The 70,762-nt window shown below is 46.0% G+C and overlaps 4 protein-coding genes across 6 annotated transcripts; 2 read left to right on the top strand and 2 right to left on the bottom strand.

The window, feature by feature from the left end:
* Positions 1 to 33,434: 33,434 nt before the first annotated feature.
* LOC103647554 (inosine triphosphate pyrophosphatase) lies at positions 33,435 to 34,721 on the top strand. The gene is made up of 6 exons (XM_020544544.3): positions 33,435 to 33,494; positions 33,577 to 33,586; positions 33,764 to 33,795; positions 33,882 to 33,994; positions 34,375 to 34,451; positions 34,535 to 34,721. The coding sequence occupies exons 4-6, from the start codon at positions 33,929 to 33,931 to the stop codon at positions 34,653 to 34,655; spliced, it is 264 nt and encodes an 87-aa protein (XP_020400133.2). The 5' UTR covers positions 33,435 to 33,494; positions 33,577 to 33,586; positions 33,764 to 33,795; positions 33,882 to 33,928; the 3' UTR covers positions 34,656 to 34,721.
* A 3,146-nt stretch (positions 34,722 to 37,867) lies between these two features.
* On the top strand, positions 37,868 to 40,173 carry LOC103638086 (uncharacterized). Its single transcript, XM_008661076.4, has one exon. It carries the CDS (start codon positions 39,292 to 39,294, stop codon positions 39,946 to 39,948), a length of 657 nt encoding a protein of 218 aa, XP_008659298.1. The 5' UTR covers positions 37,868 to 39,291; the 3' UTR covers positions 39,949 to 40,173.
* A 2,066-nt stretch (positions 40,174 to 42,239) lies between these two features.
* LOC103638085 (CDT1-like protein a, chloroplastic) lies at positions 42,240 to 45,185 on the bottom strand. The gene is made up of 7 exons (XM_008661075.4): positions 44,742 to 45,185; positions 44,377 to 44,496; positions 44,052 to 44,286; positions 43,306 to 43,935; positions 43,013 to 43,214; positions 42,805 to 42,895; positions 42,240 to 42,586 (listed from the first exon to the last, which is right to left on the bottom strand). The coding sequence occupies exons 1-7, from the start codon at positions 45,113 to 45,115 to the stop codon at positions 42,517 to 42,519; spliced, it is 1,722 nt and encodes a 573-aa protein (XP_008659297.1). The 5' UTR covers positions 45,116 to 45,185; the 3' UTR covers positions 42,240 to 42,516.
* Positions 45,186 to 46,519: 1,334 nt separating this feature from the next.
* LOC103638084 (uncharacterized) lies at positions 46,520 to 64,724 on the bottom strand. Of its 3 annotated transcripts, none has more exons than XM_008661070.3 (6): positions 64,306 to 64,648; positions 64,007 to 64,205; positions 63,581 to 63,776; positions 48,653 to 48,856; positions 47,760 to 48,071; positions 46,520 to 47,671 (listed from the first exon to the last, which is right to left on the bottom strand). In XM_008661070.3, exons 1-6 carry the CDS (start codon positions 64,528 to 64,530, stop codon positions 46,711 to 46,713), a joined length of 2,097 nt encoding a protein of 698 aa, XP_008659292.1. In that variant the 5' UTR covers positions 64,531 to 64,648; the 3' UTR covers positions 46,520 to 46,710. The 3 variants fall into 3 exon arrangements, with proteins under 3 accessions (XP_008659292.1, XP_008659295.1, XP_008659294.1); XM_008661073.4 differs by having other exon boundaries at positions 46,549 to 47,671; positions 48,793 to 48,856; positions 64,306 to 64,724; XM_008661072.4 differs by having other exon boundaries at positions 46,549 to 47,671; positions 47,760 to 47,886; positions 64,306 to 64,707.
* Between the last annotated feature and the right edge of the window lie 6,038 nt (positions 64,725 to 70,762).

Genomic DNA, 70,762 nt, shown 5'->3' with positions numbered 1-70,762 from the left:
ATTTGATATTGTTCGTTGTAGTTGAACCGCTCATATGAACGGTTGAAGTGCATGCTCAATATCTTATGCGTTTCTACTCAAACGTGTTTGATCCTTGCTCATCACAGGTTCTATTTCTTATTTCTTAGAATGGTGCGTCGAAGGAACCCGTCTGTGGTTGAATCCGACTCCTCGGATGACCAGGAAATCCACGGAGATACTCCCCCACACTCTCGATCCAAGCGAGGGCACGGAAGCGGCAATGTCATGCCGGGTGCTGAGGCCTCCGGGTCTCAAAGTGCTCGCGGTCGGTCATCCCGGAATCCTTCCGATCGGTCTCGACCTGCGACGAATCCGCAGGCGTGGGAGCCTGCAAGTGATGATGAAGGCAGGAAGGATGATGAAGTTGATCTTCCCCCGGCCCACGCTCCTGTGATTCGTGGCTTGGTCCTCCACCGGGCAGAGGCTCGGCGTGCTGGCAATGAGCCAGTCACTGATTTTACTGCCAGTGGAGGCTCTGCTCTCCTCCAGGATCTTCGTTTCCAAAATCCTGTATTGCGCATTCGCGATGCCAGGATCGATGGAAATCGCTTTTGGACACTTCATCACGTGGATTTCTATAATTCCGTCATTCTCCCCAAGAAGCATCAACCTATCCTACATCAACGCTATATCAACTGGGAAGGTTGTGAAGCCATTGGGGACCCAGAAATGACATAGGCATTGAGAGCCTGTGAAAGGACACAGATGAAGAGTATCGTGACATTCCAATATGATTGGAATGATGAAGTTATTGCTCAATTCTACTCAACTTTGTGGATAAAGCTAGCTGACGAGGAGAGTCATTACAACTACCCTTATCTGAACTTCTTCATTGAAGGTAGTTGGTATAAGGTGAGCTATCGTCGATTTGCTCACATTCTTGGCTTTTCTGACAATGACATCTCTGGCGACAAGATCAAGATTCATGATTTCCGGCAGCCTACTAGAGATGAAGCCAAGGATCTTCATCTTTCTGAGTCTGGGAAGTATTGGGAGTCGACAAACATTCATAAGTATTATCGTTATATCAACTCCCTCTGCAGGATGACCCTCATTCCAAAAGGGGGTAATCAGATGAACATTCTCGAGGAGAGCAAGGTCTTGCTCTCTTTTATGAAACCCAGTAGCTCAGAAAGCATAAATGTCTTTGATATGATTTGGCAGGAAATCAATTATGCCGCCTGCTTTCCTTTGAAGGGGTGTCTTCATGCTCCGTTTATCATGAAGATGATTGAGGTTGTGACTCAGTTCAGATTTGACAAAGGTACCAGACATCAGTCATACACCCCTTTCTGGATTGATCCCAACAATCCAGCAGGGCGCCTCAGGAAAGCCCCCTCCAGTTCTCGTGCTCATACATCTGCGGGTCCGTCTGCTGGTGCTGGTGCTGCTGCTGCTGCTGCTGGTGCCTTGCGCCCTTCCCCTGGCCGCGGATCTCCCACACCATGTGGTCGTGGTCGTGGTCGAGGTCGTGGCCGTGGGATGGGTGCCCGCTTGGCCCACGGGTTTGCGGCTTTCTTCTCCATGTGCCGAAACATTGTTGCGGATGTCCATGAGGTGGCTCGACGTCAGCGGGAGACCGACGACAACCTACGTCGTCAAGCTTCCGCTTTGGGTACTCCCTTCGCCCCCCGCTCTCCTGATGTACCTCTCCACCCTCCTCCCCACTGGTGACCATTGGATTGGCGCTTCTCTCTCTCTTTTTGGTTCTTGTTGCCAAAAAGGGGGAGAAAGTTTATTATGCAGTACCCCTTTATTTTTGTAATGAACAATCGGTCTGTAATAACTATTTGATGCATGCATGGCTCGAATGCCATAAACACTTTTATGATGTGATGAGATGAGTTCTCATTGTTGTAATAGCTGTAGAATTTTTCATATCATATGCTATGCAATAATGAGCTTGAATGTGTAATTTTTACTCTTTCTATCCAATTATGTTTCATACCTCATTATTTTTGTGTATGGTGTTGATTGTTCTCTCTCTCTAAATATGTTGCAAATTGACATATCAAGTCAATGTTAATATCGCAAAACTCATGCACATATTTAGGGGGAGCTACACATACACAAAAGAGTTTATCTCGCAAGTACTTGTAACTTTTAATTCTTATTTCCATTCTAGTTTGTTTTGGCATCAATCACCAAAAAGGGGGAGATTGTAAGTGCAATCAACCCTAATTGAGGGTTTTGGTGATTAATGAAAAACAAACTAAGATTCTAACAAGTTTGCTCTTAGTATGTACACAGTATTTCTACAGACAGGAGAAGCACAGATCTTACGAGCATAAAAGTATAAAGCACAGCGGATTTAAAATTCCACATCAAATGGCGTGCTCCAAGTGCTAAGAAATAACGACGGTGCTAAATTTATAATTCTTGAGTCATAGGAATCGTCGTACAATTAAGAGGGATCCGCGACGGTTAAGTAAGTTGTGAAACGAGCCAAGTTCAAAATCTTTTGAAAACTTCTTGGAGATCATTTTCCCAGATCATGAATGCCCTTGAGAAAAACAAATTTTATTTCCCACAAATACTCACCTTTTGTTCTCTTCAAAATACTCAAATTTTGGTTTCAGCCCCCAAAACCGGTTCAACCGGTTCTGAAATCGGTTCAACCGGTTTCGGTACTGTTCACCTGCCACCTCTGCTCTGACCTGTCTGACAGTCAGAACTGTCAGAAAAGTCGCAGCAGATATTTTTTAGAAAACCGGTTGAGCCGAATTTTTTCCCTACTCAGCCGGTTTTGAAACCGGTCGAGTCTCCGGCTGAGTAGCTCAGTGGACCGGGATCCCCAATGGACATGTTCCTTAGCGCGATGCACGGAGCCTGTTCTTCACCTATCTCATCAAGATCAACTTGCTCTACTTGAGAGCCGTTAGTCTCATCAAACACAACATCACAAGAAACTTCAACTTGTCCAGTGGACTTGTTAAAGACTCTATATGCCCTTGTGTTTGAATCATATCCTAGTAAAAAGCCTTCTACAGTCTTAGGAGCAAATTTAGATTTTCTACCTCTTTTAACAAGTATAAAGCATTTGCTACCAAAGACTCTAAAATATGAAATATTGGGCTTTTTACCGGTTAGGAGTTCATACGATGTCTTCTTGAGGATTCGGTGTAGATACAACCGGTTGATGGCGTAGCAGGCGGTGTTGACCGCCTCGGCCCAAAACCGATCCGAAGTCTTGTACTCATCAAGCATGGTTCTTGCCATGTCCAAAAGAGTTCTATTCTTCCTCTCCACTACACCATTTTGTTGTGGGGTGTAGGGAGAAGAGAACTCATGCTTGATGCCCTCCTCCTCAAGGAAGCCTTCGATTTGAGAGTTCTTGAACTCCGTCCCATTGTCACTTCTAATTTTCTTGATCCTTAAGCCGAACTCGTTTTGAGCCCGTCTCAAGAATCCCTTTAAGGTCTCTTGGGTATGAGATTTTTCCTGCAAAAAGAACACCCAAGTGAAGCGAGAATAATCATCCACAATAACTAGACAGTACTTACTCCCGCCGATGCTTATGTAAGCGATCGGGCCGAATAAATCCATGTGTAGGAGCTCCAGTGGCCTGTCACTTGTCATGATGTTCTTGTGTGGATGATGGGTGCCAACTTGCTTCCCGGCTTGGCATGCGCTACAAATCCTGTCTTTCTCAAAATGAACATTTGTTAGTCCTAAAATGTGCTCTCCCTTTAGAAGCTTATGAAGATTCTTCATTCCAACATGAGCTAGTCGGCGGTGCCAGAGCCAACCCATGTTAGTCTTAGCAATTAAGCAAGTGTCGAGTTCAGCTCTATCAAAATCTACCAAGTATAGCTGACCCTCTAACACTCCCTTAAATGCTATTGAATCATCACTCCTTCTAAAGACAGTGACACCTACATCAGTAAATAGACAGTTGTAGCCCATTTGACATAATTGAGATACGGAAAGCAAATTGTAATCTAATGAATCAACAAGAAAAACATTAGAAATGGAGTGGTCAGGAGATATAGCAATTTTACCCAAACCTTTGACCAAACCTTGGTTTCCATCCCCGAATGTGATAGCTCGTTGGGGATCTTGATTTTTCTCATAGGAGGAGAACATCCTTTTCTCCCCCGTCATGTGGTTTGTGCACCCGCTATCAATGATCCAACTTGAGCCCCCAGATGCATAAACCTACAAAACAAGTTTAGTTCTTGACTTTAGGTACCCAAACGGTTTTGGGTCCTTTGGCATTAGAAACAAGAACTTTAGGTACCCAAACACAAGTCTTGGAGCCCTTGTGTTTGCCCCCAACAAACTTGGCAACTACCTTGCCGGATTTGTTAGTCAAAACATAAGATGCATCAAAAGTTTTGAATGAAATGTCATGATCATTTGATGCATTAGGAGTTTTCTTCTTAGGCAACTTGGCACGGGTTGGTTGCCTAGAGCTAGATGTCTCACCCTTATACATAAAAGCATGATTAGGGCCAGAGTGAGACTTCCTAGAATGAGTTCTCCTAATTTTGCTCTCGGGATAACCGACAGGGTACAAAATGTAACCCTTGTTATCCTGAGGCATGGGAGCCTTGCCCTTAACAAAATTAGACAATCTTTTAGGAAGGGCACTAAGTTTGACATTGTCTCCCCTTTGGTAGCCAATGCCATCCTTGATGCCAGGGCGTCTCCCATTATAGAGCATACTTCTAGCAAATTTAAACTTTTCATTTTCTAAGTTATGCTCGGCAATCTTAGCATCTAATTTTGCTATATGATCATTTTGTTGTTTAATTAAAGCCACATGATCATGAATAGCATCAATATCAACATCTCTACATCTATCACAAATAGAAACATGCTCAACATTAGATGTAGAGGGTTTGCAAGATTTTAATTCTACAACCTTAGCATGTAATATATCATTCTCACTTCTAAGGTTGGAAATAGTAACATTGCAAACATCAAAATCTTTAGCCTTAGCAATCAAATTTTCATTTTCTACTCTAAGGCTAGCAAGAGATACATTCAATTCCTCAATCTTAGCAAGCAAATCATCATTATCATTTCTAAGATTTGGAATTGAAACATTACAAACATTTGAATCAACCTTAGCAATTAATTTAGCATTTTCATTTCTAAGGTTGGTAATAGTGTCATGGCAAGTGCTTAGCTCACTAGATAGTTTTTGACATTTTTCTATTTCTAGAGCATAAGCATTTTTAACCTTAACATGTTTCTTGTTTTCCTTAATTAGGAAGTCCTCTTGGGAATCCAAAAGGTCATCTTTTTCATGAATAGCACTAATTAATTCATTTAATTTTTCCTTTTGTTCCATGTTAAGGTTGGCAAAAAGGGTACGCAAGTTATCCTCCTCATCACTAGCATTTTCATCACTAGAAGACTCATATCTAGTGGAGGATTTAGATTTAACCTTCTTCTTTTTTCCGTCCTTTGCCATGAGGCACTTGTGGCCGATGTTGGGGAAGAGGAGTCCCTTGGTGACGGCGATGTTGGCGGCGTCCTCGTCGGAGGAGGACTCGGTGGAGCTTTCGTCGGAGTCCCACTCGCGGCACACGTGGGCATCGCCTCCCCTCTTCTTGTGGTACCTCTTCTTTTCTCTCCTCTTGCCCTTCTTGTCGTTATCCCTATCACTGTCACTTGATAATGGACATTTAGCAATAAAGTGACCGGGCTTACCACACTTGTAGCAAACCTTCTTGGAACGGGATTTGTAATCCTTCCCCTTTCGTTGCTTGAGGATTTGGCGAAAGCTTTTGATGATTAAAGCCATCTCCTCATTGTCGAGCTTGGAGGCGTCAATTGGTTGTCTACTCGGTGTAGATTCCTCCTTCTTCTCCTCCGTCGCCTTAAAAGCCACCGGTTGTGCTTTGGACGTGGAGGGATCATCAAGCTCATTGATCTTCTTTGAGCCCTTGATCATACATTCAAAGCTCACAAAATTCCCGATAACTTCCTCGGGAGTCATTAGTGTATATCTTGGGTTGCCACGAATTAATTGTACTTGAGTAGGGTTAAGGAAAATAAGTGATCTTAAAATAACCTTAACCACTTCGTGGTCATCCCATTTCTTGCTCCCAAGGTTGCGCACTTGGTTCACCAAGGTTTTGAGCTGGTTGTACATATCTTGTGGCTCCTCCCCTTGGCGAAGACGAAAGCGACCGAGCTCCCCCTCGATCGTTTCCCGCTTGGTGATTTTGGTGAGTTCATCACCCTCATGCGCGGTCTTGAGTAAGTCCCAAATCTCCTTTGCATTCTTCAACCCTTGCACCTTGTTGTATTCCTCCTTACTTAGAGAGGCGAGGAGTATGGTTGTAGCTTGAGAGTTGAAGTGCTCGATTTGGGCCACCTCGTCCTCATCATAGTCTTCATCCCCTACGGTTGGTACCTGTACACCAAACTCAACAACATCCCATATACTTTTGTGGAGTGAGGTTAGATGAAATCACATTAAATCACTCCACATAGCATAATCTTCACCATCAAACGTTGGTGGTTTGCTTAATGGGACGAAAAGTAAGGGTGTATGTTTAGGAATGCGAGGGTAGCGTAGGGGGATCTTACTATACTTCTTACGCTCTTGGCGCTTAGAAGTGACGGATGCCGCGTCGGAGCCGGATGTGGATGTTGATGAAGAATCGGTCTCGTAGTAGACCACCTTCCTCATCCTCTTCTTCTTGTCCCCACTCCGATGCGGCTTGTGGGAAGAAGATTTCTCCTTCTTCTCTTTGTGGTGAGAAGAGGATTTCTTCTCCTTCCCTTTGGAGTGTGAAGAAGACTTCTTCCCTTTGGAGGAGTCCTTCTTCTTCTCCTTCCTCTTGGTGCGGGACTCTTCCGATGAAGTGCTCCCGTGACTCGTAGTGGGCTTGTCGCCAGTCTCCATCTCCTTCTTGGCGTGATCTCCCGACATCACTTCGAGCGGTTAGGCTCTAATGAAGCACCGGGCTCTGATACCAATTGAAAGTCGCCTAGAGGGGGGTGAATAGGGCGAAACTGAAATTTACAAATATAAACACAACTACAAGCCGGGTTAGCGTTAGAAATATAATAGAGTCGGCGAGAGAGGGTGCAAAACAAATCGCAAGCGAATAGTGAAGTGAGACACACGGATTTGTTTTACCAAGGTTCGGTTCTCTCAAACCTACTCCCCGTTGAGGAGGCCACAAAGGCCGGGTCTCTTTCAACCCTTACCCTCTCTCAACCGGTCCCTCGGACCGAGTGAGCTTTCTCTTCTCAATCACTTGGAACACAAAGTTCCTACAAGGACCACCACAAGATTGGTGTCTCTTGCCTCAATTACAAGTGAGTTTGATCGCAAGAAAGAATCAAGAAAGAAGAAAGCAATCCAAGCGCAAGAGCTCGAAGGAACACAAGCAAATCTCTCTCACTAATCACTAGGGTGTTGTGTGGAGTTTGGAGAGGATTTGATCACTTTGGTGTGTCTAGAATTGAATGCTAGAGCTCTTATAAGTAGTTGAGAAGTGGAAAACTTGGATGACTTGAATAGGGGGTGGTTGGGGGTATTTATAGCCCCAACCACCAAACTAGTCGTTTGGTGCAGGCTGTCTGTCGTATGGTGCACCGGACAGTCCGGTGCACACCAGACAGTCCGGTGCGACAGCCACGTCACCAAAGTTGTTGGGTTCCGACCGTTGGAGCTCTGACTTCTGGGCCCGCCTGGATGTCCGGTGGCGCACCGGACATGTACTGTAGAGTGTCCGGTGCGGCACTACGCGCGTGCCTGACTTCTGCGCGCTCTGGCGCGCATTAATTTGCTGTTGCAGGTGACCGTTGGCGCGAAGTAGCCGTTGCCCCGCAGTTACACCGGACAGTCCGGTGTACACCGGACATGTCCGGTGAATTATAGCGGAGCAGCCGTTGCAGTTTCCCGAAGCTGGCGAGTTCCTGAGGCCGCTCTACCTTGGAGCACCGGACACTGTCCGGTGTACACCGGACAGTCCGGTGAATTATAGCGGAGTCGCCTCTGGAATTTCCCGAAGGTGACGAGTTTGAGTTGAAGTCCTCTGGTGCACCGGACAGTCCGGTGCGCCAGACCAGAGGTGCCTTCGGTTGCCCCTTTGCTCTTTTGTTGAACCCAATACTTGGTCTTTTTATTGGCTAAGTGTGAACCTTTGGCACCTGTATAACTTGTACACTAGAGCAAACTAGTTAGTCCAATTATTTGTGTTGGACAATTCAACCACCAAAATTATTTAGGAACTAGGTGTAAGCCTAATTCCCTTTCACATACTACTACAACTGCTCAGTTAATCCTTTTCGTCTTTAGTTAAGGCTGCTTTGTCTGCATCTCAGCTTGCAACATGATTGCCTACCGAGAAGGTGGGGAAGGCTCCGTTCCGTTGAGTCCGAAAGAAAGCTGCAGGTCATCTGGTCTCTGGACGATGAAGGAGCATTTCAGCTTCAGGTACTCCCTCCGTCCCACTCTTTCCCCCAAACAATACAAATCTCGTGTCTTGATTAATTATTTTCTAAAACTCTGACTAAAGACATATATAAATACTAGGTATCTGCTTGTGCGTTGCCACAAAGCGGGAAAGAGGGGCGTGGAGAGCAGCGTCTAGCTTACCAATATATTTTTTTGTTTATTTGTAAACATTAAATTGTGTGTGGTTTGGTGATTAACCCTAAATTTTTAGAGCAGAGTATGTTATAAGGTTATTAGCTAATTAATTTTAACTCGTTTGGTCGATGTGAAGTAAAATTTGTTTGATATATTTTCATACATGTTCGAGAGATACCGATAGGAATCCTTGCATTGCATTGGTGGAGAAGTAGGGATTTTTTGAGTCAAAAGATGAATTATTTGGTATACACACGCACGTCAATGCATCACTGTAATGATCAACTTTTTACAAACTTTAAGCTCTCATGACAATTCTTCAGACTGTTGATAGTTCTTTAGAAAAATAACACATACGCACTATGAATTATTGGTGGAGAAGCAGAGAAGTTTTGAGTCGACACATGGTTTCCTTGTTATATAGACATCAATGCATTTATGTAATTATCTCTTTTACAAAATCAAGCTCTTCTGATAGTTCTCCAGAAAAAAAACATATGCACATGGGCCTGATTGGATTGGTGCTAAGATGATCAATAAGATTTTGCTAGCTTATAGAACAGAGAGCCTAAAATATACCTCCAAATATCAGGACCATCTGTAAAAAATTGAGCATCCAATTTCTGCATCAATGATTGCAATTGTGCATAAGCACGTTCATTCTTCTTTTATTTTCCTTTATTTTCAGAATCCATGATGATGAAAGCAAGGTAACATTAGCTCCTGCTACTAATGACTATGTTACTTCTGTGGCAAATAGAAATGTAGAGAATCTTGATACAGTACAACAATCTGAAGTCACTAGAGCCAATTTTCTGAATGTCAAGAGCAATACTAAATACAACCTATCACCAACCCCCTTAATATGCAACTTCAAATGCAGCACTGCAACTTCACAGAGTTATCTACGGGTCCATAATTTAACTGATTGACCTAGCACTACAAGTTTCAACTGAAATATTTAGATCATTTGGCCCAAGTGCTGTAACATCCCAAAATCCCAACCAAGGTTTGAAACCCTAACCTCCTAATCCCCCCCTTATTTTATTGTTCTCCCTTAAACTCTACCCTTAGAACCCCTTCTCATGTGCATACACTTGAAATAATTAGAGCACCTCACATAGACTATATTTTCTCACTCAAGATCACTTAGAAAATATTTTTGGTCTTAAAGGAAAAAGAAACAAAAAGAAACAAAATAGAAAAAAAGGAAAAGAAAGGAATTAGAATTAGAAAAAGAAAAGAAAAAGAGAAAACTCCCCCCTCCCTCGGCTGGGCCGAATCCGGCCCAACCCGCCCCACACACCCGCGCTTCCCTCCTCTCTCCCCGGCCCAGGCGGCCCAGCTCCGCGCGCCGCTTCCTCCCGCTGACATCCGGGCCCCGCCCGTCAGCATCTCATCCCCCTCCCTCTCGCGCCGCTTCCTCTCGCTGGCAGCCAGGGCCCACCTGTCAGCTTCGTCCCTTTCGCCCATCCCTCACCGGCGCATCCGCCGTCGAGCCCCCCTCGCCTCATCGCCTCGCCATTAATGCTCGCCCAACCTCCGCAACAACCCCGCCACTGTGCTCGAGCCGTCCCCTCGCCCCCGCCTGCCCGAGCCATCTCAATCGGCGTTAGCGCCATTCCCGCCATCATGGCGAGCTCGCTGGTGCTCGCCGTCTCCTCCATCCCCCTCCCTCCCTCGAGCGCCTATAAAAGGACCCGCCCGAGCCTGTCTTCACCACACAGCTCCGGCCACCTCCATTGCCTCCTCCCCCGAGCCATTCGAGCTAGCGCCGCCGTGCTCCCTTCATCGCTCCGGTGAGCTCCCTTCCCCCTCTCTAGCGATTCTCTGTCCAATTAAACTATGCCCGAAGCTCCGCCACACTCTCACGGTCGCAAGGCGCCACTTTCCCCCTCTATTGTGGCCGGTGAAAGGGAATTAGGCTTACACCTAGTCCCTAATTAATTTTGGTAGTTGAATTGGCCAACACGAATAATTGGACTAACTAGTTTGCCAAAGTGTATAGATTATACAGGTGTAAAAGGTTCACACTCAGCCAATAAAAAGACCAAGTTTTGGATTCAACAAAGGAGCAAAGGGGCAACCGAAGGCACCCATGGTCTGGCGCACCGGACTGTCCGGTGTGCCACCGGACATGTCCGGTGCACCAGGGGGACTTAGACTCAAACTCGTCACCTTCGGGAATTTCCAAGGGCGACTCGGCTATAATTCACCGGACTGTCCGGTGTACACCGGACAGTGTCCGGTGCGCCAAGGGAGGTCGGCCTCAGGAACTCGCCAGCTTCGGGAAACCCCAACGGCTAGTCCACTATAATTCACCGGACTGTCCGGTGTGCACCGGACTGTCCGGTGCGACTCCGGGGCAACGGCTACCTCCGCGCCAACGGCTCCCTGCGGTGCATTAAATGCGCGCGCAGCGCGCGCAGATGGCAGGCGTGCCCATACTGGCACACCGGACAAGGAACTGTAGATGTCCGGTGTGCACCGGACACCCAGGCGGGCCCACAAGTCAGAAGCTCCAACGGTCAGAATCCAACGGCAGTGATGACGTGGCAGGGGGCACCGGACTGTCCGGTGCGCCATCGAACAGACAGCCTCCCAACGGCCACATTTGGTGGTTGGGGCTATAAATACCCCAACCACCCCACCATTCATTGCATCCAAGTTTTCCACTTCTCAACCACTTACAAGAGCTCTAGCATTTAATTCTAGACACACAAAAGAGATCAAATCCTCTCCAAAATTCCACATACGCCATAGTGACTAGAGAGAGTGATTTGCTTGTGTTCTTTCGAGCTCTTGCGCTTGGATTGCTTCTTTTCTTTCTCACTTGTTCTTGTCATCAAAACTCCATTGTAATCAAGGCAAGAGGCACCAATTGTGTGGTGGCCCTTGCGGGGAAGTTTTGTTCCCGGCTTTGATTTGAGAAGAGAAGCTCACTCGGTCTGAGGGACCGTTTGAGAGAGGGAAGGGTTGAAAGAGACCCGGCCTTTGTGGCCTCCTCAACGGGGAGTAGGTTCGCGAGAACCGAACCTCGGTAAAACAAATCCGTGTGTCTCACTTCATTATTCGCTTGCGATTTGTTTTGCGCCCTCTCTCGCGGACTCGTTTTTATTTCTAACGCTAACCCGGCTTGTAGTTGTGTTTATATTTGTAAATTTCAGTCTCGCCCTATTCACCCCCCCTCTAGGAGACTATCAGCCGGCAACCTCACCGGTGGCATCACCGCCGCAGGCACTCGCCGCCGTGCCACGGACCGGCCGCCATAGGCCACCACCGGTCCAATTCGCCCCACCCCCGTGACCCCCATCACCCGCCCGTGCTTCGCCACCGCCTCCCCGCCAAAGAACCAGACCCACGACGGAGAACCGCCGCGGGACTCGCCGTCGGCCGGACCCCGGTCGAGCCCCCCCTTCCTCCGTGCCGTTAACGTCGTCCGCCCCTCCCTCTCCCTGGCGTGCGGGCCCGCGCCACGGCGCCGTCCCCCGCCGTCGCCCCATGCGACTGGGCCAACTGGGCCGCAAGCGCGCCCGCCCGCGCGCGCTCGCGCCTGCTGGGCCGAAATCCCCCCCGGCCCAGCTGGCTAGAAATCTCTTTTCCTTTTTCTTTTCTCTTTTCTTTTTCCCATTTTCACATATTTATTTAGATGCTAATATTTTATGCACCAAAAATAATCTAAATAAATTATAGGGCACAAAAAAAATAAAGTGTAAGAACTTGCACACCCCACAAAAGTCACTATGTTTGATGTATTGTTATTATCTGTGTTTGCTTAGCGGAAGAGGAATCCGATCCTCCGAAACTTATAGCTCCGGAAGAAGGGCAAGAACCCGACCCCTCCAAGATAAACCTCTTGTGCCAGGAAAGCTTCGACGAAGGCAAGTTCATCCTTCCCTTGATGCATTATTTACCTATTTCTCTCTACCACTGCCTAAGCCTGGATTATGGGATGGGAATCAAATTGCATGGTGAGGTGAGCATGAGAGAGCCCGCATTAACTATTACTTTGATTAAAAAGATATGGGGCAAGTAAAGAGGGTACAAGTGACATGTTTTCCAAAAGTGTGCGATGAAGGGTATTCACCCTCTTCACCTGGTGAGCAGGATGATCAGGGACTCCCTGGTTTAGGGGAGGGCCTAAGGTGTTGGCTCAGTTGGTTTAGGCGTGAGCAGAAGGATTGTCCTCTCGTATAAGGACCGGTTTGTCATCTTTCATTACCTGTACTCACAAAAAGTACAACCACTCGAGGCTGTGTGGGCAGCCACTCGATCTGAACTCGTACGGTCCAACCCCAGGGTTATGAAGGCTGGGGAGCACCGGGAGGATAAGGAGGGGGAAAGTTTTGTCCGGTTTGGACATGGCGGTGGCCTGACTCCTTCCGGTATAACCGTTAAGGTTAGGACGTGCAAGGAAGGAAAGAGTTTCAGATTCGGATCTCATTGTCCATGAGATCGCAGAGCCGGACTAGTGGGTAAAGTGTACCCCTCTGCGCAGAGTCTAAACCTATTCGAATAGTCCGTGTCCACTGGTATGGACGAGTCTGGTATGGTATGACAATTAGTGTTTTCTACTATAATCGGGAACATGGAAATGTGTGTGTATGTTCTGGAAAGAAAGTGGTGCCATGGGAGCGGGAAGCTTAGTGGTGGTCAAGCAAGTGTTATTTCTAATGTCTTTGGAAAAACCTTCAACAATGAGTACTGCTTTTCTCTGAAAAAGTATGAGTGACTTCAACTCCACCATATAAAGCATGTACATTATAGGTCACTTTCTCTTTACGGGAGCCGGGTGGGCTTGCGGAATACCTAGTGTATTCACCCAGATTTATTTATGTTTTTCAGCAGCTGAAGACTTCTTTTCTGCTATGCTTGATTGATGGGGCTGTGTCTTCACCCAGTTCTGCCTGTGGCCTGGGCTATTTTATCTTCCACTGCGCTTTATGTTTTTCGGCTCACTCTCGAGCTTGTATCCCCGGTATTGTAATGACTTTATTCAGACTCTGTAACTATTTGAAGTAATGAATGTGGTTACTAGCCTCCTGGGACTAGTAATTGTATCACATTTGAGTCCCAAAGAACCGGGACGCTTCAGGTGGTATCAAAGCCTATAGGACTGGCTGTAGACCACAGCCCTGACCTTAAAAGTTGCCCTAACAAGAAAAACACCTCTTACCCCCAAGAAACACTCTCCCTCCTTTCCCCGATATTAACAAACCCTTCTTTTCTTCTACCAGATGGAAGGCCCCTGGATTATTAGGACATCCTATTGCTCAGAGGAGGAAGGCTTTCCTCACCTTCTACGAAGTTGCGCGCTACGCATGGGGATCTGCAAGAAGCCCGAATATGTCTGGAAGGAATACCGCAAAATTGGATTAGAAAAATGCTCTATGGCAGTCTACCTGGGAGAAAGCCGAAACTAGCCAAACCACCCTCCCTTCCAAATCACCTTCATCGGGCACCGCTTTCCAGACACTTGCCAGGGTGTTGCCCGAAAAGCCCTTAAACAGCTGTGCCAAAACTACAGCCGAGAGATCTCTGAGACCCCCCTTCGATATTTTCCGCCCAGCAACAAAAATACCCCCACCTGGAGGAAAAGACTCCAGGCTCTGTCAGGAGGAGACCCCACAGAAGATGACCCCACCATCGTCTACATGGCCGGATACCTCCACACCCTCGACAACCACTACGATGATCTCTCCTCCCACTGCACCCACCTAAACTCCCGAGTGGAAAGCCTAGAGCAGCAGGTCAAAGAGCTTAAGCAAGAGAAGGCATCTCTCCAGGAGAGTCTCGACATAGCAGAAGGCGAGGAAGCCAACACCCGTGAGGCCTATCGAACCTTAAAGATGGACTATGACAAGAAGCTAAGGAAGCTCGCTCCCAAGAAGAAAATCCAGAAGAAGACCACCAACCAAGGATGCCAAACAGAGAAGAAGAAGACCCCTCCAGCCCCACCTCCCCCTAGAATAGATGATTGGTCCGACGCCGAGGATATATCCCTAGCAAGCCTTGATGATCTTCTCAAGGAATTTGGGGATACCTTAGAGAAAGAGTTCGGTAGCACCTCGAGGAACGCTCACGTGTAGTTCCACCTGTAGTAGTCTTATGCTTGTAATGTGCTGGTGTAATGAATAAAATAACTTGGTTGAAAACAATTTGCATGTGCATAATAGTGACTCTCTTCCCTGGTAGATGGCTTTGGATAAAACCACGCCTACCGCCTCCGGGATTGGAGCAGGGTTTCCCCTAAGAGCTGAAGGGGAAGCCATTAGAGAGGAAAGTGAAACCCACCTCCCCGCACCTCCACAACTACCCTTAGACCTAGCCCAAGTTCTAGCCAATCAAACCCGACTCATCGAGGTCCTCACTCGAAGTCTGGAAAATCAACGGCCAAATGGTGGAAGACCGCAAGACAGAATGGGGGATTTCTTGAGACTCAAACCTCCCACGTTCGCCGGATCAAGCAACCCCCTCGATGCATACGATTGGATGCGCACGATCAAAAGAAAGCTGGAAGCCATTGGTTGCCCAGAAAATCAGCGTGTTCAACTGGCTGCCCACCAACTTTCCGGGATGGCCTTAGCCTGGTGGGACACCTTCAACGTCACCATCAGAGATGCTACCTGGGCGGAATTTGAAGCAGCTTTCCGGGAGCACCATGTGCCCCAAGGACTTGTACAGCTTAAGGAGGACGAGTTCCGAGAATTGACTCAAGACGGAAGATCTGTCAGCGAATATGTGCACAAGTTCACAGAGTTAGCCCGCTACGCGCTAGATGATGTCAGTACCGAGGGCAAGAAGATGGCCCGTTTCCTGAAGGGACTCAGGCCAGAACTCAATACAATTCTGGCTAGCCAAGACTTCCTCAATTTCTCTCACCTTTCCAACAAAGCCATGCAAGTTGAAAGGGCAAAGGAGGAAGAAAAAGGGCACCTCAAAAGAAAGTTCCAGGTTCTCCGGACACAGCAGCAGGACCGGCACCAGAAGACTCGATCATTTGGATTCCCACCCAAGGGGCCAAACTTCAGTAGACTAGCTGGACCCACCCCGTCGCGGTTCAGCCAGTAGAGTCAGAGCTCTTTCCATACCCCCTTAATGGCAAGCAACCAACCCCCGGCGAATGCATGTTGGCACTGCGGTGATCCCAGTCACTTCAAGAACAACTGTCCGCAGCTGAAGCCACCAGGACCCGCCTACTCCAACTCAGTGAATGGCCCCAAGAATACCTCGGCATCCGCCCCCAAGGCGCCCTCCTCCGTCAGCCAGCAGAACAAGACCCTGTACCAAGGAAGGACACGAGTGAATCACGTCGATGCCCAGGAGGCTCAGCAAGCTCCGGGAGTAGTGCTCGGTGAGTTCCTTGTTGAATTTACTCCCGCTACCGTACTTTTCGATTCTGGAGCATCCCACTCTTTCATAGCCACTAGTTTTGTGGAAAAGCATGGCATTCCCTCTACTCCTCTAGAGATTCCCTTGGTCACCCGAACCCCAGGGTCCGACCTTCTATGCCAGCTCAAATGCTCCCAAGTCAGAATCCTTTTAAGTGGGGTAGTATTCTTGGCAGACTTAACCATCTTTCCATCCAAAGGAATTGATGTGATCTTAGGGATGGATTGGTTAACCAAACACAAAGGCATCATCAGTTGCGCAGACAAGACAATCCTCCTCACCGACCAGCAGGGAAAGTCAGTCTCTTGTCAGGCACAGCCACCCGCCAGTGACCCAATGATGTTCAATCTAGCAACAGAAAGTATATCAGTGGTAGAAGAATTCATGGATGTGTTTCCAAAAGAGTTACCGGGAATGCCACCAGAAAGAGAAGTGGAGTTCTACAAAGATCTGATCCCTGGAACGGCACCCATCGCGAAGAGACCATACCGCATGGCTCCGACCGAGTTAGCAGAACTGAAGCTTCAAATCGCAGATCTTCAGCAAAAGGGATACATTCGTCCCAGCTCATCCCCTTGGGAAGCACCAGTCCTGTTCGTCTCTAAGAAAGATGGAAGCATGAGGATGTGTATTGATTACCGATCGTTAAATGAAGTCACCACCAAGAACAAGTATCCACTGCCTCGGATCGATGACCTCTTCGATCAGCTTCAAGGAGCCAAGTACTTCTCCAAGATAGACCTAAGGTCTGGTTACCACCAACTGAGGATCAAGGAAGCAGACATCCAGAAGACTGCATTAGACACCCGGTACGGGCAATATGAATTCACAGTGATGTCGTTCGGACTGACCAACGCACCCGCCTTTTTCATGAACCTCATGAACAAAGTGTTTATGGAAGAGCTAGATAAGTTTGTCGTAGTCTTCATTGACGACATCCTTATCTACTCCAGGAACCGCGAAGACCATAAGCGTCACCTTCAGATCATCCTCGGAAAACTCAGAGCACACCAACTTTATGCTAAACTCAGTAAATGTGAATTCTGGTTGGAAAAGATAGCCTTCCTTGGGCATATCTTAACCGCAGAAGGAATAGAAGTGGACCCTTCCAAGGTGGAAGTAGTATCAAAATGGAGGCAGTCGACCAACGTTAGTGAAGTTTGGAGCTTTCTGGGAATGGCAGGGTATTATCGCCGCTTCATCAAAGGATTCTCCAGCATAGCAAGACCGATGATAGAACTTCTCAAGAAAGACCATAAATTTGTGTGGACCCCAAAATATGACGGAAGTTTCCAGATCATAAAGGAGAAACTCACAACAGCACCTGTTTTGTCACTACCAGATATTCATCAAGATTTTGTCGTCTTCTGTGATGCCTCGAGGCAAGGCTTAGGGTGTGTGCTAATGCAAAACGAGAAAGTCATTGCTTATGCATCACGCCTACTCAAGCCACACGAACAGAATTACCCCACCCATGATTTGGAATTGGCAGCCATAGTGCACGCCTTGATGATATGGAGGCATTACCTAATCGGGAACAAATGTCACATTTTCACCGATCACAAGAGTCTGAGGTATATATTCACTCAACCAGATCTCAACCTCCGTCAGCGAAGATGGTTAGAGCTGATCAAGGATTATGACCTGGAAATTCATTATCACCCCGGGAAGGCCAACGTGGTAGCAGACGCCCTCAGTCGAAAACCATTCGGAATAAAGGGGACCAACTTTTTAGAAGATTGGAAGAAAGAATCAGCTCAACTGAATGCGTGTCTGGGAAACAGCGACAGTCTAGAAGTCAAACCAATGCTAGAAGACCTCATATGCAAAGCTCAACGTCTAGACTCGGAGACAGCAAGACTTGTGGAGAAAGCCCGCAAGGAACAACTCCCGGACCTCAGGACAGATGACCAAGGAGTCCTTTGGTTCAAAAAATCGTCTGTGTGTACCAAAAGAGGAGGCCCGAGAAGTCCTGCTCAAGGAAGCTCACAACTCGGCCTACTCCATCCACCCAGGAACTACCAAGATGTACCTAGACCTCAAAACCAGATACTGGTGGAGAGGGATGAAGAAAGAAATAGCTCAGTATGTGGCCCGATGTGACATCTGCCAACGGACGAAGGCCGAGCACCAAAAATCTGCAGGCCTATTGCAACCCCTCCCGATACCTGAATGGAAGTGGGAAGAAATAGGCATGGACTTCGTAACCGGACTGCCCCGGACGCAAAAAGGGAATGATTCCATCTGGGTAATAATAGATCGCCTCACTGAAAGTCGCCTAGAGGGGGGGTGAATAGGGCGAAACTGAAATTCTCAAAATAATCACAACTACAAGCCGGGTTAGCGTTAGAATTATAAACGAGTCCGCGAGAGAGAGGAACAAAACAAATCGCAAGCAAATGAAGAGTGTGACACACGGATTTGTTTTACCGAGGTTCGGTTCTTGCAAACCTACTCCCCGTTGAGGAGGCCACAAAGGCCGGGTCTCTTTCAACCCTTCCCTCTCTCAAACGATCCCCCGGACCGAGTGAGCTTCTCTTCTCAAATCACTTGGGAATCAAACTTCCCGCAAGGGCCACCACACAATTGGTGCCTCTTGCCTCAATTACAAGTGAGTGTTTGATCACAAGAAAGAATCAAGAAAGAAGGAAGCAATCCAAGCGCAAGAGCTCGAAAGAACACAAGCAAATCTCTCTCTCTAGTCACTAGGGCGTTGTGTGGAATATGGAGAGGATTTGATCTCTTTGGTATGTCTAGAATTGAATGCTAGAGCTCTTGTAGTAGTTGGGAAGTAGAGAACTTGGATACCATGAATGGTGGGGTGGTTGGGGTATTTATAGCCCCAACCACCAAAAGTGGCCGTTGGGAGGCTGTCTGCTCGATGGCGCACCGGACAGTCCGGTGCACACCGGACAGTCCGGTGCCCCCTGCCACGTCATCACTGCCGTTGGATTCTGACCGTTGGAGCTTCTGACTTGTGGGCCCGCCTGGGTGTCCGGTGCACACCGGACATGTACTGTTTGCTGTCCGGTGTACCAGCATGGGCGATTCTGACTCCTGCGCGTACTGCGCGCGCATTAAATGCCGTTGCAGGTAGCCGTTGGCGCGAAGTAGCCGTTGCTCCGAGGTTGCACCGGACAGTCCGGTGCACACCGGACAGTCCGGTGAATTATAGCGGAGCGGCGAGAGAGAAAACCCGAGGCTGGCGAGTTCCTGAGGCCGACCTTCCTTGGAGCACCGGACATGTCCGGTGTACACCGGACAGTCCGGTGAATTATAGCCGAGTCGCCTCTGAAAATTCCCGAAGGTGGCGAGTTTGAGTCTGAGTCCCCCTGGTGCACCGGACATGTCCGGTGGCACACCGGACAGTCCGGTGCGCTAGACCAGGGGTGCCTTCGGTTGCCCCTTTGCTCCTTTGTTGAATCCAAAACTTGGTCTTTTTATTGGCTGAGTGTGAACCTTTTACACCTGTATAATCTATACACTTGGGCAAACTAGTTAGTCCAATTATTTGTGTTGGTCAATTCAACCACCAAAATTAATTAGGGACTAGGTGTAAGCCTAATTCCCTTTCAATCTCCCCCTTTTTGGTGATTGATGCCAACACAATCCAAAGCAAATATAGAAGTGCATAATTGAACTAGTTTGCATAATGTAAGTGTAAAGGTTGCTTGGATTTGAGCCAATATAAATACTTACAAGATATGCATGGATTGTTTCTTTCTTATATAACATTTAGGACCACGTTTGCACCACATGTTTTGTTTTTGCAAATTCTTTTTGTAAATCCATTTCAAGGATCTTTTGCAAATAGTCAAAGGTAAATGAATAAGAGTTTGCAAAGCATTTTCAAGATTTGAAATTTTCAACCCCTGTTTCAAATGCTTTTCCTTTGACTAAACAAAACTCCCCCTAAAGGAGATCCTCCTCTTAGTGTTCAAGAGGGTTTTGATATATCATTTTTGAAATACTACTTTCTCCCCCTTTTGAACACAATAGGATACCAATTGATAAATACTTCTTGGAAAACACTAAGTTTTTTGAAATTGGTGGTGGTGCGGTCCTTTTGCTTTGGGCTCATTTCTCCCCCTTTTTGGCATGAATCGCCAAAAACGGAATCATTAGAGCCCTCAAAGTGCTATCTTCCCCTTTGGTCATAAATAAATGAGTTAAGATTATACCAAAGGTGAAGTCCGGTCCTTTAGCTTTGGGCTCTTACTCTCTCCCAAAGGCGAAGTCCTTTTCTTTGATGCTCATTTCTCCCCAAAGAATAGAGAGTTGCTTGGAGTGATGGCGAAGTATGAGTTACGGAGTGGAAGCCTTTGTCTTCGCCGAAGACTCCAATTCCCTTTCAATATACCTATGACTTGGTTTGAAATACTCTTGAAAACACATTAGTCATAGCATATATAAAAGAGACATGATCAAAGGTATACTTGAGTGCTATGTGTGCAAACTAGCAAAAGAAATTTCTAGAATCAAGAATATTGAGCTCATGCCTAAGTTTGGTAAGAGTTTGTTCGTCAAGAGGCTTGGTAAAGATATCGGCTAATTGATCTTTAGTATTAATGTATGCAATCTCGATATCTCCCTTTTGTTGGTGATCCCTAAGAAAATGATACCGAATGGCTATGTGCTTAGTGCGACTATGCTCGACGGGATTGTCGGCCATTTTAATTGCACTCTCATTGTCACATAGCAAAGGGACTTTGGTTAATTTGTAACCGTAGTCCCGCAGGGTTTGCCTCATCCAAAGTAGTTGCGCGCAACAATGGCCTGCGGCAATGTACTCGGCTTCGGCGGTAGAAAGAGCGACCGAATTTTGTTTCCTTGAAGCCCATGACACCAAGGATCTTCCCAAGAACTGGCAAGTCCCCGATGTGCTCTTCCTGTTAATCTTACACCCCGCCCAATCGGCATCCGAATAACCAATTAAATCAAATGTGGATCCCCGAGGGTACCAAAGCCCAAACTTAGGAGTATAAGCCAAATATCTCAAGATTCGTTTTACGGCCGTAAGGTGGGATTCCTTAGGGTCGGATTGGAATCTTGCACACATGCAAACGGAAAGCATAATATCCGGTCGATATGCACATAAATAAAGCAATGAACCAATCATCGACCGATATACCTTTTGATCCACGGACTTACCTCCCGTGTCGAGGTCGAGATGCCCATTTGTTCCCATGGGAGTCTTGATGGGCTTGGCATCCTTCATCCCAAACTTGTTTAGAATGTCTTGAGTGTACTTCGTTTGGCTAATGAAGGTGCCCTCTTGGAGTTGCTTTACTTGGAATCCTAAGAAATACTTCAACTCCCCCATCATAGACATCTCGAATTTCTGTGTCATAATCCTACTAAACTCTTCACATGTAGACTCGTTAGTAGACCCAAATATAATATCATCAACATAAATTTGGCATACAAACAAGTCATTTTCAAGAGTTTTAGTAAAGAGTGTAGGATCGGCTTTTCCGACTTTGAAGCCATTTGCAATAAGGAAATCTCTAAGGCATTCATACCATGCTCTTGGGGCTTGCTTGAGCCCATAAAGCGCCTTAGAGAGCCTATAGACATGGTTAGGGTACTCACTATCTTCAAAGCCGGGAGGTTGCTCAACATAGACCTCTTCTTTGATTGGTCCATTGAGGAAAGCACTTTTCACGTCCATTTGATAAAGCTTAAAGCCATGGTAAGTAGCATAGGCTAATAATATGCGAATTGACTCAAGCCTAGCTACGGGTGCATAGGTTTCACCGAAATCCAAACCTTCGACTTGGGAGTATCCCTTGGCCACAAGTCGAGCTTTGTTCCTTGTCACCACACCATGCTCATCTTGCTTGTTGCGGAAGACCCATTTGGTTCCTACAACATTTTGGTTAGGACGTGGAACTAAATGCCATACCTCATTTCTAGTGAAGTTGTTGAGCTCCTCTTGCATTGCCACCACCCAATCCGAATCTTGTAGTGCTTCCTCTACCCTGTGTGGCTCAATAGAGGAAACAAACGAGTAATGTTCACAAAAATGTGCAATACGAGATCTAGTAGTTACCCCCTTTCGAATGTCACCGAGGATGGTGTCAATGGGGTGATCTCGTTGGATTGCTTGGTGGACTCTTGGGTGTGGCGGCCTTTGCTCTTCATCCTCCTTGTCTTGATCATTTGCATCTCCCCCTTGATCATTGCCGTCATCTTGAGGTGGCTCATTTGCTTGATCTTCTCCTTCATCAACTTGAGCTTCATCCTCATTTTGAGTCGGTGGAGATGCTAGCGTGGAGGAGGATGGTTGATCTTGTGCATGTGGAGGCTCTTCGGATTCCTTAGGACACACATCCCCAATGGACATGTTCCTTAGCGCTATGCATGGTGCCTGTTCTTCACCTATCTCATCAAGATCAACTTGCTCTACTTGAGAGCCGTTAGTCTCGTCAAACACAACGTCACAAGAAACTTCAACAAGTCCCGAGGACTTGTTAAAGACTCTATATGCCCTTGTGTTTGAGTCATATCCTAGTAAAAAACCTTCTACAGTTTTAGGAGCAAATTTAGATTTTCTACTTCTCTTAACAAGAATAAAGCACTTGCTACCAAAAACTCTAAAATATGAAATATTTGGCTTTTTACCGGTTAGGAGTTCATAGGATGTCTTCTTGAGGATTCGGTGTAGATACAACCGGTTGATGGCGTAGCAAGCGGTGTTGACCGCCTCGGCCCAAAACCGATCCGAAGTCTTGTATTCATCAAGCATGGTTCTTGCCATGTCCAATAGAGTTCGATTCTTCCTCTCCACTACACCATTTTGTTGAGGGGTGTAGGGAGAGGAGAACTCATGCTTGATGCCCTCCTCCTCAAGAAAGCCTTCAATTTGAGAGTTCTTGAACTCCGTCCCGTTGTCGCTTCTTATTTTCTTGATCCTTAAGCCGAACTCATTTTGAGCCCGTCTCAAGAATCCCTTTAAGGTCTCTTGGGTTTGAGATTTTTCCTGTAAAAAGAATACCCAAGTGAAGCGAGAATAATCATCCACAATAACTAGACAGTACTTACTCCCGCCGATGCTTATGTAAGCAATCGGGCCGAATAGATCCATGTGGAGTAGCTCAAGCGGCCTGTCGGTCGTCATGATGTTCTTGTGTGGATGTTGGGTTCCAACTTGCTTCCCGGCTTGACATGCGCTACAAATCCTGTCTTTCTCAAAATGAACATTTGTTAATCCTAAAATGTGTTCTCCCTTTAGAAGCTTATGAAGATTCTTCATTCCAACATGGGCTAGTCGGCGGTGCCAGAGCCAACCCATGTTAGTCTTAGCAATTAAGCAAGTGTCGAGTTCAGCTCTATCAAAATCTACTAAGTATAGCTGACCCTCTAACACTCCCTTAAATGCTATTGAATCATCACTTCTTCTAAAGACAGTGACACCTACATCAGTGAATAGACAGTTGTAGCCCATTTGACATAATTGAGATACGGAAAGCAAATTGTAATCTAATGAATCAACAAGAAAAACATTGGAAATAGTATGGTCAGGTGATATAGCAATTTTACCCAATCCTTTGACCAAACCTTGATTTCCATCCCCGAATGTGATAGCTCGTTGGGGATCTTGGTTTTTCTCATATGAGGAGAACATCTTTTTCTCCCCTGTCATGTGGTTTGTGCACCCGCTGTCGAGTATCCAACTTGAGCCCCCGGATGCATAAACCTACAAAACAATTTTAGTTCTTGACTTTAGGTACCCAAACGGTTTTGGGTCCTTTGGCATTAGACACAAGAACTTTGGGTACCCAAACACAAGTCTTGGAACCCTTGTGTTTGCCCCCAACAAACTTGGCAACTACCTTGCCGGATTTGTTAGTAAGCACATAAGAAGCATCAAAAGTTTTAAATGAAATGGCATGATCATTTGATGCATTGGGAGCTTTCTTTCTAGGCAACTTGGCACGGGTTGGTTGCCTAGAGCTAGATGTCTCACCCTTATACATAAAAGCATGATTAGGGCCAGAGTGAGACTTCCTAGAATGAATTTTCCTAATTTTGCTCTCAGGATAGCCGGCAGGGTACAAAATGTAGCCCTTGTTATCCTGAGGCATGGGAGCCTTGCCCTTAACAAAGTTAGACAAGTTCTTAGGAGGGGCATTAAGTTTGTCATTGTTTCCCTTTTGGAAGCCAATGCCATCCTTAATCCCAGGGCGTCTCCCATTATAAAGCATGCTACGAGCAAATTTAAATTTCTCATTTTCTAAGTTGTGCTCGGCAATTTTAGCATCTAGTTTAGCTATATGATCATTTTGTTGCTTAATTAAAATCATGTGATCATGAATAGCATCAACATTAATATCTCTACATCTAGTACAAATAGTGACATGCTCAATGGTAGATGTAGAGGGTTTGCAAGAATTAAGTTCAACAATCTTAGCATGTAGTATATCATTCTTATCTCTAAGATCGGAAATTGTAACTTTGCAAACATCAAAATCTTTAGCCTTAGCAATCAAATTATCATTTTCTACTCTAAGACTAGCAAGAGAATCATTCAATTCCTTAATCTTAGCAAGCAAATCATCATTATCATTTCTAAGATCGGGAACTGAATCAATACAAACATGAGAATCAACCTTAGCAATTAATCTAGCATTTTCATTTCTAAGGTTGTTAATGGTCTCATGGCAAGTGCTTAGCTCACTAGACAATTTTTCACATTTTTCTACCTCTAGAGCATAAGCATTTTTAACCTTAACATGTTTCTTGTTTTCTTTAATTAGAAAATCCTCTTGGGAATCCAAAAGGTCATCTTTTTCATGAATAGCACTAATCAATTCATTTAATTTTTCTTTTTGTTCCATGTTAAGATTGGCAAAAAGAGAATGCAAGTTATCTTCCTCATCACTAACATTATCATCACTAGAGGATTCATATTTAGTGGAGGATCTTGATTTTACCTTCTTTTTGCCATCCTTTGCCATGAGGCATTTGTGGCCGACGTTGGGGAAGAGGAGTCCCTTGGTGACGGCGATGTTGGCGGCGTCCTCGTCGTCGGAGGAGTCGCCAGAGCTTTCGTCGGAATCCCATTCCCGACAAACATGAGCATCGCCGCCCCTTTTCTTGTAGTACTTCTTCTTTTCTCTCCTCTTGCCCTTCTTGTCGTTATCCCTGTCACTGTCACTTGATAATGGACATTTAGCTATAAAGTGACCGGGCTTACCACACTTGTAGCAAACCTTCTTGGAGCGGGACTTGTAGTCTTTCCCTCTCCTTTGTTTGAGGATTTGGCGGAAGCTCTTGATGACGAGCGCCATTTCCTCATTGTCGAGCTTGGAGGTGTCTATTGGTTGTCGACTTGGTGTAGATTCCTCCTTCTTTTCCTCCGTCGCCTTGAATGCGACGGGTTGAGCTTCGGATGTGGTGGAATCATCAAGCTCGTTGATCTTCCTCGAGCCTTCGATCATGCACTCAAAACTTACAAAATTCCCGATAACTTCCTCGGGGGTCATTTTAGTATATCTAGGATTACCACGAATTAATTGAACTTGAGTGGGGTTAAGGAAAATAAGAGATCTTAGAATAACCTTAACCACTTCGTGGTCATCCCACTTTACGCTCCCGAGGTTGCGCACTTGATTCACCAAGGTCTTGAGCCGGTTGTACATGTGTTGTGGCTCTTCCCCTTTGCGAAGTCGGAACCGACCGAGCTCCCCCTCGATCGTTTCCCGCTTGGTGATTTTGGTGAGCTCATCTCCTTCGTGCGCGGTTTTGAGCACATCCCAAACTTCCTTGGCGCTCTTCAACCCTTGAACTTTGTTATACTCCTCTCTACTTAAAGAGGCGAGGAGTATTGTTGTCGCTTGAGAGTTGAAGTGCTCGATTTGGCCACCTCATCCTCATCATAGTCTTTATCCCCTACGGATGGTACCTGTGCACCAAACTCAACAACATCCCATATACTTTTGTGTAGTGAGGTTAGATGAAATCGCATTAAATCACTCCACCTAGCATAATCTTCACCATCAAAAGTTGGTGGTTTGCCTAATGGGACGGAAAGTAAAGGTGCATTTTTAGAAATGCGAGGGTAATGTAGGGGGATCTTACTAAACTTCTTACGCTCTTGGCGTTTAGAAGTTACGGAGGGCGCATCGGAGTCGGAGGTCGATGTTGATGAAGTGTCGGTCTCGTAGTAGACCACTTTCCTCATCCTTTTGTGCTTGTCCCCTCTCCGATGTGGCTTGTGGGAGGAAGATCTCTCCTTCTTCTCTTTGTGATGCGAAGAAGATTTCTTCTCCTTCCCTTTGTTGGAGGAGCTCTTCTTCTTCTCCTTCCTCTTGGTGCGGGACTCTTCCGATGAAGTGCTCCCGTGGCTTGTAGTGGGCTTTTCGCCGATCTCCATCTCCTTCTTGGCGTGATCTCCCGACATCACTTCGAGCGGTTAGGCTCTAATGAAGCACCGGGCTCTGATACCAATTGAAAGTCGCCTAGAGGGGGGGTGAATAGGGCAAAACTGAAATTCTCAAAATAATCACAACTACAAGCCGGGTTAGCGTTAGAATTATAAACGAGTCCGCGAGAGAGAGGAACAAAACAAATCGCAAGCAAATGAAGAGTGTGACACACGGATTTGTTTTACCGAGGTTCGGTTCTTGCAAACCTACTCCCCGTTGAGGAGGCCACAAAGGCCGGGTCTCTTTCAACCCTTCCCTCTCTCAAACGATCCCCCGGACCGAGTGAGCTTCTCTTCTCAAATCACTTGGGAATCAAACTTACCGCAAGGGCCACCACACAATTGGTGCCTCTTGCCTCAATTACAAGTGAGTGTTTGATCACAAGAAAGAATCAAGAAAGAAGGAAGCAATCCAAGCGCAAGAGCTCGAAAGAACACAAGCAAATCTCTCTCTCTAGTCACTAGGGCGTTGTGTGGAATATGGAGAGGATTTGATCTCTTTGGTATGTCTAGAATTGAATGCTAGAGCTCTTGTAGTAGTTGGGAAGTAGAGAACTTGGATACCATGAATGGTGGGGTGGTTGGGGTATTTATAGCCCCAACCACCAAAAGTGGCCGTTGGGAGGCTGTCTGCTCGATGGCGCACCGGACAGTCCGGTGCACACCGGACAGTCCGGTGCCCCCTGCCACGTCATCACTGCCGTTGGATTCTAACCGTTGGAGCTTCTGACTTGTGGGCCCGCCTGGGTGTCCGGTGCACACCGGACATGTACTGTTTGCTGTCCGGTGTACCAGCATGGGCGATTCTGACTCCTGCGCGTACTGCGCGCGCATTAAATGCCGTTGCAGGTAGCCGTTGGCGCGAAGTAGCCGTTGCTCCGAGGTTGCACCGGACAGTCCGGTGCACACCGGACAGTCCGGTGCACACCGGACAGTCCGGTGAATTATAGCGGAGCGGCGAGAGAGAAAACCCGAGGCTGGCGAGTTCCTGAGGCCGACCTTCCTTGGAGCACCGGACATGTCCGGTGTACACCGGACAGTCCGGTGAATTATAGCCGAGTCGCCTCTGAAAATTCCCGAAGGTGGCGAGTTTGAGTCTGAGTCCCCCTGGTGCACCGGACATGTCCGGTGGCACACCGGACAGTCCGGTGCGCCAGACCAGGGGTGCCTTCGGTTGCCCCTTTGCTCCTTTGTTGAATCCAAAACTTGGTCTTTTTATTGGCTGAGTGTGAACCTTTTACACGTGTATAATCTATACACTTGGGCAAACTAGTTAGTCCAATTATTTGTGTTGGTCAATTCAACCACCAAAATTAATTAGGGACTAGGTGTAAGCCTAATTCCCTTTCACTCACCAAGGTAGCCCATTTCATCCCAGTGAAAACTACCTTTGGAGGAGCCACCCTTGCCCGGATTTATCTCAAGGAGATAGTCAGACTCCATGGCATCCCAAGAAAGATAGTGTCAGATAGGGGAACCCAGTTCACATCCAAATTCTGGACAAGCCTTCAGAAAGCTATGGGCACCAAGCTAGATTTCAGCACCGCTTATCACCCTCAGATAGATGGGCAGATAGAAAGAGTCAACAAAGTCCTCGAGGATCTATTAAGAGCATGTGTGCTAGCATTTGATAGAAGTTGGGAATCCAGTCTACCCTACGCAGAGTTCTCATACAACAATAGCTATCAGGCCAGCATCAAGATGTCGCCATTCAAAGCACTGTATGGACGGAAATGCCAGACCCCTCTCATGTGGTCCAACGTAGGGGAAAAGCACTAGAAGGACCTGCCTTTGTCAAAGAGGCGGAAGAGAAAGTTACACTGATCCGCAGAAGGTTACTTGAAGCTCAGAGTCGTCAGAAGAGTTATGCGGACAACAGGCGAAGGGAACTCCGATTTGAGGAAGGAGACTTCGTCTACCTCAAGGTTTCTCCAATGCGTGGTGTCAGGAGGTTCCAAGTAAAAGGAAAGCTAGCACCGCGATTCATAGGTCCCTATCCCATCATTGGCAGGGTAGGACCCGCAGCATACCGTCTGGAATTACCAGAATCCATGTCCGACATCCACAATGTGTTTCACGTATCCCAGCTCCGCAAATGCCTGCAAGCACCAGAAAGTCACCTCGAAGAAGAGACAGTGCAGATTCAGAAAGACCTTCAGTACCGTGAAAAGCTAGTGAAGATTCTTGATTCAGCAGTCAGAAAGACCCGCACCTCAGAGGTGAAGCTCTGTAAAGTTCAGTGGAGCAGAGAAGGAGAGGAGGAAGCTACCTAGGAGAGTGAGGACTCCTTGAGGAGGGAATACCCTTATCTTTTCTTAAATCCAGTCTAAATCTCGAGGGCGAGATTCCTTTAAGTGGGGTAGGTTTGTAACATCCCAAAATCCCAACCAAGGTTTGAAACCCTAACCTCCTAATCCCCCCCTTATTTTATTTTTCTCCCTTAAACTCTACCCTTAGAACCCCTTCTCATGTGCATACACTTGAAATAATTAGAGCACCTCACATAGACTATATTTTCTCACTCAAGATCACTTAGAAAATATTTTTGGTCTCAAAGGAAAAAGAAACAAAAAGAAACAAAAATAGAAAAAAGGAAAAGAAAGGAATTAGAATTAGAAAAAGAAAAGAAAAAGAGAAAACTCCCCCCTCCCTCGGCTGGGCCGAATCCGACCCAACCCGCCCCACGCACCCGCGCTTCCCTCCTCTCTCCCCAGCCCAGGTGGCCCAGCTCCGCGCGCCGCTCCCTCCCGCTGACATCCGGGCATCGCCCGTCAGCGTCTCATCCCCCTCCCTCTCGCGCCGCTTCCTCTCGCTAGCAGCTAGGGCCCACCTGTCAGCTTCGTCCCTCTCGCCCATCCCTCACCGGCGCATCCGCCGCCGAGCCCCCCTCGCCTCGATGCCTCGCCATTAATGCTCGCCCAACCTCCGCGACAACCCCGCCACTGTGCTCGAGCCGTCTCCTCGCCCCCCGCCTGCCCGAGCCATCTCAATCGGCGTTAGCGCCATTCCCGCCATCATGGCGAGCTCGCCGGTGCTCGCCGTCTCCTCCATCCCCCTCCCTCCCTCGAGCGCCTATAAAAGGACCCACCCGAGCCCGTCTTCACCACACAGCTCCGACCACCTCCACTGCCTCCTCCCCTGAGCCATTCAAGCTAGCGCCGCCGTGCTCCCTTCATCGCTCTGGTGAGCTCCCTTCCCTCTCTCTAGCGATCCTCTGTCCAATTAAACTATGCCCGAAGCTCTGCCACACTCTCATGGTCGCAGGGCGCCACTTTTCCCCCTCTATTGTGGCCGGCAACCTCACCGGCGGCATCACCGCCGCGGGCACTCGCCGCCGTGCCGCGGACCGGCCGCCATAGGCCACCACCGGTCCAATTCGCCCCACCCCCGTGACCCCCATCACCCGCCCGTGCTTCACCACCGCCTCCCCGCCAAAGAACCGGACCCACGGCGGAGAACCGCCGCGGGACTCGCCGCCGGCCGGACCCCGGTCGAGCCCCCCCCTTCCTCCATGTCGTTAACGCCGTCCGCCCCTCCCTCTCCCTGGTGTGCGGGCCCGCGCCACGGCGCCGTCCCCCGCCGTCGCCCCGCGCGACTGGGCCAACTGGGCCGCAAGCGCGCCCGCCCGCGCGCGCTCGCGCCTGCTGGGCCGAAATCGCCCCCGGCCCAGCTGGCTGGAAATCCCTTTCCCTTTTTATTTTCTCTTTTCTTTTTCCCATTTTCACATATTTATTTAGATGCTAATATTTTATGCACCAAAAATAGTCTAAATAAATTATAGGGCACAAAAATAATAAAGTGTAAGAACTTGCACACCCCACAAAAGTCACTATGTTTGATGTATTGTTATTATCTGTGTTTGCTTAGCGGAAGAGGAATCCGATCCTCCGGAACTTATAGCTCCGGAAGAAGGGCAAGAACCCGACCCCTCCGAGATAAACCTCTTGTGCCAGGAAAGCTTCGACGAAGGCAAGTCCATCCTTCCCTTGATGCATTATTTACCTATTTCTCTCTACCACTGCCTAAGCCTGGATTATGGGATGGGAATCAAATTGCATGGTGAGCATGAGAGAGCCCGCATTAACTATTACTTTGATTAAAAAGATATGGGGCAAGTAAAGAGGGTACAAGTGACATGTTTTCCAAAAGTGTGCGATGAAGGGTATTCACCCTCTTCACCTGGTGAGCAGGATGATCAGGGACTCCCTGGTTTAGGGGAGGGCCTAAGGTGTTGGCTCAGTTGGTTTAGGCGTGAGCAGAAGGATTGTCCTCTCGTATAAGGACCGGTTTGTCATCTTTCATTACCTATACTCACAAAAAGTACAACCACTCGAGGCTGTGTGGGCAGCCACTCGATCTGAACTCGTACAGTCCAACCCCAGGGTTATGAAGGCTGGGGAGCACCGGGAGGATAAGGAGGGGGAAAGTTTTGTCCGGTTTGGACATGGCGGTGGCCTGACTCCTTCCGGTATAACCGTTAAGGTTAGGACGTGCAAGGAAGGAAAGAGTTTCGGATTCGGATCTCATTGGCCATGAGATCGCAGAGCCGGACTAGTGGGTAAAGTGTACCCCTCTGCGCAGAGTCTAAACCTATTCGAATAGTCCGTGTCCACTGGTATGGACGAGTCTGGTATGGTATGACAATTAGTGTTTTCTACTACAACCAGGAACAGGGAAATGTGTGTGTATGTTCTGGAAAGAAAGTGGTGCCACGGGAGCGGGAAGCTCAGTGGTGGTCAAGCAAGTGTTATTTCTAATGTCTTGGGAAAAACCTTCAACAATGAGTACTGCCTTTCTCTGAAAAAGTATGAGTGACTTCAACTCCACCATATAAAGCATGTACATTATAGGTCACTTTCTCTTTACGGGAGCCGGGTGGGCTTGCAGAATACCTAGTGTATTCACCCAGATTTATTTATGTTTTTCAGCAGCTGAAGACTTCTTTTCTGCTATGCTTGATTGATGGGGCTGTGTCTTCACCCAGTTCTGCCTGTGGCCTGGGCTATTTTATCTTCCACTGCGCTTTATGTTTTTCGGCTCACTCTCGAGCTTGTATCCCCGGTATTGTAATGACTTTATTCATACTCTGTAACTATTTGAAGTAATGAATGTGGTTACTAGCCTCCTGGGACTAGTAATTGTATCATATTTGAGTCCCAAAGGATCGGGACGCTTCAAGTGCCTAGAGGTTGCACGTCATTTTGAAGAGGTAATGATAGAGCTATTTATAGGGTTAATGTAACTGCACTCACCTCATGGACTACAACCCCACGGTATGGTGTCGTCGCTTCCCTCTCGCCTTTCCTACTTTCTGTGAGAGGCTTATTTCGGAATCCTTGATACTTGGTTTGGTGGTGAGGAAGATTCCCGATGAGCTGGTGGAGCACTACCTTGGCCACCGCAGCGGGTTTCACTGCTCCGACCTTCATTTGTGAGTGCTTGCCCTCTTTCCAATCTCTCTTCTTGGTGGATAGTAGTAAGCTAAGACATGATCAGTGCCATGGATTAAAGTTAGAAACACAAATTGTTTGTTTTCTCTCACACATAATATAATTTCATGTTTTACAGAACCAGATTGGTTGTTGTAACTACCCAAGAGTCCCTATCAGACATTTTTAGGGGGTGCATTTGCATCCCCACACAGAATGTAGCTTGACCCGTGATTAGAAAAACATATAGGCACATTTCTATAGTTCTGGTAAGCATCGTTTCCATTTTTATCCAAAATTGGAAAAACATATATGTATGGATGCATTTTTAATGTTTGCTTGTATGGTCTGCATTGTAAGACTACCACTTTGTTTCTGTGTTGATCCATATTTTGACAGATCAATGTACTCCCTTTCATTGTTTCTTATGTGTGAGAACTGAAGTATATAACTAATTCATCAAGTGTTTGGCACTTTTCTAGGATCAATGTATTCCCTCTATATGATGATATTGTTATAGCAAGCTGGAATTTTGAACGTCGCCACTAAGTTCTTGGTGGTACTCCAGAATTAACTTGATACTCATAGCGAGGACTTCTGTGAGATGGGCACGAGCCCCGGCAGCGGCAGCCGGAACGTCGCCGCCTTGACGACCAGCACGGTCAGCGAGTAGCCTACCTTGCATCTCCGCTTTGAGCCATGCTAGCATCGGAGTTCCCTCTACTGCTGAACAATCGTTCTTCATTACCAAGACTTGTTACGTTGTGTGATCAAACCCCATCCATGCCATTTGATGTGGTTAGAAATGTTGTGGAGAAACAGTTGGGGAAGAACTTCGATGACATGTTTGAATTCTTCGATGTCGAGCCTGTTGGGTCTGCTTCTATTGCACAGGTTCGTGCTTAGGTATCTCCCTTCACCTGTGTAATCTGGGCAGCAGGGTAACATATGTACTTTCTACCTCCTGTGGCCTGCCAATTTTAGGTCTGTGCAAATGTTGTTTGCTTCTTTGTAACATAACATCACATACGTACTGGTAACAGATCACTTATTTTCTTACTAATTGTTTAGATATTTTGGAAGTTTTATTTTGCTTCATATTTATTAGGTGCATCGAGCAAGGCTTAAATTATCAAACACAGACGTTGTTGTCAAGGTTAGTAATATGCTATGTGTTTTGTTAACAACCATTTGAAACCTCAATTTTTTCGGATGTCATAATGAATTAGGAATTGACTAGGTTCAACATCCAGGAGCCGAACATCTGATGATGGTTGATATTCGGAATATGCAAGCAATGGCCTTGTTTTTGCAAAATATCTAAACAATTATTTTATATTATTTCATGTATTGCTATTATTTTCTTTCTTAACACAAAACTTAAGATCTCTTTGTACATATTGTCGGTGGAATTTGAATTAGGCAGTGCCTGAACTGCAAGGGGAGCCAGAGTACATATCCAAAGAGAAAGCACGAATCGCTGCATCTTAGGTACTTCCATGTTTTGGACTGCCCGCATATTGGGATATATATCCAATGAAGTAGCTTTTGGGTCTGGTACTCTGGTTAAAATCATCCATCATGCTCTTCATATAGGTGAATGGGCCTGTACTGGTGGAGGACACCTGCCTATGTTTTAATGCGCTCAAAGGCCTACCAGGTGATTTATTTGCGTTGTTCTTCTCATTGAGTTATTGTAAATCAGTTATGCAGAATTTGACATGCACATCTTTCTGCTGCAGGACCCTACATGTAAGTCCTTGTATTGCTCAATCATTCCAACTGTATAATTTTATCCCCAAGTCACACTTAATAAACATCCTTGACCAACATAGCAGACTGCATCTTAATTCTTAATGTTGAAGTCTTCAATGCCATTACTAATGTATCTGTTGTTTATTTGGATATCTTGCATACATGAATGAACAGAAAGTGGTTTCTTGAGAAGATTGGGCATGAAGGTTATAGAACCAACTAATTCTCGACTCTTGTGCTCCTGGTTATTTTATGTTTTGACTAAATAACCTCGTGCACCTTTTGTTTATAGGTTTAAATAATCTGTTAAAAGCTTATGAAGATAAATCAGCGTTCGCTATGTGCATCTTCTCTCTTGCTCTTGGACCTGGAGAGGAACCAATCACATTTGTTGGCAAAACTGCGGTAAGATGCCTTTTTCTGTTTGTGGAGTTCTGAAGTCCGATGCAGCTGTGGATGAACTGATTTACTAAAATCCCTGCTACAGTGCTGCTGTTAGCAAACTGTATCTTGGGAGTATCTTTTACTAACTTAATTTCGTTTTAGTAGCAAACCAGTGGAACAATTCAGTAACATGTGTACAATTTTATCTATTGGAGCATAAAGAGAGAAACAATGAACCATTAGCTCTGTTAGATTGTTTAGCCTTGTTCCAAATTCTATGCGCATGATTGCCTTGGTTACAGTAGGAGGAAGTATTTTGATTGTACCATACCACTTTGATGAATGCTGCAACATATTTATTTTTGGAATATCATGTTTTGAGACTGGTTCTCATTGTGCAGGGAAAGATCGTGTCTGCTAGAGGCCCTAACGATTTTGGGTGGGATCCTGTGTTCCAGCCAGATGGTTTTGAACAAACGTGAGTATCGAACGCAATTTTCCTGACAGTTCCTACTTCTCCCGCATCCTTTCTTCACACTGATTGCATATCATGTAATGCAGATATGCTGAGATGCCCAAGTCAGTGAAGAACGAAATATCTCATAGAGGGAAAGCTCTTGCTCTGGTGAAAGAACACTTCGCATCTGCTAGCTATACAGTTCAGAGCGACGACTCAGCTTAAAGTTTGACTTGGATTCCTAGACGAATGAACTGTCATTCTGGAATGTAAACTGAACTACTACTTTTAGTGCATACTTGTCTGGTGCCCTATTATACTTGCGAGTTGCGACATTTCTTCACTGGATCAACACTAGAATCACAAACAGGATAAATAGATTACACAGCACCCTTCACCAGTATCAATGCCGATAAGCCAAACGCACACAAGATTTTCACACCGAGAGATACTACACACTATCTGCATTTGAGTAGCTGCAGAATACACCAAAGAATCGTTGCCTAAAAACCCGACAATCTCTAGGGCCTCCTGAGTTTAACATGGAGAGGCATCTTCTTGTAGGTGGTGACTCGTTCCCTGGCCTGCCTCATCGTCCTTCCAAGAGATGATCTGCGCAAGAACGGGTGCCCATGCTTCTCACTGCCAGAAGCACTCTCTGGATCGATCTTGCAGCTGCCAATTGCGAGCTGGACGTCCTCTATCTCGAACAAGTCCTCCGTGCGGCTGCTCAACTCGGGTGTTCTCATGGACTTCCTGCAGAGGAAGGCCAATGATCTTAGCAAAACTCAACCGTCAAAACTTTAGCAAGGTTTTAAGCTTTTGAGTGTTTACCGTCTTTGAGAGGCATCCCTATCCTTATCCTTCGAAAGCACCGGTTTCGCCGATGCCGTAGGTCCTAGAGCTGAAAAACATTGGGCATTCGGTCAGGGATTCAGATGAAGTCGACACCAGGTCATGTGGGGGTAATCGGCTAACTGAGGATTGGGGGTTATTATACCCGTGCTTACGTGACAATCTCCACATTTTTATGTTGTTTTATGAAAATTGGTACACTCTAAAAATACAGTTATATCTTTGTTTTTGTTTAAGTTATAAATCAGAATGTTCTTTTGCTTTCACGTTAGAAATATTTGATTTCAACTAAGGTGGATTTGCCTTCATGTAACAACTGCCTTATATTGTAACTATTAGAAGCTTATATTCTTGAGTACATATTATTGTGTCTATTATTTCTCAATGGAAAACTGAAATTCAGTTACAACATAAACATGTATATCAGTTTTCAGAGCGGATATTTAGTTACAACATGAACAAGGACCTACAGTTTTCAGAGCTAACATCAACGACACCAAAATTCATAACTGAATACAGGATTATTTCAATATTTCCTCTGTGTATGTTATACAAATTCTGTAACTCGACGTCGCCTGCAACTCTTCTTCTAGGCATGCATTTGGAGACGAGGTGAGGCCCTCTAGTGGCACCGCGGCACACAAAGGTGGTGGCGCGTTGTGCCTAGCCAGTCGCGGCATGTTGTGCCTGTCCGATGACGGAGAGCTGTGCCCGCCCAGTCGCGGCAAGCAGCGCCCGGACGGTGGCAGCGAGCGGCGCCAGGACGGTGGCAGCGAGCGACACACCCAAATGGCAAGTGGATCCCGAAAGATGGCGGCTAACGGCGACGTGCCAGTGGCGGCGAGCTGCACTTTCCTGCTCGAACGGTGGCGGCGCTTCCCTACCAGTTCGATAAGGAAAGGTAGAAGAAACACGCTGCTGGGCCAGGTAACACGCATAGGGGGCTTCCTGTGAAATTTGCAGAGGCGGGTAAGAAGAGGTGGGAGAGTATTCTGCAAAATAAACATTTGCCGTTGGATGTATGATCTTTGTCACGTTTACCAGCGGACACCAGATCAAGGAGTGCAAGCCCCAGTGTTGGCAGGTCTCCTCGCATATAGGGGTCTCTTTCTATTAGCGAGTGAGGTATCTCAGGGCTCTCTGTGACTATCTTGTCGCTGTTATACTGAACCATAATGTATCAGATTCTTTTTGTTAGCACCCTTATGTACTCTAGGGTCACTTAGACCCATTGAATGGGTGGGTATATATAGAAGTAACTATGTATGTGCATGTGTGTTGCCATGGAGTTAAAATTAATATAAAATATAGATACGGATTGACAAACATCACTATAATATGCATCCAAGTTTCACATCACTATGAAAGAATGACAAGTAAATAGGAAATCAAATACTACCTCCATCCAAGTTTCACAAGCGTATATAAGTAATTTATGCATGGCTAGGATTATAAATGAATTACAAAACTTTATAACACATATTTTTATATAAGTTATCGTGATATTATATGTTCCCGTTGCAACGCACGGACGCTCACCTAGTTTATATAGATTTTAATAAGCTGAAACGATTTCATGTGCAATCTCGGACAAACGAATAAGACCTAAAGACACACACATAAACTCTACTCTACGGGGAGTACTACTACTTTTTTCGGCTCTTACATAGATAACTGCTTATTAATCCAGTTGAATATACTACATAAATAATTGGTGTTGGCACTCTTTTGGTCGATCACCTAGCACACCTTGACTTTGCTTGAGGGGGTGAAGACTTGCGGTACTCTTTGTGATTCTAGAGCGAACCGCTCACCCAGAAAGCACAAGACTAGTGTGTGCTAGGTGATTGGCACAAGACGTCAACACTTACGTAAAATAAATAGCTAGTTTGCAATGATTATTTTGAGAGAGAAAACAAATTGTGAGTGAACAAATTGCAAAAATGGAGGCATTTTTAAAAAACTCTTGCTTCACATTATAAATATATTTTTACAAAAAAGGCGCAAATCCTTGAGCCCACTCTACCATAATGTCACCGATGCCACTTTTTGAAATAGAAATACCACATTCCCTTTTCTAAAATATTGCTCATTTTTAGTCTTTTTTCGCATTTTAGTCTTATCATAAGTGAAGTTTCTATATATATTTTTTTTAAAAAACTCCCATACAATGTCAACATCTATAACACCCATTTATTAGTTTCATCAACTCACCATACAATGTCTTGAGAGAGCACTTATTTCAAGCTGTAGATAGATGTTATATTTTTTTTGGAAACACACTTTGTCATCAAAATTTAAAAAGTTTAACTTAGACCAATTCTAAAAAACTATACAATTTAATAGGAACTGCCGAACTGGATGTGCTTTTAGCATCAGATACGGTAGAAATATCGTTTTTTTTGTCACAAGTTTCGAAGATGTACTTTTAATTTGAAGTCTGGAGAAAAATAGGAACAAGGCAACTATCGTCTAGCAAGTCCTCCCTCTACGAGAAATTTGCCATTATGGATGTCCTCAGATGCGGTTTCAACGATTTGGAGACGTAGCGAGGGATTCTCTATTATGGAAAACTAGAGGGCAACCCACACTTCAAAATAGACATGACCACGCCATTACCAGCAGTGAACGACGATTAGGGCCGTTGAGACAGCCGCCGTCCCAGCGCCGTGAGTGCTCGCTGCTTTCCCGTCTTGTCCCTTCTCTCTCTTCTCTCCTTCTCCTCGCTTCAGAAACGCACCAGAGAGCTCTCGGACCGGATTGAAGTGCGCCGCCCGTCGTCGTGTGTTCCTGGCCCGTCAGCACACGCAGAGGGCGGGGCCGATCTGGAGGGAGATCCGGCCAGGCGCGGCCGGCGCTGGGAACTTGAGGAGCGTGCAGGGAATTCCATGGCGGGGACCAGGGGCTCGGTTGGGGGAAGAAGAAGTGCTCGGCTGGGAGAAACACCGGGGCGCCATGGGAGCACGGAGGAGATTCGACGAGCAGACTGGGCGAGCACCAGGAAGTTCTGAGCTATGGCAGCCACAGGGCGAGAGCAGTGCTGCTACAGTAGTGACCGCTGCAGCAGATAGGACAACGGAGGTCGGAGGCCCCTTCCAAGGAAGCAATGCCAAGAACCAACAAGAACACGGCAAGAACTAGCATCACTACAGTTGCAACAAATAATAATCTTACTAAATCGCCATCGATCTCGACGGCAAATTATCCGCTAATCATCTTCCACCTCCAGCTAAGTTCTCCGAGAACCATCATTGCAAAATGTGCTGCCATAAGCATGCAAACATTACTCCCGCCATAAGCATGCAAACAAGGACATCTTTTCTTATCTCTCTTGCCCCCCATCTGTCACGGCAATGGGCAAAATAGTTCGTTCTTCTGCTCACCGACGCGAGCCAATGATGCTCCTTGATCTCCATTCTCCATAGGCACCGTTTCCGGCACGGTGCGTCACGCGGCGCAGGTGTACGGCCAGGCGTCGCGGCTCTCCTCGTCGGGGGTAGCTGATGCGGGACCTGGACGAGGGCGCGACCCCGGCCGACGCCAACAGAGACCGAGCGCCTGCAGTACGTAGGAAATGGAGAATTGGAGATAGGCGCGCTGGATAGCAGAAGAAGCATCAGAGGAGGCACGACGGCTATGGAGCTTGGGCCTGCGGCTGTTGCAAGATGAGGAAGACGGCTGCTGCATTCTAGATAAATTTGCGCAGGAAGAGAAGAAAAGAACGACGGCTGCTAGGAAAGAGGTAACGGATGTAGACGATGTGAGTATCCATGGTTTTAATCAAAGAGGTTACCAAGTAATGAAGTGTTCTTGTTCGTTTTAGCGAGTGGCCTATTCCCTGCTTTTTCATATCGGCTAATCCCTCGCCTACACCTCCAAAACGTCGAAGCCGCACGTGAGGATCTCCGTAATAGCAAATTTCTCCCTCTACAAGCAGAATCGTTTCAGCTTATCAAATTCGAAAGTACGCTGCACGCCTGACTGCCGCTCCACACCCACCCTCGTGATGCTCGCCAGAGTAGTCGACCGCCGGGCCTCCGCCATCCGCCGCTTCCCGCCGGGCTGCGGCCGCCCCCACAAACCGGCGGCGGGGCCTCCGCCGTACCACCGGATTCCAACCGCCGCCGCCGCCAAAACTAAACACACACTCCCGAACCCCTCCGCGCGAGCGGCCACCAATACCGCCCCACCCCCGCCAAGACAAACCCTCTCAGCAACCGCCTCCTTGGGTGCCGAGGCGCCCGACCGTGGCGTGGGGAGCGGAAGGAATGCCGCTGCGGTGGTGACCGTTCGCCTCGTCTCGGCCGTTAGGGGGTACCCGCCGGGCTGCGGGCGAGGCGTCGCCGTGTCCAAGTCGAAGCCACCGGATTCGGAGGATGAAGCGGAGCGTGAGGACGGCGCGGGTAATCCGTCGGCGGTGGTGGGCAACGGTGACCCCAAGGCCAGAGCTTGTGACGGGGATGTGATGCTACGCGCGTCTGCGCTTGATCATGCGGAGTTCAGTTCCAATGGTGGGGTGACGACCGGAGGTGATGGTGACGCTGGTGCACATGATGAAGGTGGTGGGAAGCCTTGGGAGGTTACTGGCCTCATGGCGGCGCCGTTCTTGCCATGGGCGCGGCATGAGAGGAGGTCACAGCGGGGCAGCGGCGGAAGGCCTTAACCTGCTGTAAAGCATGTGCGAAACGTGGCCCTTGGTTTGCTTGATAGGTTGCATATATGTTGGACCATTTGCTGATCGTAGTCGTCCTTTTGGATGATCATCCTATTGACAGTGAACTGTGAAGGATTTGATCACTTCTAAATGCTTTGTTTCCAAAAATTACCATATACTGTGGTCAGAATCACAGAATTTAATTACTAATGGAAGAGTTGTTGTTTCATTTAATTGGTTATATCTATGCTCGGAATGCTGATATTAATAGTCTTGTTTGGAAGCAATCCAGTTTTTAATAAACATTTTTTTTATTTTTTTAGCTAGGAGAGGCTAGTTTTTTGTTTTTAAAAAACTGTGAATCCAATTTCTATAAACTGAGGCATAAAGTGGTATTTTTGGAACCACCTCAGTTTCCATAAACCAGTTTCTTAAAAATTGGGTGGTTCCAAACAGGCCTTTAGTCACTTACGTATTTGTTGAGCAGTTAGTAACAGTTGTAGTTTTCAAATCCCAGTAGACAGGACTAATTGCAGGCCTAAGCTACCCAGTGAGACACCCTTTGTGTTTCATCTTCATTATGGCAAATACGCCCATATGATAGTCCAGTTTTTCTCTTATGAGTGCATAATTTGAAGTAACCGGATGAGGAAACAAGCTTATGATATGCATTTTATATAGTTTTTGTAGGCTTTCCGACTTTACTGAACCTTATATGCTCAGGTAATCTTGCACCTCAAAAGTACAATTCAAAGCATTTTCAATCATGATTGTGGCAGTTGAATGATATTCTTGCTGATTCAATGTTTCATAAGGAAAGGATGCCTCCATTCTTGTGTGTTTCACTATGGTAGCTGCACTTTCGCTATTTTTGCACAAATGTTCTGTCCTTTGTGTTTAAGAGTTAATAGGTCCTGTAAGAATGTAACTCATCTTATGAATAAATGCCAATTAGGATGAAACCTGCACATCTGTTTCATAACTCAGTCTATGATGAACGGTCTTTCCTGTTTTCCCCTTCTTTTTTTGTTCAATGCACTGAACTGTATTGCGCTGTTTTAGAACATATTAAGAAGGTTGTCTTGTTGTAGAAATATGAATACACCGATGTGACACCCAACTGTTTTTTTTTCTGCTAATTAACCATTATCAGGTACTGAATATGTCCCTTTTCATATTTGTTGTTCCACATGGGATGATTTGAACAGTTGACTCGGTTACCTATCTGTATTATATTGCCTTAAACCTGTCTTTCCTGTTACCTAAGCATTTCACATGTCTCAGTTCTGCACTCTGAATATTAGTCAGCTCTTGTGGTTTATATGATACTCCATTTACCATATTCTTTTTTCGTTGGAATCATCACCCCTGCATCTCGGTATGGATGGGGATCAAACCTATCTAGGGCTGGTTATAGATTACGGTCCAAATGATTCTTTATAAAATGGTAGGGTCCTAAATAAATTTTAGTTAAAAATGAATAGAAATATGGTCTGATCCTAATCCGATCTGATTCTTAAATCTTATAGTGTAAAATTTAGAGTTCACCTATAAACCTATCATTCACATCACGATGGATATTGGATAAACCATGATGGGATTATTTCTTTAGTTCAAAGACTATTGACGAAAACCCTGTTTTTCTTCTACGAAACAGAAGAAACTGACTTATGTTGATATTGAGTATGCTTTACATGGTTCTTAAGGCGGTATGACGAGACAAGAAATTGGCCACCACCTGGGCGTCTAGGCGAGATAGATGATTCGGATTGCTTGAGGTTTGTGGTATGACGAGACAAGAAATTGGCCATCGACTAGACGCCTAGGTAGACGTCTCGGATTGCTTGAGTGCCTGACGCCTAGGTGACGTGCTTTAGATATAGTTTACCTTTCATTATCAATTCAAACAATGGAATTCGACGGTGAATTTACTTTGTTGGCTCTTGCATCTATTGATATACTTCTTGCTTGTCATTTTCGCAATTAAATCAATCTGACCACTGTCTTAAGTCAAACTCAGATCTTCCTAGTGTTTTTTTTACCCGAAAGATCTTCCTAGTGTTATTCTGATCTCCGGTCTAAGATCTAGTTGAATCTAGTGGGACATTGCACTCTTGTATAATTGCATTGTGCATTGAATGTTTCCATATAAACATATTTAATAAGCAGATATTAATTTCTATCATGCTATGTTTTCTGAACTGGAGACTGGACTCTGAATATCAAGTACTATATGTTGGTGATGGGTCTCGAATGCTATTAAGGATATGCCCACAAGATCATTCAGTAGACAGATGGACTCATCAGCAGACCAAGACATTTTTGTCATCTCATTGCTACTTCAGGCAGGAGAGGGGTTTACAAAGAGGCCAGCCAGTCATCATTCAGTAGACAAATGGACTCGTCTTAATTTCAGTGGGTGTTTCAGAGTGAGGAACCATCAGTTGTCAGAATGGCTTCACTATACATAAGTCATCCATTTTCATCTAAGCTAAGGCTTCTATCACAACAACACTAGAAACTGACGGCCCTTGGCTGAGTGCTCTTTTCCGCTGCTCGTCCTCTTCGCATCCGGTCCTACTCAGCAGCAGCAGCAGCAGCGTACAGTCTCTGCCGAATCTCCGACTGGCTCAAAGTGGCATCGACGCTGAAAATTAACAGTGCAATGAATTAGACTTCTCATTCATATTGTAAAATGCTAAAGGAGTAGGAGCAGCCGAGGATCGGGTAAGTGCTGATACTAGAGCATCAAACGAGTCTTGAATACTCCCTCCGTTTCGTTTTAGTTGTCGCCGGATAGTGCAAAATTGCACTATCCGGCGACAACTAAAACGAAACGGAGGGAGTAATAAAAAAAATGCTTACCAGCACAGAGCATCCCCGCTGCGTGCGGTTTTCTCGGAGAACCAGTCTGGAACGAGCTCCTTCAACAGCGTCAGATGCCCCTCAACTTCACCTACACAAGCATCCATCCATTCACGACGCGTCAGAATCGTTGCAAAAAAAGGATGTTAAGGCAACATCAGAGGGAGAGAGAGGAAAAAAACGTATGGAGATAAAAGTTGACGCGTACTTCTGTCAGCTATCTTAGGACTGCTCGCGATGATCTTGTGGACTAGCTCCTGCTTTGTCATCACTGACCGCTGCCTCGACTGGTAGATGAGGAACACGACGTCGAAGGTGCTGGGCAGGGAGGCGATCAGCTTCTGCCTTCTGACCTGATCGGCGAAACCGGATTCTTTCTCTACCAAAGCCCTGTCTTCCTTCTCCTTCACCTGTAAGCAGTAGCACACATGTTACTCTCTGTTCATATAACACACCAGACAGTCAACTGAGAAACCGTTCTAGGTATCAGCAGGGGCTTACCGACTGAAGGAGGGACTGTGGAAGGAAGCTGAGCAAGTCGTCGTCGGCGCTAGCGCCAGATACGCTTGCGCTTTGGCTCTCTCCACCCGTACTGTTATTCTTTGTTGGAGTGGTAAACAGCTTCGCGCGAGCTGATCTCTTCGCCGTTCTCAGAGGCGGGGTATCATAACCTGTGGCAGAGATTGGTCTCTTTGGCGTCTTGAGGCCTGGCGTAGGCGCCATTAGCCTCGCTGGTGTGGAGGCAAACTTTGCAGGGGTGTTTTCTGAAACACCGGACTTGCAGAAGTCTTCTTTGGCACTTGATGATTTTTCATCACCACAAGTGCTGCCAGAATCAACACAGCCAAAGAGGGAGTTTCTGCTCAGTGGTGATGGAGCAGTGGAAGCAGCCTTCACCAGTGGACTGGGTGCACTGGCTGTTGCAGAGCCGATCGGAGATCTCTGCGAGAACCTCCTCTTGAACGACTGTGACATGTGCGACATCACAGCAGCGGTCTGCTGCTGTCCATTGACATCAGATGGCTTGAGTGGGGACGAAGATTCAGGAGCAGTCCTTTGTTCGTCCTGGGGCAAGCTCGATCTCGCTCGGTTGAATGGGTGTGGCAGCTCGTGCTCTGGAATGTCATCTCCCTGAAATTAACAACAGAGGCAATGTTATTACAGTCTTCATCTGATTAGAAGGAAAAAAACAGCCTTGAACTTCTGACAAAGCAGTAACCAAGTGTTAAGAATAGCAGTTTCCTTACCTCAGGGTGCTCCCTGTAGAATTCCACGAGCCTCTGCCTAAAGGTCCTTCTTAATGCCAGGTATGCAGTTTCTCCCTTTTGCTTAAGGACGTTCTCAACAGCACCAACTAGGAGGTTCACCTGAAGATCAGGGTACATGCAGCATGTCGTGTCGTCACGCAAAAGGATCTTGTTGATGACGATCGCCTCTGGCATTATGTACTTGAGCTGTGCAAGATGGCTGTGGGTAAATCTCCTGTGGGCAGTCACAGAATTAGGAAACTCGTTAATACAGCAATCCAGCGCTGTAGTTTAATGTATGAGTATTTGTGAACAAGATTTATACCGCTCGGTCAAATTCTGAATGCTAGAACAGATGTTGGGGAACGTGGCCTTGGACCCCTTCATACGGAGCAGTCGGGTAGAGCTCTCCAGGCAGTTGAAGAACTCGAAGAGCATCTCATAACTGCAATAACAGTGAAGATATGTCATCACCAAAGAATCATATCGCCTAACAGTGAAGAATTATTCGTGGTTTTAGTATCTAGATGTTCTATTACATAAATTCGCTACTAGGTGCTAGACTTCAGATTGGGGAAAAGGTAAAGTAAGCGTTGCTAGATGCCTAGATACTAATACGAAATCTGCAAGCGGTTCGATTTTCAAGCACAAACCAGATCTGGAATCACATCGGGGGACAGAGATCTTTACCTCTCCGGCAGCTTGACCTCCGCCTTGCGCTTGACGGGACTCCGGCCAGCCCCGGCGCCAACACCGAGCTCCCGCTCGACGGACTCGAGATCATCCTCCACCGCCGCCTCGGCCTGCGCCGCGGGCCGCCGCAGCCCGAGCGCCGCCCGGCGGATCTCCTTGACGGAGAACGCCACGCTGCGGCCGCGCGCCCTCGGCATCTCCTCCGGCTTCTCCGGCGTCGGGATCTGCTCGAACGCCGCCGCCGGCGTCATCTTCTTCGCGGCCTTATCCGGCGTCCGGACCTCGTCCGCCAGAGCGGCGGCCTCCCGCAGCTTGCGCGGCGGCGGCGCGGCCGTCGTCTTGGCCTTCTTGGATGGCGGGGTGGCGTCCATCTCAATCTTGAGAGGGCGAAGGCGACTGCGGTGTCTCGGTGAGTGGTGGTTTGGGTCGGGGATTAACGACTGAGGGAACAAGATAAGGACGGTGGATATATACGGCGGGTTACCAGGTGGGAGATGGCGCGAAGATCTGGCGGGAACAAGCTGGCGCCAAGGCCTGGCGGGAACGGAGATGGCGCGAAGAGGTGTGGGCGAGGCCACGTGGGCAAGCGAGTTGGGAGGCGTTCGCGCCAAGATTAGGCTGGCATATATCGGGGTCACGTTGGCGGCTGCTCTAGTGCATACTGTATATTTTATTGTTAAGCTATATTTACCTTAACATTACATCATCTTTTCTTTTATAACATAAAATAAAATATTTTCCTGAACATAAACAATATATTTCATAAATAAACTCTACTTTATACGTTGAATTTCAGGATTTAAAAAATAATTTTTTAAAACATTTTGAAGTTCAAAAGGTTAATAACAGTTAGTTGATGTGGTGCACGTGTGACTTGGGATGGATTTAGATACTTATTCGGATAAACACATAAATTTTTGCTATGTAAATTTATATTATTATTTTTAGTATTGAATCTATTATTTTTTATAAAAAGTAAACACTGAATTTGTTCTATATTTTTAATACTTGATATAAAATTTGGATACCTATCTGGATACAGATTAGATGTTTCTATTTTTGTTGCATAGAGAAAATAATACATACATAAATTTATATAGAAATTTATTATTATACTTCGTAATATTATTAATATCTATATTAAAATATTAGATACATCCCTAATGTGGACCAATAAAAACTATATCACTAAAGTCGATCAATTATGGTTAGTATCGACCGAACAAATCGTATCAGATCCAGCAATTAGACGATCAAACCAATCAACATTGAGACCGACATGATCGGTATCGGCGTCTGTTCAAACGTCCAGAGCTAGCAGCGTTGTTTTTTCTTTTAATGTTAATTACCATTTTTTTTATCAAATCCAAAATATTTTTAGAATCAAAGTTAAAATGTTGATTTTGAATTTATGGTCAAATTTATATCACACCTATATTATAAACTTTCACATTAGGATAGAGTATCTCTAACAAGGTACCTCAAAATAGTGACTTAAAAATTAAAATATTGCGTCATTTAAAGTGCAATTAGAGTATTGCATCATTTAAAGTGATTAGAACATTAAAAACAAATTGAGCTCTATCAATTAAACTCTAATCATGTAGTTTAAGGAATAAATTATATTATTAGAAAAAAAGGTTATGGATAATATAGATAGGTCACTACTAGAGCCATTTTTTATTAATCAAGATATGGTCCTGATTCAATTGAATCATTGTTGGAGATGATATTAGAGGCAAAATTGCAAACAATTTATAAAAGGAGAGTACAGAGGCAAAGAATCCGACATTCATTTTAGATATTTAAAACGACAACAACAAAAATCTTTTAGAATAGGCTAGAGTTGAAACTCAACAAAAGCCAAAAACTAAGGTTCATACAGCCGTTTCTCATACGCTCATATTAAGACAATCTTTTAAGTACGTTCAAATATTTAAGAGCTGCATAGAATCCCTGGTCACTACTACAAAGGAAGATTAAACTTCTTGTTCATTTCAAGGATAACATCCCCAAATATCTCACAGCCTTGCACGTTCTTATCCCAGTTTAACAACCTATTATGAAGATCAATCACAAAATCTTTATCTTGATTTGGCTGTTCCAACGTCTTAAATAATGACTTCACGCACTTGAGCAGGTATGGGCCTGTCTTGTTTCTGAGTTGGCTGACAAAACTATGACATTTATCTTCGCAATCAAATATCAATGGGGCCATATCCTCAACTACGTCAAGCCAGCCAAAGATGAGATATGCTCCAGTCAATGCCCATCTCTCAGCAGTACCAATGCAGCTGCCTAAGAAACCATCATTAGTGGCATCATCTTTTGTTTTTACTCGTGCTCCATTTGACTCCAGAACCTGCCCAGTGCTTGTGTAGCGCAGGAGGATGTCACAGTTCTGCTCGTTAACACAACTAGGTGATACAAGCAATACTCCCAAAGGAATCCACTGATGCAACAGGTTAAAGTATAAGGGATGGAGGTCCGATAGATTTCCAACTTGTGCTTGAGGAAAGGCAGTTGGGCTACAACATTTTACACAGCGATCATCAAATTCTTTAACAAGGGAGCTTATAGTGTTGACTGGCACATGGAATTTCTCAGAGTCCGCAGCTGTGGGTATTCGCAGTTTCCTCCTATTATTCACAGTACTTTGGTAGCTTACGCACTTTTTGTTGTTCCTAGCCCAAGAATGTGATATTTCCAAAATATTGTTTGATAGCATCTCGCGTTGATCATGATTATAAGGGCATAGCAGCCAAGAAAGGTAAAAGGCTGCCCTCTGAACAAGACTGACATCACTTATTGATTCAGCAGTTATCTCTTTGGATAATGTTTCTGATAAATAATCTTGTGAGCCTTCTCTGTGGAAAAGTAAAGCAGTTGCATAACTGAACCAAATAGGGAAACTAATAATCATGTACCTGCAGAAGCACAGTTATAGCAGGTGCAGTTAACTTCTGTCAGACAAATGCTAAACATCTAGCTGTGTTGCATATTTAAAAACCATACCAAGCAGAATTGTATTTTACCAATCCCTTCGATGGTTGTAATTGTAAGTTTTTCTGCGAAGAGCATCTAGTTCTTGTGTTGTCCAAATGAACCAAGGCACTAATATAAGAAACTAGGTCCAAAAAACCTTTATAAGATAAGGGTCCAGTTAGTATCGCAAGCAAGTCACTTTGTTGGCTTGGGAAGTAAGCATGAGAAAAGGGAAATCTCTGCCCTAATTCTATGGATATTCCCCATGACATAGGCTTGAGAAGAATGTCTAATGCTGATGATACCAATGCATTGTTAAGTTCTAGCACAGAACCCAAACCCCTGCACAAATAAAGGATGAATAAAGAGATTTTACAAGAAGCAGTCCTTAAACAGTGAGCCCACAATGTATAACCACTAACCAGTTCAGACAATACATAAAGATGTGTAAATGTAACATTCATAATAGTACTGTTGGTAAAATATCATTTAGGGTACAACAAGCAATGATACAAAAAATAAATAACTAAAAATTCAGTCAATTTTAGTTCTTTAAAAATGTAAGGTTAAAATTGGAATTAAAAAATTAAGTGATAAATGTGGAATAAGCTCTGCAGAGATGGTTTGGTAGTGTTCATCATGAAATCTGTTTCAACCCACTTTCCTAAGATAACTTTAACCAACGACCTGTTTGGTGCATTCCTAATTTTGCCTTGTCTATGCTTTAGTCATATCGAAGTTTCTGAAATAACTATTTGGTGGAGTGTCATGATGTGGCAAGCCACTCAACCTTTGCTGCTCTGCAGTTCTATCTGTAAGATTAAAAGTATGTGTAGAAGCCCATTGACCGAGACCGAGAGAAATCAAACTCAGTGCAAACAAGAGTACAGAGCATTTCATGAGTGCTTAAGGTGTGAAGTTACGTTGCTAGAAGCCAGAAGTGTAATAGTGATCTCATCTCCATAAATATTGTTGGGCAGCAAACCAGGCAAATTATGATGATACGCCATTCCATCCGATTATACAATTCCTTTCTCAGGCAAAGCAAGGGCCTTCTAATTACCTCCTGGAGCATTGCTGAGAGATCATGCCTAAGAATTAATGGATCAAGATGCCATGAAAGCAACCTAACACAAACAGAAGATGTAACTAAATCAGTATATTATAGAAAGCAGATGTTTAAAAGTCCATGGAGTAACAACAAAAATACACTTAAGCATAATTAAGACGGTACTGCCTGTCAGTGTACTACAGATAGAAATAAAGTAGAGTGGTTTCCTGGTGAGCAACAACACTACATAGCAGCCTAGCAGGGGCAGAGACAGGGTCGGTGCTGCTGGGGCTACAGCACCGGCCCTAGAGCACAAAACGTTCGATTATATATTATTTTGGTAGCTCAGCGCAACTATATTTATACATAGAATCAAATATGCATTAAACATGTATGAGATCTGCAATACGCTTAGCCCCCCCCCCCCCCCCCCCCCCCCCTCTTGGTTAAGTTTGGCTCCACCTCTGGTACAGAGATTATTATCTGTTAGCAGATATATCAGCCCTAGCCTTCTTGCCATATAGGCGCAGGCATACTTGCCTTACTAGCACTGCCGCATATAGGAAGCTATAGATGCAATCCTCCCATTTAGGGGGGCAGAGATAGGTTTCCACCAATCAACGAGATCTCAGGGTATTGTTTCTATAAACCTGAGATCTCCTGCCCCTCTGCTCCTCTATATATATGCGTCTGTATTCTCTCTTCTGATAATCAATATAGACAGCAACCATATTGCTATCATGGTATCACGAGCTCAAGTTCATATCCTCCTTCCGCTGCCCTAGGCGTAGTCCTCAGGCTGCGCCACCACCCTCCCCTGCACGCCACCTCTAGGCTGCGCCCTCCCCTTCCCCTCCCTTCTGCGCGCCATTCAGGCAGCGCCCTCCCCTAGCCATGGCTGGTCTGGAACCACCACCGCCACCTATCGTCGATGACGCTGAGACCCAGGCCACAGCTGAGCATGAAGCACGCCTCCAGGCTACCGCCTGGCGCGATGCTGCACTCGCCCAAGCCCTTCAGGAGAGCAGAACGCGGCCACCGCGGACCAGGAGCGGGACGTCGCCACCGAACGCGTTCGCGCTGCTCTCGAGCGCGCAGTACGCGCGCGCGGCCGCGCCCTCGCTGCTTAGGCTGCCACCGATGGCATTCCAACCGACGACAATCAGTCCCACCTCTCTGATCCATCGGGTGGTGCTGACAAGGGCATCCACCACACCATCTTCCTTCACGAGGCTGCTGCTATCGTCAACCTCCACTCCCAGACCGTCGTTGTCTAGAACATACGGAGTCTCGTTCACGTCGTCCTCGACCTCGCCAACAACAACTACACCCGCTGGCGCGATGAGTTCCTCCTCGTCGTTGGCAAATACTCCCTGGACAGCCACATCCTCGACGACACTCCCGCGCCTTACTTCCCCGACTGGGCACGCATGGACTGCGTTGTCAAGTCCTGGATCTCCAGTTCCATCTCCCCGGACCTTGCTGAAATGGCCATGGAGCGAGGCGCCAGTGCCCGCACCACTTGGCTAACTCTCGAGAACCAGTTTCTCGGGAATCGGGAGACTCGCGCCCCCCACCTCGACGCTCAGTTTCGGCACTTCATCCAAGGTGATCTACCTATCTCTGATTACTATCGCCGCTTCAAAACCATGGCAGATGCCTTGGCGAACCAGTCTCCGACTGAAAATTGGTCCTCAACGTTCTGCGCAGCCTTAGCGATCGTTTCTCCGACATCGACCGTCATCTTCACCTCGGTCGCCCCTTTCCGACGTTCCATGACGTCCGGGCCACTCTCCTGTTGGAGGAACTCACGATGGCTCATCGTGCGTCTGCTCCATCTGCCGCCTGGCTTACCTCCACCAAGCCTCCACAAAGCGGGACTTCGACGGCCTCCAACAAGGCTCCTGCTGCCGTCAACAACGCGTCTTCGGCTCCACGTTTCGGCCACCCCAACCGTCGCAGCAAGAGGGGTGGCCAAGGCCACCAGGGTCTCCTTCCAATCTCAAGCACTAGTCCCAGCGGCCATGTTCCCCTTCAGCACCGGGGTGCCTCCGGCCTATGGCCCTCCCTCCAAAATCCTTGGACTGGGGCCATCCAGATGTGGCCCGGCCCGCGGGCGCTGACTTTGAAAGGGAATTAGGCTTACACCTATTTCCTAATTGATTTTGGTGGTTGAATTGCCCAACACAAATAATTGGACTAACTAGTTTGCTCTAGTCTATAAGTTCTACAGGTGCCAAAGGTTCATAATAAGTCAATAAAAAGACTAAGAAAAGGGTTCAAACAAAGAGAGCAAGGGACAACTGAAGTGCTCCCTAGTCTGGCGCACCGGACAGTGTCCGGTGCACCAGGGGACTCCAAGCTGAACTCCTCACCTTCGGGAATTCTCAGAGGCGCTCCGCTATAATTCACCGGACTGTCCGGTGCCCCAAGGGAGAGCGACTCTGAACTCGCCAGCTTCGGGAATCTGCTCCGCTATAATTCGCCGGACTGTCCGGTGTGACAGCGGAGCAACGGCTCCTTCTGCGCCAACGGTCACCTGCTACAGCATTTAATGCGCGCCAGAGCGCGGGGGAGTCAGGCACGCGTGAGAAGGCGCACCGGACAGTCTACAGGACTTGTCCGGTGCACCACCGGACAGCCAGGCGGGCCCACAAGTCAGAGCTCCAATGGTCGAACCCCAACGGCTCGCTGACGTGGCTGGCGCACCGGACAGTGTCCGGTGCGCCATGCGACAGCACACTTCCAACGACCATTTTTGGTGGTTGGGGCTATAAATACCCCAACCACCCCACATTCAAGGAATCCAAGTTTTCCACTCTTCTACACCTTACAAGAGCTAGCATTCAATACAAGACACACCAAAGAGATCAAATCCTCTCCCAACTCCACACAAAGCTTTAGTGATTAGAGAGAGTGATTTGTCGTGTTCATTTGAGCTCTTGCGCTTGGATTGCTTCTTTTCTTCCTTCATTCTTGTGATCAAACTCAATTGTAACCAAGGCAAGAGACACCAATTGTGTGGTGGTCCTTGCGGGAACTTAGTGTTCCGTTTGATTGAGAAGAGAAGCTCACTCGGTCCGAGGGACCGTTTGAGAGAGAGAAAGGGTTGAAAGAGACCCGGCCTTTGTGACCACCTCAACGGGGAGTAGGTTTGCAAGAACCGAACCTCGGTAAAACAAATCATCATGTCTCGCTCTTTATTCGCTCACGATTTGTTTTGCGCCCTCTCTCTCGGACTCGTTTCTATTTCTAACGCTAACCCGGCTTGAAGTTGTGTTTAAGTTTGTAAATTTCAGATTCGCCCTATTCACCCCCCTCTAGGCGACTTTCAGACTTCACACCAGCAACAAGGTCTCCTGGCACAGCACCAGGCCCTGCTGCCTACGACAACCCAGCAGCAGCAGGCCTTCTACGCTGCTCCGGCCTCCATCGCTCCTCACCAGGCGTTGCTGGCCCACCAGACCGGGCAGTACGTTCATGGTACTCTTCTAGGACAAGGAGGCGCCTCGCTGCAGCACACTCTGCACACTGACCCTCTGCAGGGAAGTGTTCCCCAGTCTCCCTACGGCATCCTGGCACAGTCGGCCACTCCATCTTGGGACGCTCAGTCCCTTGCATCCGCCTTCAGTATTGTGTCCCTGACTCCGCCTCAGCAGACCGACCGATACTTCGACACAGGTGCAACCTCCCACATGACCTCCAACGCGGGTACCATATCAAAAACTTCAACTCCCTCTATTACTGCACCTTCCTCCATTATTGTTGGTGACGGCTCGCTTCTTCCTGTCATTTCCACTGGCTCCACCACTTTGCATGGTTTTTTTACATCTCAACAATGTTCTTGTGTCACCTAAACTTATTAAGAACCTAATTTTCGTTCGCGAATTTACTACCAACAATAATGGTTCCATAGAATTTGTTCCCTCTGGTTGCTTTGTGAAGGATCTGCTGTCTCGGAACGTGATCGTCAGGTGCAATAGCTCCGGGCCACTATAACCCCTGTGCCTCCCTGCTGCACACAGCTTCATCGCCAGCTCCACTCTGTCACTTTGGCATCGCCGTCTCAGTCACCCTGGTCACGAGACCCTCTCCAAGCTCGCACCAGTCGTTCCCATGTGTAATAAAGATGCTAGCTCCCCTTTATGCCATGCCTGTCAGTTGAGTCGTCATGTTCGTCTTCCGTTTCATACGTCTACTTCTCGTGCGGTTAACAATTTCGATCGTATTCACTGTGACTTGTGGACATCTCCTATTTTAAGTGTCTCAGGTTTCAAATATTACTTAGTCGTTCTTGATGATATTATTTAGTTGCTCTTGATGATTGCTCTCATTACTTATGGACTTTCCCTTTACGCCTAAAGTCTGATGCTTGACTCTCACTCAGTTTTTCGCCTATGTGAAAACACAATTTGGTGTCACAATTAAAATTGTGCAATGTGACAACGGGCGCAAGTTTGACAAGTCCAGCTCCCAAACATTCTTCCTCACCAACGGTGTCCTACGCATGTCCTGTCCCTGCACCTCACCTCAGAACGGTAAAGCTGAGCGCATCATCGGTACTACCAATAACACCATTCGCTCTATTCTCTTTCAGGCCAGCATCCCACCAACCTTCTGGGTTGAAGCTCTCCACACGACAACACTTCTTCTCAACATTCTACACACCAAGACCCTTCACTTTTCTACTCCTCACTTCTCCCTCTTCAAAACAGTACCCTCCTATGAACACCTTCGCGTGTTCGGTTGCACTTGCTATCCCAACCTCTCTGCCACCACTAGCCACAAACTTGATCCCCGTTCCGCTAAGTGTGTTTTTCTTGGCTACTCGCCGCATCACAAAGGGTACCGGTGTCTTGACCCCCTATCCAACCGTATCATCCCTTCCCGTCACGTTGTTTTCGATGAGTCTACTTTTCCCTTTGTTGAACAGCAACCCACTGCCTCCTCCCAAGATTTTGACTTCCTGGATAACATTACCACTGGCACTAACCCAATGCAGCCACCTATAGGCCCACCACCTCTATTTTTTCCAGGACTCATACCAGACAATGTTGCTGCTCCCAGCGCCCAAGCTGTTCCCGGCGCTGCTGCTCCTAGCACCCAAGCAGTAGGCGCTGCTCCACCCAGTGTTGCTGGTGTTGCACCCAACGCCACTGCACCACAACGGTTTGGCCAGGTCTTCACGAGTCGCCTACACCCACCAGTCCAGGACCTGGCCACCCCGACCACCCCGGCTGGTCTGGACGGCTCTGCCATCACGGTTGGCAGTGTCGCTGCTCTATCTCCTGTGGACGCATTGGATCGTCGTCTCCCACCCGGCGCGGTGGCTGTCTCCCCAGTGCTCAACCACCATCGCATGGTCACGCGTGCTAAGGCTGGCTTCCGGGTGCCAGCACTGTTCCATGTCGCCCCCCTATCCCCCATCTCAAAGACCTTTCGTGCCGCTCTCACTGATCCTAATTGGCGAGCTGCCATGGAAGATGAGTATGCGGCACTGTTGCAGAATCACACATGGGATCTGGTGCCTCGACCCCCTGGTGCAAACATTGTGACCGACAAGTGGGTTTTCAAGCACAAATTTAATGTTGATGGCTCTCTTGAAAGGTACAAGGCTCGTTGGGTTCTCCGTGGATTTATGCAACGACCTGGCATTGATTTTGATGAGACTTTCAGCCCCGTCGTGAAGCCTGCTACTGTGCGGACTGTCTTATCTTTAGCTGTCTCTAGAAACTGGCCGATTCATCAACTTGATGTCAAGAATGCTTTTCTTCATGGGACTCTTTCTGAGACTGTTTATTGCAGTCAACCCTCAGATTTTGAGGATTCAACCAGCCCACAACATGTTTGCAGACTCAATAAGTCCCTCTACGGACTGAAACAAGCACCACGTGCCTGGTATAGTCGGTTTGTCACTCATCTGCTCTCCTTGGGATTCATCGAGGCCAAGAGTGACACATCTCTGTTTGTCTACCATAGAGGAATTGACACAGCTTATTTGTTACTCTATGTCGACGACATTATACTCACATCATCCTCCACTGTTCTCCTCCGACACATCATTCAGGCCTTACAGTTGGAGTTTGCTATGAAAGATTTGGGTGATCTACATCACTTTCTGGGGATGCAAGTTCAACGACGAGATGGCGGCCTCTTTCTTTCACAATGTCAGTATATGCTGGATATTCTGGATCGGGCTGGTATGGCAGATTGCAAGCCCTGTTCTACACCTGTCGACATCAACCCAAAGGTTTCTGTAGCTACTGATGCTCCTGTTTCTAATCCATCGGATTTCCGCAGCTTAGCCGGAGTACTACAGTACCTCACTTTTACCCGACCAGACATAGCCTATGTTGTGCAACAAGTTTGTCTTCACATGCATGATCCTCGCGAGCCTCACCTTGTCGCCTTGAAGCGCATTTTCCGTTATGTTCGTGGCACTCTGCATTTGGGTCTCCAGCTGCGCCCTTCTTCTCAGGCTGAGTTAATTGCATACTCTGATGCCGACTGGGTTGGGTGTCCTGACACACGCCGATCCACTTCAGGCTTTGCAGTTTTTCTTGGTGATAACCTTATTTCTTGGTCCTCCAAACGCCAGATGATTGTGTCCTGCTCCAGTGCTGAAGCCGAGTACCGTGTTGTCGCCAACACTGTTGTTGAATCCACCTGACTTCGTCAGCTTCTGGCCGAGCTTCGTCACCCGTTGCGTCGTGCCACGTTGGTTTACTGTGACAACATCAGTGCGGTATACATGTCTTCAAACCCCATCCAACATCAGCGAACCAAGCACATTGAGATTGATTTGCACTTTGTTCGAGATCGGGTGGCTCTCGGTGGTATCAGTGTTCTCCATGTGCCTACTACCTCCCAGTATGCAGCCATCTTCACCAAAGGGCTTCCATCTTCAGTCTTCACGGAGTTTAGATCCAGCCTGAACGTTTACGGTACCGAAGATCAAACTGTGGGGGCGTGTTAGCAGATATATCAACCCTAGGCTTCCTGCCATATAGGCACAGGATCTCCTGCCATACAGGCACAGGCATACTTGCCTTACTAGCATTTGCTGCATATAGGAAGCTATAGATGCAATCCTCCCATTTAGGGGGTAGAGATAGGTTTCCACCAATCAAGGAGATCTCAGGGTATTGTTTCTATAAACCTGAGATCTCTTGCCCCTTTGCTCCTCTATATATATGCACCTGTATTCCCTCTTCTAATAATCAATATAGACAACAACCATATTGATATCATTATCTAGTGAGCACAAAATTGCACTCCAAGCTTTCAAGAGCCCCCTTCGCACTTTACAAACACTCCTCAAATTCCAAATGTAAGTTGTTTTAGAATATGTGATGGTCAAACACTCAAACTTCTTAAAATTCTCACCATCAATATATAGACAGCTATTAAGACAGAACACAAAAAATTATATTACTACACTCCACAATTCTCATTATAAATCCTTTCCCTTTTCTTTTTTTATCAGAATCATTTCCCTTTTCTGAAATCTAAAGTATTAAAAGCTACGGGGATTCTCAACCTCTGGGACGGTCTACGTCGCCAAAATAATCACAGTCGTCCACGAGTTGGATCCACCTCGTGTTGCCGTCCAGGCCCCTTCTCTCTAGAGTTCTCGCGAAGCCATCGGTCCCCTTCTCTCTCGTCCTCGCGAGACCGCAGCCAACCAGTGTTTTGTGCCGTCGTCGCTTCGCCACCCCCTCCGGATCCTCCGCCAGCACCGTCGATGCCTCCGCCGCCACCAATCTCGTCCACGTGCCATTGCCAGCGATCTCAGCTCACCGTCGTCGCGCACTGTGCCCCCCTCCCCCACGACTGTTTCCTCGACCGGGGAACCTAGCATCGACAACTGCCGTCTCAGCTTCCATCCCGCAATCGCGGCTCCAGTACCCAGTTCACTTCCAGCTCCATCATGCCGCCGTGTATGGCCCCATATATTTTGGGTGAACCCATGTATGTTATAATGAGGAAAATGTCTTGACTATTGAATTCTGCTCTTTCCTTTCCTTGTACGCTTCTTGCGTCCATACTCGTATCGTCCTCGTTGACAGCAGCAAATGGTGCCTTGCCTTGAATAGGATTCATAGGTTGTTTGTCCTAACCCGCCCCCCACCGCGTGCCATTTTTTCTTCTCCTCATTGGAGCCCATCTCCACCAAACAGCATCCAATTCATAAACGCTATGAGCGCTTTGATTTTCCTCTGGCTCCTACTTGTAGGTGTGGATTTTTGGCCATGTTCTTCTTTTGAAGAGGCGACTTCAGGCCTGGGGTGGTAGGGCCATGGGAAAATCAAAGCGCTCTGGTTCGCTATAATGGATGAGCTAAGCATCGGTGAGTGCTAGCCTGCGAGACACGAGCGCTTTCTCTGCTTCTGATGGTGGGAATCCCGCTTTGCTTGGTAGTTGTAATGACCGAGCTAAGCAACTGCATACTTCACCTTCAAGTTTGCCTTTCGCATGTGCTGACTAATCAATTGTTTCACATATGTCTGCTGAAGCCAAAGCTTGTCTCTGATTCGCTATCAAAACAAAAGAGAGAGGCTTGTCTCTAATGTTGTTATGCATACACACACATATACTAATCTATAAACATTTGGTGGGGACGCACAAAAGGGCCCGCCGCACAGAAATTTGTAAGACTTGCTTATCTGCTACTGCATGAACAAAAAACCAAAAAAGTTATGTGAATTTTACTATACAGATGTATTGTTAAATGTCATCATTAGGGTACACCAATTGGTGCCTTCGTTTTGAGCATCAAAATAATTACCTATGAATATCAAAGTTTGTACTATGATGATTTACTCATGTGTTTAAACGGTGGAAGATGGCAGCATAGGAGGAAGGTCAAGCTGATAGATCAATTGAGCAAGAGTTATGAATTCAGGTGTTTTGATACAAACATATTTCATACTAGGTGAGTGCCCGTGCGTTGCAACGGAGACATATAATACTATGATAACTTATATACAAAATGTGTGTTATATTGTTATGAGAAAAAGTTTTATAATCCATTTGTGATCCTGGCCCATATATAAATTTGGTTATTTTAATCTAGTTGTTTCACCACTACATTGCAACCATCAGTATCATGCAGACTTTGATATATGTCACGATTTCCATGGTCTCATCATTAGATAGCAAGTCTCACGCCTGCCGGAAGAAGTTCCCTCGTACATCGTCAGTCATCAGGCATGCACCACCATACGCGCTTGCTCAAACAAAAAGGCAAGTGTGTGTGTTTGCGAAGAGAATTAAAGGCAGGCCAGCACAAAAGCTATCCCGACGGTGGCGAGGATGACAAACTGATCATTGTTGTCAATCCTCCTCTGCGTCACATCCAGCGCCGAGATGACGCCACAGTCCATGATATAGTAGTCGTCGAACGCGCGCGACATGGCGAGTACCGATGACTCTTGGTTGGGCTGCCAGACGAAGTGCACCTCGGGCTCATCAGCAAGGTAGTACACCTGGCAATTTCACCACGGGATACGCTACTCCTCTACATACATCATGTTCGAGGACACTCACATGGCAGGTTGTGCTTCAGATGGACGATGAGCTGGACCGTCGTCCCAGCGCACAAGAATTCATGGCCGGTCAGTAACGACTTACATGGCAGGTTGGGCTTCAGATGGACGATGAGCTGGATGGCTTGATGGCACCGTCGTTGGATGCGGTGCCCAGAACAATCCGAGAGTCGTCGACGTTGGCAACGACCATGAGGTTTCCCTGCTTAACGACGGACAACGCGGTGCAGCCGCTCTAGACCGCGTCCAAGCGGCGACTGCGTCGGAGCTTATCATACACAGCGGCTCATGCGGCCACGTAGGACTGCTTCCAGAGGTCGGACTAGCAGTCGTCAAGCTTCTTCTCGTCGTCGATGAGCGACGCCAACGCGAGCGCCTCCTGCTAGTGGCGTTTGTTCGGGGTTTCCAAGCAAGAAATATGGATTCATCCTTGACGATGGTTTATGAAAATGACTCACAAGTCAGATCCATGGAAAAAAAATATTACGGAGAATAAATGCCACGCATGCAAAAAAGGAATTTAAGTTGAAAACATTTGTAAGTGCAATCAACCCTAATTGAGGGTTTTGGTGATTAAATGACAAAACAAACAGAGATTCTAACAAGTTTGCTCCTAGCATGTATACAGTTATTTTACAGACAGGAGAAGCACAGATCATATGAGTATGCAAATGTAAAAGCACAGCGGATTAAAATTCTACATCATATAGTGTGCTCCAAGTGCTTGGAAACAACCGGTTCAACCAGACCTAAAACCGGTTCAACCGGTTTCTGCACTGTTCCTTCTGTCATTTTTTGACCTGCCAGGCTGCCAGTCAATCCTGTCAGAAAAAGTCGTGTGCAGAGTTTTTTTGAAAACCGGTTCAACCGGATCTGAGTCCGGCTCAACCGAATTTGGGGTCGGTCGAGTCTCCGGCTGAGTACCTCAGTGAACCGAGAACTCCCTGGTGGAAACCGGTTCAACCGGTTTTGAGTCTACTTTTCCCAACGGCTGCCAGCTTTTGGGGGGTCTTTTATATACCCCCCCACACTCTCTCTCTCTCTTCATTCACTTCTGCCCTCTCCACGAATTCTAGACTGACCAACCTTCAAACAAGAGCATTCAGTTCACCTCTCACACCCGAAATCGCATCTCCTTCAATCGTTTGAAGGACCCTTGGTGTGAGGTGAAGTCAATCTAACACGCTGTTGATTTCATCTTGATTCTCCCATTCTCTTCATCTTTTGAGCTCATCGCAAACTTAATCTTGTGCGGATTTGTTACTCTTGGAACCTTGTGTTCCTTGACGGATAGAGGTTGCTTGGGAGTCTCCAAATTTGTGGACGACCCCAAGAAGTTTGTATCACCCGCTCGTTGAGCAAATTTGAGAAGAGATTGCCTTGACCTTGGTGGTCGGCTTGTGGAGGATTAGGGTTGGAAAAGACCCGGCCCTTTGTGAGCTCCTCAACAAGGAGTAGGACACCTTTGTGGTGGTTGCCGAACCTCGGGTTAAATCGTGTGTTCTTGTGTGTTCTTGATAAGTGCTTTAATTTGTTGGTTAGTTCACATTCGATTATATCGTGTGCAAATCGTGTCAAAACAATTCATACCGATTTGTCACCTATTCGAGTGGATTTTCTCTAGGGCAAGTCTTAAGCAAAATCTCTCATTACTTTGTCACATTTGTCTAACTGTTTATCTAATCTAAGTTGAGCAGGTTCAAACTTGTTCAGCTGTAAACAAAATCAGTTGAACCGGTTTGCACCAGTGCAACTTGAATTTGACACTATCTCGAAGTTTTTTAGTGAAAAATTTCAGGTGTAGCCTATTCACCCCCCCCCCCTCTAGGCTACTTTCAACATTATTTAAACAAAATAAATTGCATGCAAGGCTCTTCTTTAAATACTACTCCCTCCATCCAAAAATATAATTCAAGAATCTCGGTGATACTTATCTACTACTACGCATTATGCAAGGGTAGCAGGTAGGCTTGGGTAGAGATGTATTAGATGTTTTTCCTGTCATAGATGTAGACAAACAAACATGTGGTGTAGCGGTAGCTACTGCTCGCATTTGCCTGAGAGGTCGCGAGTTCGAATCCCCTTGGGGTCATTTGTGTTTTTAATTTTAGCTAGACGTGGGTTGTACGTGGGAATGAGAATATGAATGAGCTTTGCGGGAAGGGAGGAATGGAAAAGGGAATGGGAATGGCAGAACATTGGAATGGGCTAGGAATGGCAGAACAGGGAATGGTGGCAGAACACGGAATGACAGGCTACCCTTGCAGCCTTAATAAGTAGTAGAGATAGTTCTTATTCTCTATGCTTTTAGTGTCATCTTTGTGTTTGCTTGGGAGGTTGGGGTTACTCTTAGAATCTGGTGATTCTATCATGATTGTCACCTTTTCTTCATGGTTATATGATAGAACGATATATTTTGGAGTAACTTGTAGCACAGTTAGCTTGTCTTGTATACAATCAAACTACCATAATTAGTTTTGCAACTTATATATGTTTGAGTTGAAGAACGGGACAATAAACTTAGGATACGAGATTTCAAGTTCTCGCTTTATTCATAAAAACATCAGAGGGGTATTGTTAAGTAGTTTCATGTTTGTCCTTATAAATAAGAATTGCTGCCACAAATTATGTAAATAGTACGCTTGCATATTTATGCTGTTTATTTTCTTCTTTAGCCCTTGTGTTGTGCTTTTCATGTTTATCTGGCACCTGTTTCTACTACATGACTTCAGTTATGCTACTATTGATATGATAGGAAGGGGGAAATCAATGCCAAGATGATGGACATCGAGTTGCTGAATTGATAACTGATTTCTTGCCAATATAGCATTTTTCATCAATTATTTGTATTCAAGCTCTTCCAATTGTTTTGCAAAAAAATGACTCCACTAATGCACAAAATTCTTTGTTCTAACCAGATCCAACTACACACGTTTAAATTGTCAGGGCTTCTACACTGTGATTTTAGAGAAAGGTGAAGAGATCTTATGTGCAACATGCGAAAGGGCCTCTAGCGTAATGGTTAAGGCTTCCGAGTAGCACCTCCAGGTCCTGGGTTCAATCCCCCTCGGGGGCGAATTTCTGGCTTGGTTAAAAAAATCCCCTCGTTGTGCCCCACCCGCTCCCGGGTTACGTCCTGCGCGCCACCCTCCGGCTGGGCCGTTGCAGAGTGGGCGGTGACGGCCCGCTAGTGATGGGGGGCCAGGGTTCGGGGATTTTCTCGGCCGGGACCATGTTTCGGTCTCTTCTTAATATAATACCGGGAGGGCGGTCTTTCCCTCCCCGGCCGAGTTTTCTTATGTGCAACATCTATGAGGTAATTTTTTTATCATTTTCTTTCTCTTATCGATCAAATTGACCATGAATACACGTGTGAGCTGACATCCCTCTGTTTTCATTAATTTGGTTTTTTCAAATAAATATATTTTGGTTAAGGGCTGCATGAACCATCTTTTTTTCTTAAAAATGCTCCTATCATCTAGAAAATTACTCTCTCTATTTTACTTATAAGTCATTTTGATTTTTCTGGAGAATCAAAACTTCTCAGGTTTAACTAAAATTACAAATAGAACGGTGCATATTTCACGTGGTACAATCCAATTCAGTCTGTTGTACATTGGGAATATTAATGAGCATTGAACAGTGATGTACTGTGTTGAATATGGGTTCTTTTCTATTTCATGTTCATCTAACAGCAGTGAAGATATTGGCAGTGTTTAGTTTTGTACCATTATTTGATCTCTTTTAGAAAGGTGTTAACTTGAGTATGTACGTATGTTTGGAACTAACAGGTGCTGTTTCATTATTCCTACAATCAAGGTCAATAAATCTACAACCAAATTGGTACACATTCGTTTTATTTTTTATCTGCAAATTTTAATATAGATCAGTATGCCATGCACAAGAATTTCCCGAGCTGTAATTGTTGGTATTTTCTTTTTTTTCCTGGGCACGCCGCCGTTGCCGCTCGCTTCTCCAAATCTGCAGCCCACACCCTCTACACGGCACCCATAGGTCATACTATCTGCTCTCTCCACTCTCCAGCGAGAGCGAGATCGAGACAGCTCCTGTACTTAGCATACATGCAAGCAAGTGCTTAGTATATCAAGCAGGTATCCGGCCTGATAAAGGTTGGTGTAACTACTCTGCGAAGCAGTTCAGCCTATGAAGCACCACAAGGTTAATATGCTTCATTTCTCCTCAAGACTTCAGCCTGTTGACTTGGTCTCATTTTTTTTCTTGCCTCAGTGACATACTCCTGGCAGTTGAGGCTTAAAAGTTCACCTGAAGACAATGTGGTGCCTATGCAGCCTAGATCTGGTGAATCACATATCTTGTATGTGCAAAAGAAGTTGTTAACGCAACATCTTATTTTATATTACTGCTACTCATTCGTTTGCTCTAAGTACTACACTCGGTTTGTTATATATTTGTACAAACTTGCTATTTCAAGAACAAAAGCTTAATCTTATAAAATTAGTAAACCTGACTATTTATGTGGGTATTTCAGCTTTCCTGGTAGCATGAGAGATGATTTGATCATCAATGTGTCTAATTCAAAGGGCAGGTCCTGTGATCATGTTGTTGCACAAGTTGCTATATTGGCTGGGACCCTGTTAGATTTTACAAACCATTTTACTATTTGTTTGTCAAAGTTGAGTGCAACATGCTTTTATTTTACAATTGGTTGTTCTTCCTTATATTTTGGCACGACAAGGAAGCTCTCAGGCTAAACATTTTGTCTCACGCCTCAAGGCCTGATCCCAGCTCACAAGGACCCTACATATGAGCAAGTATTTTCTTCCTGTGAACCTTACAATTTGGTTCATCTGAATTTATTGCAACTATGTGGTCTAACGGAAACAAGTTGTCCTGCTGCTGCCCAGTTTGTTAACAGAAGAACTTTTCTAGTTTTTAGGAGTCAAGGTTTCCTCAATTGCGGACGCTCGCTTGCTGTTATGTGATCCAAACCCCGATAGGGCGCCTCATGTTCTAGTAACATTATTTTCAGTTTTTCACAGAAATTACTAGTCAAGTGACAGATTAGAGACCATGGAAATGTCCTAAATGACTTACTTTGGAATCAGAGGGACTGTTTCCATATTCCTACTACACATTTTCAGCAAAGAAATGGTGTGCATTTAATAGTAGCACAGAACTGCAGTATCAACACATCTTTTATTTCCTTAAATCTTCCTTTTATTAATAGCACACGATGATCCACAAGTAATTACTGCAAGTGTACTGCATACCTTGGTGGGATTGAGTGGTCACTAGGAAGGATATGATCAGAAGAATGGTTTATTAACTCCGCAGCAATGGTTCCCATATGAGATACTCTTTCTTCCTCTTCCTTATAATATGGTAACGGGGAAAGACACTGGTAGTGAGGGGATAGCAGGATAGTTTTCACAACAGCATACAACAGATCGTAGGAATGCCTTCTATCTACACTGAAGAAATAAAAGTGTCAACATTAAGAAAAAAACAGATAAACAACCTACAGGGAGAACATATCATTTATAAGCTGATTTATCAGCTGTGAAACGGCTCACAGATACTCCTAAACATTATGAATGTCACATCATCTGACCACGGAAATCGATGGGCACTTCCTGTGACATTAGACATGCCCGATTGCAATGTGTCGGAAGAGAGACCGGTAACAAAAATCTCACCGCCACAATCCCCCAATTTCTCCACGAGGGCTGCACACGACCGGAGCAGCTCGCGGCAGTCCAGGGGCGACACGGAACTCCCGACACAGAGCATCTCCTCAGCAGCGTCCCCATCGGGACGGACCACGCAGCACGAGACTGACGCCGAGAGCACGGAGACGAGGGTGCGGACAAGGCAGTTGACGCGGGCACTATTCACCTGCATACACACACACGCAGTTCCATCAGCACGACGGCTTGACTAAAATGCCAACGGTGCTAACGATCCGATAAGGGACACGCTGAGGGAGCCACCTTACCTCTAGCGGGTCGAAGCACATGAGGGAGAGCGCGGCGTCCAGAACCCCGGTTCCGGATGAGGCGGCGGCCCCGTCGCCGCTGGGGTTGAGGGCGGCGGCGAGGGAGGAGATGGAGGCCGGGAGGGAGTCGGTGGATGAGAATGTACCGCCGCCAGCAGGAGGCTGGGCGAGGCCCGAGGCGAGCTCGGCGAGTACCCGGGTGAGGTCTTCGAGCGGAGGCGCCATTTTCGTGGAGCGGAGCGGCGGGAGGGAATGGAGTAATAGACACACGGTGGCGACTGGCGAGAAACGGAGGAACGGAAAGGGAACTGCAGCGTGGTACTGGACTACTGGTAGTGTACTAGTGTGCGACAGAAACTGGACAATGGGCTGAAATAAATCGAGTCACCTGAATCTCGGTCCATACCAATTCCCGGGTTTCTATTCACTTCAAGAATTTCAAATTTGTTCCAACTTCTTCCCCTATAAAGGTCCAGCTCCATGAGCTCTAGCTTTAAAAAGATCAAAACCAAAGTCCAGTTTCATGAAATACATGAAGCTCCTTAAAGGGAGGACATATCCTATGCAATCACTCATTTTGGTGCAAGCGTGCAATCAAACTATCCAGAGCATCCAGTCTAGATCCAACGGTTTCATATAGAAGTGGTTAAATGTAAAATAGACACTAGGTTTCAGGTGGAAGGGGTTAAATGTAAAATAACAGTTACCATTAGATCTAGATCGGATGCACCAGATCGCTTGATTGCATGCTTGCACCAGGATAAGTGATTGCATAGGATATTTTTCCCCTTAAAGGATGCTTCAAACACACTATTTTTATATCTCCTCATGAAGCTACACGAAATTACCCATCATGCCACTAGTTACGCAACGTACAACATTCGTTAGACAACCCACTAATCATCAAGGGTAATCAAGGAAACTCACATAAATCAATTGTATTATGGAAACTGGAGTCCATATGCAAGTCAAATGTTCATAGAACCCACCTTAACAAATTGCTGAAGTTGTTTTATGGTAAAGCTGGAAAACCAAAATTAGAGTTTTTAAAGTAAAGCTCTCTCAAATATGCTCTAAATTCATGCACAGTAAAAATGTCCCGTCCATTACTATCAGGGAAGAGCAAAAACTGAGTAGTGGTGCTCAACTAGGAAAATACATTTCAAAATCCTGGAAAAAAAAGAGTACTCCGGGCTCTGATCTTATATTTGGTTCTACAGTTTGAGATACTTTAATTATACCGTTGTTGATGTAAATCACTAGTAACCTGTTGGATGTAGATATTGGAGCGCAGACTTAGGAATTAGCTTTCCAGAATTTTATTGTTCGGTTACATATGGAGTTAAGATTTGGAAGCAGAGACCCAATTCCCTGGAATTTGACTATAACTAAAAACTCCCTCTCCCAATAAAGAGCATCACTCATATGTATTGTGTAGAATTAGACCACACAATTTCAAAGTCCAATTCAGTGACATCCAAACAACAGAATTGGAATTGCATATCATTTCAATACATGGTTGATTTGGTATTAAACCCGATTCAATTCTACACCTTTCAATATCGACATTCAAACGAAACATAGATGATCCTACGTGTTAGACAACCTATTTTCTTCCATGTTTAAGAGGTTTTCTTCCCAATTATGTGTTGGTTGATTGCCCCTAATTAGGTGATACCCTTCCCTTCTCTATCAGGCGTTGGCTGATTTCCCCTGATTAGGTGTTAATGTGTGATTCTTTCCTATATGATTGTATTATATTTAGTGTGACATCTCCCAGATTGACTTCCTGGTCATTGTTTTCTATAAATCAGGTGGAGCACAATATGACACAGGTCTATATATTTTAATTCTGCTACTCAGTTCCGAAAGGAAATGTGCCCTTGGGCCATTTCTAGTATATTTTGGTGATTAAGTGTCCAACACATATTAAGTGGGTTATTGTATGCCAAACGATGAATGAAGTGAAAATCAGCAAGAAGGTATGTTTCTAAGACTTAGTACATTGTTTTGGGTACTAATATATTTGTCTAAGTGCTAGAATCAGAGAAAAGAGAAAAAGAAAAGGACTTGGCTGGAGCAGCCATGACTCAGCTCGGTCTGGCACACCGGACTCCGGTGGTGCACCGGACAGTGTCCGGTGCGCCAGGCCAGCTCCGGCGAACTGGCCACTCTCGGGAAAACTTCAGCGGCGTATGGCTATAATTCATCGGACTGTCTGGTGGTGCACCGGACTGTCCGGTGAGCCAACGGCCGTCAGCGCAACAGTCGGCCGCCAAATCCGCGGGCGACGCGTGGCCTGCTCCAACGGTCGGCAGGGGGCACCGGACTGTCCGGTGTGCTAACTGCCACCAAACTGCAATGGTCGGCTGTGCCCGATTTGGAAGGGAATCGGGCACCGGACATGAACAGTGGCTGTCCGGTGGCACACCGGACTGTCCGGTGCGCCACCCGACAGAAGGCAACTTTGACCTTACAAGATTGCCTCCAACGGCTCCTAGCTGCCTTGGGGCTATAAAAGGGACCCCTAGGCGCATGGAGGAGTTACCTAAGCATTCCTTGATCATTCCTAAGCACCAAGACTCCATTCTCGCGCATTCGATTCTTTGAGATAGTGACTTGAGCCCCATTTGAGTAGAGAACTCTTCGAGTTGTGTTGTGAGCTCAAGTTGTGGCTTTGTGTGCGTGATTGTGCTCTTGATTTGAGTCTTGTGTGTGTTGCTCTCCCCTCCCTTACTTCCGTGCTTCTTTGTGATCATCAATTGTAAGGGCGAGAGGCTCCAAGTTGTGGAGATTCCTCGCAAACGGGAGAAAGTATAAGAAAGGAAAACATTGTGGTATTCAAGTTGATCATTGGATCACTTGAAAGGGGTTGAGTGCAACCCTCGTCCATTGGGACGCCACAACGTGGAGTAGGCAAGTGTTATACTTGGCCGAACCACAGGATAAATCAACATGTCTTTTGTGTTGTCTTACTTTGTAATCATTGCGTTTCACAAAAGCTCGGTCCTTAGCCACTTGGTTCTATTGCACTAACTCTTAACCAAGTTTTGTGGCTACAAGTATTTGATTTTTACAGGATCACCTATTCACCCCCCTCTAGGTGCTCTCAATTGGTATCGGAGCCGTTCTCTTCACGAAAGGGACTAATCGCCCAAAGAGATGGATCCTAAGGAAAAGGGGATGGTGGTCAACGACAAGGAGAAGGAGTCCTTCCTCAACGAGCCAAGGGACGACAAGCCCACTGGCTCTGGCTCGAGTCACAAGAAGAAGGACGGGAAGAAGAAGAGGCGCATCAAGAAGATTGTCTACTACGACAGCGACGAGTCTTCCTTTTCCCCAAGAGACGATGACAACGAGAAAAGGAAACCGGTTAATTCGAATTTTTCATTTGATTATTCTCGTATTCCTTATAATTCCAATGCTCATTTGCTTTCCATTCCTCTTGGTAAACCTCCACACTTTGATGGAGAGGACTACGCTTTTTGGAGTCACAAAATGCGTAGTCATTTATTCTCTCTTCATCCTAGTATTTGGGAGATAGTTGAGAATGGAATGCAATTTGATAATACGGATACCCCTGTAGTCATTAACGAACAAATTCATAAAAATGCACAAGCTACCACTTTTTTGTTAGCATCGTTGTGTAGGGATGAATATAACAAGGTGACAGGCTTCGACAACGCCAAGCAAATATGGGACACCCTCAAGATCTCGCATGAGGGGAACGACGCCACCATGATCACCAAAATGGAGTTGGTGGAAGGCGAACTAGGAATGTTTGCCATGATCAAGGGAGAGGAGCCAATGCAAACGTACAACAGGCTCAAGACCCTGGTCAACAAGATCAAGAGCTATGGAAGCACGAGATGGATGGACCATGACGTCGTCCGACTTATGCTCAGGTCTTTTACTGTCATTGATCCTCATCTTGTGAACCTCATCTGTGAAAATCCCAGGTACACAAAGATGACTCCCGAGGAGATTCTTGGGAAATTTGTGAGCGGGCGGATGATGGTGAAGGAAGCGCAATACGTTGATGATGCTCTCAATGGCCCTCTACCCGTCTACGAGCCTCAATCGGTTGCTTCAAAGCAACAAGTAGCAGGGATGCGCTACCTAGCAAGGTGGCACAAGTTGAGGCGGTCGGGCTAAACGAGGATGAGATGGCCCTAATCATAAAGCGCTTCAAGACCGTATTGAAAGGACGCAAGGAGTACCCTAACAAGAACAAGGCAAAGGGAAAGCGCTCCTGCTTCAAGTGCGGTAAGACTGGTCATTTTATAGCAAATTGTCCCGATAACTCTAGTGACCAGGAACAAGGAAAGGACGGGAAGAAAGAGAAGAAAAAGAGCTATAAGAAGGCAAAGGGCGAGGCACACATCGGAAAGGAATGGGACTCGGACTGCTCGTCTTCCGATTCCAACGACGAAGGACTCGTTGCCTCAGCCTTCAACAAGTCCTCTCTCTTCCCCAACGAACGCCACACCTGCCTAATGGCAAAGGAGAAAAAGGTAAGCATTCGGGAAACTCCTAAGTATACTACTTCAAGTGATGATGACTCTAGCGATGATGAAGTAGATTATACTGAATTATTTAAGGGTTTAGATAGATCAAAGGTAGATAAAATTAATGAATTAATTGATGCCTTAAATGAAAAGGATAGACTTTTAGAGAAGCAAGAAGACATTTTGTATGAAGAGCATGACAAATTTGTTAGTGTACAAAAGTCTCTTGCTTTAGAAACTAGAAGAAATGAAATTCTATCTTCTGAAATATCTGCCTGCCATGAGTCTATTTCTAGCTTAAAGAGTGTTAATGATGAATTAAATGCTAAGCTAGAAGTAGCTAATAAATCTAATTCATGTGTAGAACATGTTGTAATTTTCAATAGATGCAAGGATTTTAATGTTGATGCATGTGATGAACATTTAGTTTCTATTTCTAAACTAAATGATGAGGTAGCAAGTCTTAATGCTCAACTTAAGATTTGCAAAAGTGACTTTGATAAATTAAAATTTGCTAGGGATGCCTACACGGTTGGTAGACACCCCTCAATTAAGGATGGGCTTGGCTTTCGAAAGGAAGCCAAGAACTTAACAAGCCAAAGGGATCCCATTCCCGTCAAGGAGAAAGGGAAGGCCCCTATGGCTAATAGTGCTCAAAGGAATCATGCTTTTTCATCTATAGTGATAGAAAATTTTCTAGAAATGCTCATAGGAGTTATGCTTATGTTTCACATGTTATGATTACTTCAAGTTCTTCTTTTGTGCATGGTAGAAATATGCCTAGGAAAACTGTCGTTCATCATATGCCTAGAAAAGTATGTAATGAACCCTCTATAATCTACCATGCTTGCAATACTTCTTTGGCAATTTGTTGTAAGAATAAAAAAGTGGTTGCTAGGAAGTTGGGGGCCAAGTGCAAGGGAGACAAGACTTGCATTTGGGTCCCAAAGACTACTGTGACTAACCTTGTAGGACCCAACAAGAGTTGGGTACCTAAAACCCAAGCGTAAATTGTCTTGCAGGTTTATGTATCCGGGGGCTCAAGCTGGATTATCGACAGCGGATGCACAAACCATATGATGGGGGAGAAGAAGATGTTCACCTCCTACGTCAAGAACAAGGGTTCCCAGGATACGATTATCTTTGGAGATGGGAACCAAGGCAAGGTTAAAGGCTTGGGCAAGATAGCCATCTCAAATGAGCACTCTATCTCTAATGTATTTTTAGTAGAGTCGCTAGGCTATAATCTCATGTCTGTTAGTCAATTGTGCCACATGGGCTACAATTGTTTGTTTACAAATGTCGATGTGTCTGTTTTTAGAAGAAGTGATGGTTCATTAGCATTTAAGGGTGTACTAGATGACAAACTCTACTTAGTTGATTTTTCGAAGGAGGAGGCCGATCTAGACGCATGCTTAATTGCTAAGACTAGCATGGGCTGGCTGTGGCATCGCCGTCTAGCACATGTTGGGATGAAGAACCTCCACAAACCTCTAAAGAGAGAGCATGTGTTAGGACTAACAAACGTAAGTTTCGAAAAAGATAGACCTTGTGCAGCTTGTCAAGCAGGTAAACAGGTGGGAAGCACTCATCACAACAAGAATGTGATGACTACATCAAGACCACTGGAGTTACTACATATGGATCTCTTTGGACCCGTCGCCTACCTTAGCATCGGGGGAAGTAAGTATGGTCTGGTTATTGTTGATTTTTCCCGCTTCACTTGGGTATTCTTTTTGCAGGATAAATCAGAAACCCAAGGGACCCTCAAGCGCTTTCTAAGGCGAGCTCAAAACGAATTTGAGCTCAAGGTGAAAAAGATTAGAAGTGACAACGGGTCCGAGTTCAAGAATCTTCAAGTGGAGGAATACCTTGAGGAGGAAGGGATCAAGCACGAGTTCTCCGCTCCCTACACACCACAGCAAAACGGTGTGGTAGAAAGGAAGAAC

The sequence above is a fragment of the Zea mays genome, chromosome 9, assembly GCF_902167145.1.
Source record: "Zea mays cultivar B73 chromosome 9, Zm-B73-REFERENCE-NAM-5.0, whole genome shotgun sequence".
In the NCBI taxonomy this organism is placed as follows: Eukaryota; Viridiplantae; Streptophyta; class Magnoliopsida; order Poales; family Poaceae; genus Zea; species Zea mays.
This window is presented reverse-complemented; position numbering and strand designations above follow the sequence as displayed.

Excerpts from the sequence above, each read along its gene's own strand:
- LOC103647554 (XM_020544544.3), top strand. The coding sequence starts at position 33,929 with ATGTGCATCTTCTCTCTTGCTCTTGGACCTGGAGAGGAACCAATCACA. Across the intron at positions 33,995-34,374 it reads CATTTGTTGGCAAAACTGCG|GGAAAGATCGTGTCTGCTAG; the intron begins GTAAGATGCCTT and ends CTCATTGTGCAG. Across the intron at positions 34,452-34,534 it reads CCAGATGGTTTTGAACAAAC|ATATGCTGAGATGCCCAAGT; the intron begins GTGAGTATCGAA and ends CATGTAATGCAG.
- LOC103638086 (XM_008661076.4), top strand. The coding sequence starts at position 39,292 with ATGCTCGCCAGAGTAGTCGACCGCCGGGCCTCCGCCATCCGCCGCTTC.
- LOC103638085 (XM_008661075.4), bottom strand. The coding sequence starts at position 45,115 with ATGGACGCCACCCCGCCATCCAAGAAGGCCAAGACGACGGCCGCGCCG. Across the intron at positions 44,497-44,741 it reads GAGGTCAAGCTGCCGGAGAG|TTATGAGATGCTCTTCGAGT; the intron begins GTAAAGATCTCT and ends CTGTTATTGCAG. Across the intron at positions 44,287-44,376 it reads ATTCAGAATTTGACCGAGCG|GAGATTTACCCACAGCCATC; the intron begins GTATAAATCTTG and ends GACTGCCCACAG.
- LOC103638084 (XM_008661070.3), bottom strand. The coding sequence starts at position 64,530 with ATGGCGCCTCCGCTCGAAGACCTCACCCGGGTACTCGCCGAGCTCGCC. Across the intron at positions 63,777-64,006 it reads GAAATTGGGGGATTGTGGCG|ATAGAAGGCATTCCTACGAT; the intron begins GTGAGATTTTTG and ends TCTTCAGTGTAG. Across the intron at positions 48,857-63,580 it reads GACCACTCAATCCCACCAAG|GTTGCTTTCATGGCATCTTG; the intron begins GTATGCAGTACA and ends TGTTTGTGTTAG.